Genomic DNA, 72,089 nt, shown 5'->3' with positions numbered 1-72,089 from the left:
TAGAAGGTAGAGAGAGCATTCTCTGCACCAACAACCATCAAACCAGAGTTATTAGAGAGATGTTTGATGAAGGCATCCTTAGAAGCTGGACGGTGGTATAATTTCAAATGATGTACATTCACTGGGAAGGAAGTATGAGTTTCATCTATTGTAACCAATCTGACTGTTCCATTGTCAAACACAATGTCCACTTCATAGGTTCCCATCCAACGAGTCGAATCTTCCCTTTAAAATCCTTGAATCGGGAGTCATAGAGCAATGCCCAATCTCCTATATGAAACACCTTGTTCTCGATAAATTTATCATGCCACTTCATTCTCTATTTTTGAATATAGTCATTTTCTAGACAGCCACTGAACGGATCTCATATAACTCATTGAGTTATTCCAGCCAGTGTTTTTGGGCCTCTGATAAGTCTAATCCCACTTCCAAAGTTGTTTTAAGCGTGCTAATCTCAAATTCTACTGAGAACAAGGGAGATTTCCCATAGACTAACTCAAATGGTGAAAAAAACAGTTGTATTCCGCCATGTTGTCCTATATGCCCAAAGAGCTTTTGGAAGTCTCTGAGCCAATCCCGGTGATGACTTGCTACAATTTTTGTCAAGATATTTTCCAATACCTTATTTGTACTTTCTACTTATCCATTCGCCTGGGGCTGGTAAGGAGTTTTCACTCTATGTTTAATCCTGTATTTCTACATAAGCCTTCCTATCATGTGGGATGTGAAATGTGCTGCCCCATTCGAAACGATCTCCCTTGGGGTACCATATCGGGCAAAAAACTCTTCAAAAAGAAAATCTGCAACCACCTGCTATGTTGCTCTCGCAACAACATTGTTTTCCACCCACTTAGTCACATAATCAGTGCAGACCAGAATGTGAACCTTTTGGTGATAAGGTGGGTTGAAGGGTCCAACGAAGTCAATATCCCACTTCTCAAAAGGTTTAAGGACTATTTGGATCTGTAGTAGCATCTCATTCGATTTCCTAGGTTGTCCCATCCATTGAGAACTGTCACATCTTCGGAGATAATCTCGGGCATCACGAAAGATAGAAGGCCAGTAGTATCCCATTTGCAGCACCTTGTGGCCTGTTCTTTTATCTAGAAAATGTCCTCCATAAGGTCCATCATGGGCAGCCTTCAGTACCTAATAGATGTCATCATCTGATACATAGCATCAAATCTGCTAATCAACCCCTGTATGAAAGAGGTACCCTACCATCCATAAATATCAGGTACTATGATGAATAATTTTCCATTGATCCCTATATGAAAAATGACGAGTTACCTTCCCTGTAACAAGCTAGTTAGCAATATCTGCATACCACGGAGTGTTAGAAAAAATTGCAAAAAGATGCTCAAGTGGAAAACTATCTTCGATAGGTGTACCCTCAACATTATTTTGTAGCCTAGACAAAAAATAAACAACCACGTTGTCCTTCCCTGATTCATCTACTATGGTAATATCAAACTCTTGAAGTAACAAAATCCATCTTGTAATACAACCAGAAGTACTGGGTTTATTCATCAAATACTTGATTGCTGCGTGATTAGTATGCACAAAGGTGGGGTACCCGGTAATATAATGTCAAAACTTGTTGATGGTGTAGATGAAAGAAAGGAATTCTTTTTCAGACACTGTGTAGTTCAACTCAGCAGGAGCCAAGTTCTTACTAACATAGTAGACTCCATATGGTACCTTATCCACTTGTTGTCCCAAGACTGCCCCAACTGTTTTCTGAGAAGCATCAACATGAATATGGAATGGTAATGTCCAGTCCAGCCCTCGAAGGATCAGAGTGCTACGGACAAGTTCCTTGATCTTCACAAAGGTTGCATCACAGTTATTTTTCCACACAAAATTTGCATCTTTTGTCAGCAATTGAAAAAGTGGATGTGCTATTTTAGAAAAGTTTTCTATAAAGTGCCTGTAATAACTAGCACAACCAATAAATCTACGTAACTATGTGGGTGTTTTAGGCATCGGGAAGTGCAATATTACCTTTATCTTAGTTGGATCCATTCGAATACCAGTAGCTGAAAGTAAGTGTCCCAAAACTATTCCTTCCTCCATCATCATGTGGCATTTTACTGTACTCAAAGAGACATGCACCTGCATGCATATTTCAAGTACTTTTTTCAGATTTTCTAACCCCTCGAATGAATCCGTGTATGGAGTGAAATCATCCATATAAATCTCAACACCATCATCTACCAAATTAGAGAAAATCCCCAAAATTTCCCTTTGGAATGTTGCAGGAACATTACAGAGACCAAATGGAAGGACCCGGTATGCGAAAGTTCCACAAGGACATGTGAAAGTGGTTTTATCCTAATCTTCGGGTGTTATCTGGATCTGGTTGTACCCACTAAATCTATCTAGGAAGGAGAAGAACTTCTTCCCAGCCAAAGTATCAAAGACTTAGTTAATGAATGGTAATGGAAAATGGTATTTCTGCATTTCCTTATTTTATTCTCTGATATCCACACATATCCTCCATTTACCATTTTTATTAGGAACCATCACCAATGGGGAAACCCATTGGCTATCCCCAATAGGGTAGATAAATCCCACATCCAGTGGCTTTTGAAGTTCTTCCTTGACAATTTTTTTCAGAGCAGGGTTCATGCTTTTCTGAGCTTGTCTCATAGAATGACAGTTCTCTTTGATGTATATATGATGGGTGCATAAATTGGCAGGAATCCCTTTCATGTCTATGTAATCCTAGGCAAACGCTTCTTTGTGTTCTTGAAGAACATCCAAAAGTTGTTTTGTCTGGGATTCTGATAGATCTAGATTAATATTCAGGTCTTCCCTCGCTCTATTTCCACCGAAATGTTGTAATGAGACGTAGTTGTAGGTAGCTCATTGAATCCATTAGTTGTTCCAATATTTTCCTGTGTTTCACAGCTCAAGATGGACTCTAGGATTCAATTATTTGAATCTAAAACTGAACAAGGATCACTAATAAAAGTAGTAATTATGTCATCTTCTGTTTCTATTTTCAATTGAAGGGCCTGTCCAATAGTAAGGACTGGTCTTAATTCATCAGTTTTAGATTCAGATTCTTCCTTTGGTAAAGGTTTCTTGCGGACTGATGGTTTCATTGATGGACTAGGTTTTGAAGGAGAATATAACACTAAAGTATTAGTAATATTTCCATTTGAGATAACCATATGTCCATAATGACACCCAATATAAGCATCTGCAGTTGCTAGCCATGGTCTTCCCAGAATCAGGGGATGGCCACCAGCTAGGGATTGTGTTTGCAGTACTAGGAAATCCACAAGGTAGTGCCATGAATCAACCGAGATTGTGATATCTTCTAACTTCCCCATCAGTTTAACTGTAGATCGATCTGCCAGCTCTAACACAATAGGTGTATGTTTCAGGTTTTGAAGACCCAATGCCTGCATGGTTTCAGCAGTAATGACATTTATGGCAACGCCCAAATCTACCAACACATTTGGAATTTCTACTCCATTAATTTGCATGGTTAAAATTGGGTTCCCGGGATCCCCATATTTCACAGGCATGACCTTCCCCATCATAAAATCTGATAGCTTTCCCATCACATGAATGGTGAGTGGGTCCCTTGATTTCTTTTTAGGCTTCTTAGCACAATATTCCCTGAGATTTTTTGCATATATAGGTATGTCCCTCATAGCTTGCAGTAGGGGGATCTTAACAAACAAATTTTGTAACTCCCCTAACAAATCAAACTCAGCTTGAGGGATCTGTTTACTCAAAGCCAATCTTTCTGGATAGGGTGGTTCAGCTTGGTGTTTTTGAGTAATTAGCGGTTGAGGAGGTGTCTGATTTTTACTGACTTGGTTTGATTCCTCTTCAACCATTTCTAGTTCCTTTACCTCACTGCCAACTTGTTCAATGATAACAGGTGAGGGTTGAGCATCTACTACCCACCCAGATCTTAAATTCATCTCATAAAACTCTGCGGTGGAGATGCTGTATGAAGGTAGGTTGAGGGTGTCAGCTAGCTGAGCCAATTTATTATTAGGATTTTGATTGGGTTGGATGCGAAGTTGAGGATGAATAGACTGATTACCAGGAGGCATATTAGAGGGAAACTGGAGTTGCTGTTGTGGCATTGATTGGGGAAACTGCCTAGGAGGAGAAGGTCCACTCCAGTTTGAAACCCACAAGGAACTCGAACTAGCTTGAGGAGCCCATTGTTGCCAAGGTGGAAGCTGGTACTGGGGCCACATAAGTGGATAAGGCATGGAATGGGGACCCATATTAAAATTACTAAAATATTGAGATGGATCGAGAACATACCTTGATTTCCCATTGATGGCTAAGGTTGCCATGGATTTTTAGGTCCCATAAAGTACAACTGCTCCATCTCTTCGCCTGTCCCTTGAAAAACTTCTTTCAATCCTGGCAAGGATGGGCATGAACTTGTTGCATGATTCAACTCACAGATTGCACATTCCTCTACAGAGTTCAATGGGCATTCCCTCTGTGGGTGTTTCTTCCTGCACTTTGGGAAAAATATAGCCATAGTTCTTTCCAATTCCAGTTGTTTCTGTTTTACCTGTAGTGTGTCCATTTGTTCAGACAGGGTACTCAGGATGTCAGTCCTCAAGCTGTCTAGTAGATTTCCAATTTCTACTTTTGTGACACCTCCACCAGATACTTTCGTTGACCAAATCCCTTGTTTATTCCTTGCAACTCCCCTTGAGCACTGGATGCACAACTCATAGATGGTGTCGAAGTTCTCTTTTGATATATCTCCCTTTCTGACTATGTTTAACAATTCCAAAGAGTCCTCTCAAAAGGCTCGGAGAAGGATAATTTTCAAAATATCCTTATCCAGGTCAAAGTGACATGATCTTTGCAATGTGTATTTAAAACGTTCCACACATTCTTCCATATTTTCATCCTCTTTCTGTGTAAACTTGAAAATTTCTTCCTTAATATCCCGTGATTTACAGTAATCCTAATACTTATCCAAGAAAGAAGTTTTCATCTCCTCCCATGTAGAAATAGTCCTTCCCCCAAGACCCATAAACCATTGCAGGGTTGTCCCCTTTAGTGTAGCAGGCAATATTTTCAATTTCTGAGCATCCATTATATAATCATATCCCTGACACACAATGTCAAATTCAAACAGGAACGTGTCAGGATATTTTGAAGTAAGCTCATGAAAGCTAGGTAAAGTTGTTAAAGGAATGGGCTTTGTTGGTGCGCCAGTCCCAAGTTACCCAATTGGAAAGTCAATAGTGGAGGTTGTAGGTGCCATGAATATCCTCCAATAATCACTAGGGATTTCAGTAGGCTCTACAGGAAACGATGGAAGGGCTCTTATCATAGGAGTTTGAGTTGCTTTAACAGCACTCTCTCTTTCCCTTGGTGATAGAAGTTCCCTTCCAACTTCTTCCTCTCTATCATAGTGGCTTGACCCTTCAGACCCCCTTTCTACAACTTCTTCTTCCCTATTGGAATAGTTTCACCCCTCGGATGTTCTACTTGCAACTTCTTCTTCTTTTGCTACCAACAACGATACCCCTTTATCAGGTATATTGTTGCTTCTCTCTTCAGCTGCTGGAAGGGTCTGCTGTATCGAATCAACAGGGGGTGTTGTGGACAGCACCGGCTGATCTACAGAATGTCCTTCTAATCTTGTCCGCGTACCTGGCCTCACAGCAGCACGAGAAGATGCCTCGGATTCAACTTTCACAATGATTTGTTGGATATAAGTATTCCTTCCCAAATCATGTCCACCCTTGTTTGTGGCTCTTCCTTTGCCCCTTTTATTCGAATCTTTGTTCATGCAATTTGATGTGATGAAAATGTTGATACCATCACAATGCTCAGGACCTAGAGCAGGGTGTCAAAATACCATTCCCTCCCCAAGACGAGAGATCAAGCGGAAAGGAAAACAGCTAAAGAAAAAAAACTAAGGTTCAGGGCCTGGAGCAGGGTGTCAAAGGAACCTTCCCTCCCAAGGACAAGAAACAAAACAAGAAAAGAATGCACACAAGGAAATCCAAAACTCGGGACCTGGAGCAGGGCGTCAAAGGACCATTCCCTCCCCAAGACGAGAGATTGGTTTTTTCAAAATCAAAACAAACAAAAATGCAGGAAAAATTTAAGCTTAGGACCTGGAGCTGGGTGTCACAATACCATTCCCTCCCCAGGACAAGAGATTGCGCATAAATATAAAAATGTTAAAAAAAGAAGAGCAAAAAAACAAATAAATGACTACACTTAGGACCTGGAGAAGAGTGACAAAACTCCTCTCCCCAAGATGAGAGATTGACCCTATGGTCGATACAGATTGTGTCTTGCACCTTGCTAGCCTTCCTCGATAATGGTGCCAAAATGTTGGTGTCCAAGTATGAACAAATGTTTCAACCCTTTTCCTACATTAATTCATCAATCTGGGTGCGTACTCTTTTCAAGGTAATGCACAAGGTATATGCAGGAGCAAGGTTACAATCTTACATCAACCAAGGGTTTGTGATGAAGAAATTAAAGCATCGATGTAACAGTAATGAAAATTAATCTACAGAACTTAAAAAGGCATTCATAGCAGTCTATGGAATCTGTAACAGCAATAAGGAAATAAATACAACAAGTAAAATAACACACATAAAAGGAAACGTGCAGCACCTAATTAGAAGAGTGGGCCCAACTCTTTGATCAGGGCCACGTTCATTCACAACCAAAGATAGAACAACAAAGTGTTTATATTTTATTAATATGAAGAAAATTTGTTACAATACATATCCTGGTACGGCTAACCCTTCGTACGAGAATGATCCATATTTTATACAATACAGGGGTGATAACATCTTCCCCAAAACCTAGCAACTACATGCCCAAAAATATACATCAGTTCAAAACAGCACTAGTGCTGAGAGAGAAGGAACAAAAATGATCCAAAATGGATTGGAAATAGTTGCAAGTTGGTTATGCTATTCCAAAATTGTTAGACGACTACTGTGAATCGTGGAACTGCCGTTATATGCCGTGAGATCAACATGTGTTCTCCAGAATCTGCTTACATAACAAGTTTTAGTGGTTCGCATAGGCAAAACCCTCGTGACTTTACTTCATTAACTAAATATTCCAAGAGACAAAGAAAGGAGGGTTACCTCATAGGTTTAGCATGGTAAATACATGTGAATGAGTGCAAAAAGGATGAAAAGATTAGTGGAAATGTAGGGAAAAGGTAAGTAGGTTTTGTGCCCAACACAAACACTAACCCTAGTTTACCATAAAATATGAAAAAGAAAATAATTTTAATAACATTGACATGCATAGACTAGTGTCTTTCATTAATTAGGTATATGGTGTCAAAAGGGCGAGATAAAAGGTGGAATATCTAAATGGAAAGGAAGAGGGAGAATATAAATTCTCAACCAAACCCTAGTGAATTTCACTAAGAGGAGATTTAAGGTAATGCAACTCTAGTTTACTTAATGGATACTTGGCTACAAATCTTGCATATGGAGATATCAGGGTTCATAAAAGATATAGTATTATCATGAAGGCTTCCTAAAACCCTAATTCCACAACATTAGAAAAATGGAAGAAAATACTCAAAATAAACTTGCACCATTCACAAAAATCATCTCTCCATCAATCCAAGAAAGTTCATGCATTCAATTTTATCATCCCTAAGACAAATCACTATCTATTGATCCATGACATTCAAAATAGAGAGACAAAGAACTAGTGCACACTCCTTTTTTAAAAGAGAAATGAGTGTGTGCAATAATGATCTAAGACAATTTGACTTCCCTCTATTTCTACGAGGCCAACCAAGTTGGTTTTGGCTTAATTTACACTAAAACTCTCAAAAAGATAACTTTTAAGTGTTTACAAGTTCAATAGGTCATAAGTCGACCTAAAATATAACTCTTATAATGATATAACATGAAAATTAGCATTTTTAAACTAAACTCTTGGGAAATAAGGTCTCTGAGGATTACATCTTCCTCTAAAGGTGAATATATCCCTCAAGCAAGGTGTTGAAGGTGATCCAAGAGTACTCCTCACTCCAAATCATCTCCTCAGTATGTAAGGTTCATCCTCAAGTCACAATTGTCGTCAACCACATTCCATCACTAATAAGTCCCAAAATATCACTCTACGCCATACAAGGTGATGTTACATGCCTAGGGAATGATGTAATCATCAAGAATAAGTGTATTATCCATCCAAATGGATGAAAAGTCATCATCATCCTCAATAGGTTCCAAGAAAAATAAAATTCCCATCAAGAAGGTGCAAGGCTAGCTTGGGGGCATCCTAGGATCTTTAGAGTACATCATTAATTTTGGTAATGTCCTGTCTTATTTGTGTAATGTTTCATCTCCTCGAGATGGAAAGGTGACATACATCCATGCTAGATCTCTCCTATAGCCAATACTCATCTTAGTGGTCAACATTGTGGCTTCAAGGTCCTAACGTGGCATCATGTTAGTTTTGACATTCTCATTCTCATCAAAATGTTGGAGAAGTGTCAAGCCATCCCCCCAATAGACATCAATTGTGACTAGGAAGAAACATCTGAGACACACCCTCAAAATCAAGTGATATGATCATCATTAGGTAAAGAAACCATAAAAGTATCATAATGGACAATATAAAAAGAGAGTACTTCACACAAGGATTACCTTCAATTGCCTTTCTAGATAATTATTTGTAAACAAGTTACCACAATTAGGTGTGGAATGGTTATTCAAAGTCCTATTAGGTGCTTCCAACCCTAATGGGAGGATCAATTCCTAGGTTGGCCCATTAATTAATAGGTTCATGTGAGAAAGGTGGACATGGAAATGGATTGACTTCAAGGAAGATGCCACCATATAGGTACTGTCTTTTAGGGGTCCAACATATTGAGTGTAATGATGTGAAGAGGGAGGAATCATCAGACCTAAGTTACACCTTTTCTTAGCTTATTTTTACCACCCTTTTGGTGCACCTTCTACTTCAATGGTTTTCTTTTCTTTCATGCATAGCTTATGTTACCAACTTGTTTGATGCATTAAAATAACCCTTAAAGATGAAGAGATTTATTTGTCATTGAGGTTGGTACATTCATATGTTCCTTTAATTTATATATATATATATATATATATATATATATATATATATATATGATATTTCAGGAACTAGTTGAGGTCTAACTAAGGGAGTAGAGCTTAAGCTAGGATTTTTTCCATACACTATTAATTTGTCCCAGTCATCTTTTTCATTTTAAATTTTCTTTATTTTGTATCTATCATTGCTTTTAACTTTATTTTATTTTCATTAAACTCTTAAAGGAAAAAATTATAGGACCTTTTTTAGGTCCCTATAATACTAGTGTATCCCCCATATTGTTATTGGTGTGCTCGATGAAAACCACTATTGTTATTTTTGAGCCCTTACATTATCATTTTTAAGGAGGCCTTAATTATATTTTGACCCTTTAGAATCCTGTATATACCAAATAGGTCTTGTAATTTGAATCACCTGAGAATTGTTCGTTTATTTGATACAAAAGGAGGTTTCCCCCTCAAACACACTTAAATAGTTGATCTATCTTTTCTTGTGTTTTTGTGATCTGGTTACATAACAACCTTACTTAAAGATGAGGATAAAAAGGATCCAATATACGTGACATATAACAATCTACCTGAAGAATGGAGGTGAATATAAGGAATAAATGGAAGCCTCATAATTATAGATTACCAAGGGCATGCTATTTGTGCCCCTCAGGACAATGGGAATATGACCTTAAGGAAGGTTACACTAGACTAGAGGTAGGGCATAACCACCAAGGTGAAGTGTGGTAACAAGGATACAATAAAGAGAAATCAATCATCTAAATCAAACTGTGATTCACACTAGAATGAATAACATTAATTGAAAGCACGTGATTATACAAATGGTTAGTGTACCTTAAAATAAGTGACACACTTTCATTCAAGAAGTAAGCTTGGTGATGGAAAGCACTAATCAAAGCATATGTGGAGATATTTGAGGCATAACTATCCATATATCATCATATATCTATTTGTTGGAAAGTTGAGAAAATAATAGAAAAAAGAAATTCTAGGGGTTATCCACTTCGGTGGGTAACAAGTACATATGATCCTTGGGAGCTAATATGCAGCTATAAAAGTTACCAAATAAATTTTATAATGGACTTGAAGTTTCCTATTTAATATATATATTCATGGTCCTCATATTTTTGGTTCGTAACTGATTCAAATAGAACTAGAGGATGTTTAAGATAAAGTATATATCCTTCGTTTGACACGAAGGTCAAAATTCTTCATAATTGAGCCATGCCCTAAGTTAAGGTCCAATATAAAAAATAAAAATCCACCGAGGGAATAAAGTATTCCATAAAGTGAATTTCTCAATTTATTTTTATTAATATGGGCATACTAAGGTTGATGTTTCTTTTAAGGGATATGGGAAGCATCTAACATGAGTTAGCATGTTCAAATTTGCATTATGTTTTTCTTTCTTTTCTTTTTTTAAGAGCTCTTATTCATTGTTTTCACCATTCCATGGGACATGCCTTTCATAATTTAGCCATCATTTGTGGTTTATTGTTTTGATCACTCTCATAGAAGATGAATTGAAATGAAAAGACCCAAGCGAATACACTAGCATAGTGAGCACTAGTTGTTGCAGCTAAATCTGCAAGGATATTTTTCTCCATGATCTCATGTCCAAACCAAATCACCAAACAGAGTAGAATAGAATCAATGGAACTTCGCAACCAAAATTCTTAATCATGAATCAAGCAGTCAGATCTATACTATAAAGGTAAGAGACCACACATGGAACCTCGCATGTCAGGGAAGGTTTTTGAGTTCGATGCAGATCTTGCACTCCACTCAAGAAATCCAACATGTCCACACCAGATCTCTATCCTTGAACATGGTCACGATTAAATGAAGACAAAAATTGATCTTCCTTAGAATATCATTAGATCAAAAGCAATAGATATCAACATATAACATACTAAACACAAATTCATGTAAAGGAAGGGAACATAGCTTTCCATTAATTATGAAAGGAAAAAATACAATGCTAGACTTTCACCTCCAAGCCTCTTCTCTGTAATCTGGTAGAGTTTCCCCACTATATCCAAGAAATGAGCATGAAGAGTAGTAGACCAAAGGAAAAATACCTCACAAGGTATAGCAAGATAATCTCAAGATCTAAGTCTCAATCCTAGCTCTCCAAAACTAGTTGAACCTCTTAGATGGTCCAGTATAAATAGGCAGAAGAGAGGTCCCAAGAGGATGTATCTAGACGCTCAAGACAAAGACAAGTCATAGAAACTTCTAAGATATAAGTCCTAGCCAGCTTGAATAGATGAGGAATCGAACCGATCTCCTAGGGACTAGGAAACTATGGAAGGCATCCATAGTCACTAGCACTGAAAGGGGAAAAAAGTATTTGATTTCTCCCATAGGGTGGGTCTAAGAGAAACTTTGGGTCTATAGACACTCCCATAGGCTGTGGTGCAAGCAACTTTGGGTCAAACTGGAAGAAAAAGAGTCCTAAGTCTATAAAATGTCAGTCATAATCAAGTACTGAGGGTCTCTAACCTAGAGGGGTAAAATAGGCTGATAATAGATGCCACATAATGTATGAGGTCAGAAGAGAAGATGATGGCCGAAATACATTATGATAAAAATCAAAGGTCAAAATGGGATTGAGGAAACAAAGCCAAGATTGTAGATCATACAACTTTGGAGATGAAGTCTCATATGTGCTAATAACATCCCCGAGGCAAGCATACACATGATTTTTCATAAGAAAATACTAAACATGGTCGCCAAAAGATACAATATGGATCCGTGAAATGAAATGCTAGAACATGGCCATGTAGACATACACAGTGAATCCATGTGACTCAACAGACAGAGCATAGCCACTAACAAATACAATCCTGGATCTATGTCACAATACACATCAGTAGGACTATGGACACATGACAGACAGAGAAGTGTCTCAAGACGGCCCTCAAATTACATAAATGATATACAACTCCAATGCAGCCTAGGAAGGGTACCATGTAAGAGTGAGGTGTCCCTAACCCAGGGTCTTTGACATAACCCTAATGGTACGAATCTACATCATGCGAATATATGAGTTGAAGTCAAACATGGTAGAAACCACATGATTACTAGCCAATGAGGCAACCCAGTAACAGATGTGAGGGTATCCACCAATGATGAAAATGGACCCCAAGGTACCTAGTACAATACATTAAGTGTGAATAGAGGAGATGATGTCGAACACTAGTGAAATCAATTAATCAGGACCCAATGATGTAAACCCATTGTTGATTGTAAGGAAGCCTTCCACTGAGTTCTGTAAGCTCCAAGGTACTATTGGCTCCTAGATCAAGCTCCTAGATAATGAGCTGAAGTCAACAGGAAAAGATCCATCGAAGGGGGGCCTTGATGTATCCCCTATCAATTGACATGAAAAAAAATAGGATGATGTGATGAATGGATGAAGTCATGAAGCGAAGAAGTACAATTGACATAAGGATGGTCGAATCAAAAAGGTCAACAGGCTACTGCAAATGGCCGACACAAACTAAGACTTCCCTTGAACACATAGTGGCATGACACAAGAGTGACTTGGCAGCATGACCAATGAGAACCATGTGATATCATAGAGGCATCGAAGCATGCTCCATATGACTAACCAGTTGGAGGAGTAAAGAGTCTCATATGGATGGTACAACTCTTAGGCAAGCTAAAACCTAACTATGAGATAATGCAACAAACAACTGCCATGTTCAAAGGAGATGTAACTAATGCTACCATTTTGATGACTAATGGAAAAATATGTTCCCTCCCTTCTCTTTTTATAAGTTCCTTTTTCGTAAAGTTGTCCCCCAAGCCTAAAAAAGAGATAAGAGTATACACGGAGGAACCATATAGCCAAATTAGACTACGGTATTCCTTTTTCATAACTAGTCTATCCCAATCTGGAAAAGGGTTAAACATATATTGGGTAGATGACACTTTAGTTAATTTAATGAGCATGAAGTATACAAGTTCACTCAACAATATTTTCTAAATTAAGGAGTCTGAAAAGAGAAAAGGGCTATGATATGGAGGATGTTATGAAACTTGCGATGCGATGGACATGGGATGAATTATGTAATGGAGTTAATAATCCCATCAGGTCTAGGTTACATCGAAATTGCAATCGCAATCGATACGAGGCAGGAGGCATGACTTTTTAGAACTTGTGATTGCACGGACGCAAGGAATTTATGGACTGGAATGTATAATCCTGTTGGGTCCGGCTTATATTGAATATTGCAAATCGGCATGGGTGAAGGGTTTATTATAAGTTGTGTCCCTTTAAAACTTGTGATTGTGGGATCCTATGGTGATGTCATGGTTACGTAACTATGACATGGTGGATGACGTGGAATAGTGACATAGCAGATGATGTGGATCTAACATGGAGGGAGAGGTGGCGATGACGTGGAAGTTGACGTGGAGGATGATGTGGATTTGACGTCATTGTTGACGTCATATCGCAATCAACATTGGGATGAGGAATGACTTTTTAGAACTTCGCGATTTTGATATAGGCCCGAAATGCAATAGTAATATAAATCACAGTGAATAATCTCGTTGGGTCTGGGCCTTATCGCATATCGTAATCGGCATAAGACAATGGTTCTTGTGATTGCATGGACACAAGATTTTAATGAAGTGAAGTTGATAATCCCTGTGGGTCTGGGCTTAATTACATATCACAATCAACGATGGGGTATGGACTTAAGCTTTTTTAGAACCTGTGATAGTATCGAATGTGGGGTTTTATGAATTGCAATGGATTTTCATGTCGGGTTTGGGTTTTATCGCATATCACAATCTGTGGTGTAGAGAGTTTAGCCTTTTGGAGTTTGCAATATCCTACGGATTCAGGGATTTTATGGATGGCGTTAAATCTATGATCGTGTCGCAGCCTAATTGCATTTCCCAATTCAGAGTTAGCGGGGCAAGACTTATAGAACTTTGTGATTTGTGATGTGGTATAGTAACGCCACCTAGTGGGTCCTGGCAGCCTATCATTCCTTTGTTAAAAATATTTAGGAGTACAGCCCATTTCCTTTGTATTTTTGCACTTTGACCTTAAGCTTTAACTTTCGATTGCAGAGGTTTTTGGGCTTTGGGAATGATTCTTTTTCATGGATTTTTGTGATTTTGGTCTAAAAAGGGGGTGATTCTTGGTATAAAAGGGGCTATAACACACAAAAAAAAAATATCTTTTTAGTACATTTTTTTTAATTAATTAAGGGTCCCCATTTAAATAAAATAAATTTCATAAGGAATTTATAAAATAGGAAAATGGGGTGTTGTTGAATAGCATAACAATTGGTGATTCACTGGACGAACCAGTTATCTCTAATGAATGAAAGTGAAATTTCAAAAATTAAGTAAAAATAATTTAGGAAAGGGAAAGTAATTTTTGAAATATTTTAGATAAAAAAAAATTACTTTGGCTATAAAACTCATTAGATTGCAATTTCTTTTTAAAAACCTTTTGAGAATGAAAAACTCATATTTACTTGTATCAGTCATTAATCGGTTGTAAAAATAAAGTAGGCGGCCTTTTATGAATTAACTTGTAATGTACTCGTTCATCACAAGTAGAGCCACTGCTGCCAACAAGCACTCATAGCCTCGATAGGGTTACCTTTAACCACCAACAATCTAGTAACCCATCCATTCAATAGTGCAATAATTATACATAAATTAAAAGAAAAAAAAAACTTTGATGCGAAAAATCCATTGTCCTGGTTTGGTGGCCAAATAACGACAATGTTATTCACCGGTAATAATCAAACTCAACAATTTGGCTCGTGATGAGACCTGTTGTCTTACAATTAAAAATCATAAGCCATTACCGTGATTTGGTGATCAGTGTGGTAATGTCAATTTAATTGGTTCCCTATGAACATGGTAAGCAGGGTCATGATGGGACCTCTTATCTTTTTTAGATTTATTATATTTTAGAATTACACTCTAAAAATTTCCTTTTTAATGGATGGGGAGGATTGTTGACTCCTTAAGAATTTTGGATGACAAATCCGAGTTGAAAGTTACCAAATAAATGTTATAATGGACCTAAAATTTCCTATTTAATATATATATTCATGGTCCTCATATTTTTGGTTCGTCATTGATTCAACTAGAACTAGAGGATGTTCTAAGATAAAATATATATCCTTCATTTGACATGAAGGTCAAAATGTATTCACAATTGAGCCATCCCCTAAGTTAAGGTCCAATATAAAAAACACAAACCTAATGATTCCACTGAGGGAATAAAGTATTCCATAAAGGGAATTTCTCAATTTATTTTTATTAATATGGGCATATTAAGGTTGATGCTTCTTTTAAGGGATATGGGAAGCATCTAACATGAGTTAGCATGTTCAAATTTGCATTATGTTTTTCTTTCTTTTCTTTTTTTAAGAGCTCTTATTCATTGTTTTCACCATTCCATGGGACATGATTTTCATAATTTAGCCATCATTTGTGGTTTATTGTTTTGATCATTCTCATAGAAGATGAATTGAAATGAAAAGACCCAAGTGAATACACTAGCATAGTGAGCACTAGTTGTTGCAGCTAAATCTGCAAGGATATTTTTCTACGTGATCTCATGTCCAAACCAAATCACCAGATAGAGCATAATAGAATCAATGGAACAATAACCCAATTCCCAACCCAAATTTTTAATCATGCATCAAGAAGTCAGATCTATACTATAAATATAAGAGACCACACCTCGAATCCTCGCATGTCAATGAAGGTTTTTGAGTTCGATGCAAATCTTGCGCTCCACTCAAGAAATCCAACATGTCCACACTAGATCTCTATCCTTGAACACAGTCACGACTAAGCGAAGACAACAAGTGATCTTCCTCAGAATATCATTAGATCAAAGCAATAGATATCAACATATAACATACTAAACACAAATTCATGTAAGGAAGGGAACATAGCTTTCCATTAATTATGAAAGGAAAAAATACAATGCTATACTTTCACCTCCAAGCCTCTTATCCATAATCTGGTAGAGTTTCCCCACTATATCTAAGAAATGAGCATGAAGAGTAGTAGACCAATGGAAAAATACCTCACAAGATATAGCAACATAATCTCAAGATCTGAGTCTCAATCCTAACTCTCCAAAACTAGATGAACCTCTCAGATGGTCTAGTATAAATAGGCAGAAGAGATGTCCCCGGAGGATGTATCTGGACACTCAAGACAAAGACAAGTCATTGAAAATTCTAAGATATAAGTCCTAGCTAGCTCGAATAGATGAGGAATCAAACCAATATCCTAGGGACTAAGAAACTATGGAAGGCATCCATGGTCGCTAGCACTGAAATGGGAACAAAAGTCTCTGATTGCTCCCATAGGGTGGGTCTAAGAGAAACTTTGTGTCTATAGTCGCTGCCATAGGCTGTTGTGCAAGAAACTTTGGGTCAAACTGGCAGAAAAATAGTCCTGAGTCTGGAAAATTTCAGTCATGATCAAGTACTGAGGGTCTCTAACCTAGAGCGGTAAAATAGGCTGATAATAGATGCTACATAATGTATGAGGTCAGAAGAGAAGATAATGGCCGAAATACATTTTGATAAAACTCAGAGATCAAAATGGGAGTGAGGAAACAAAGCTAAGACTACGGATCATACAACTGTGGAGATGAAGACTCATATGTGCTGATAACATCCTCAAGGTGAGCATACACATGATTTTTCATAAGAAAATACTGAACATGGTTGCCATAATATACACTGTGGATCCATGAAATGAAATTCTAGAACATGGCCATGCATACATACACAGTGGTTCCATGTGACTCAACAGATAGAGCATAGCCACTAACAAATACAATCCTAGATCTATGTCACAATACACAATAGTAGGACTATGGACACATGACAGACGGAGAAGTGTCTCAAGAAGGCCCTCAAATTACATAAATGATATATAACTCCAATGCATCCTGGGAAGGGTGCCATATGAGAGTGAGATGTCGCTAACCCAGGGTCTTTGACATAACCCCAATAGTATGAATCTACATCATGAGAATATATGAGTTGAAGTCAAACATGGTAGGAACCACCTAATTACCAGCCAATGAGGCAATCCATTAATAGATGTGAGGGTATTCACCAATGATGAAAATGGACCCCAAGGTACCTAGTACAATACACTAAGTGCGAATAGAGGAGATTATGTTGAACACCATTGAAATCAATCAATCAGGAGCCAATGATGTAAACCCATTATTGATTGTAAGAAAGCCTTCCACTGAGTTCTGTAAGCTCCAAGGTACTATTGGCTCCTAGATCAAGCTCCTGGATAATGAGCTGAAGTCAACAGAAAAGGATCCATCGAAGGAGGGCCTTGATGTATCCCCTATCAATCAACATGGAAAAAAATAGGATGATGTGATGAATGGATGAAATCATGAAGTGTTGAAGTACAACTGACATAAGGATGGTCGAATAAAAATGGTCAATAGGCCATTGCAAATGGCTGACACAAATTGAGACTTCCCTTGAACACATAGTGGCATGACACAAGAGTGACTTGGCAACATGACTAATGAAAACCAAGTGATATCATGGAGGCATCAAAGCATGCTCCATATGACTAACCAGTTGGAGGAGTAAAGAGTCTCATATGGATGGTACAACTCTTAGGCAAGCTAAAACCCAACTGTGAGATAATGCGACAAACAAGTGCCATGTTCAAAGGAGATACAACTGACACTACCATTTTGATTACTAATGGAAAAATATGTTCCCTTCCTTCTCTTTTTATAAGTTCCCTTTTCGTAAAGTTGTCCCCCAAGCCTAAACAAGAGATAAAAGTATACAAGAGGAAACCTCATAGCCGAAGTAGACTATGGTATTCCTTTTTCATAACTATTCTGTCCTAGTCTGGAAAAGGGTTAAACATATATTGGGTAGACGAAAGTTTAGGTAATTTAATGAGCATGAAGTATAAAAGTTCACTCGACAATATTTTCTAAATTAAGGAGTCTGAAAAGAGCTTAAAGAAAACTCCCCTTGGAGAAACGAGTGGTATAGAGGGTAGCAACTGGTTTCGGTAATGATGGAACTACTCATGACATAATGAGGACAAGTGGTTGACTAATAGGACCACTCATCGCAACGGTTCCTCCAAGAAAGGGTAGAACACCAAGTAAAAGCAGATGGTGGGCCAAGCAGATGATGACGATGGAAGAGCAAAACCAAGGTTCAAATTGCAACAATATGCTAATAAAAAATGGAAATCACAAGGGATAAAAGTGGTGGAATCCTCCTCGGGTAAAGCTAGAAATGAGACGAAGAAGAGGACATGTAGCTCAAATTCTAGGTCATGGCGGGTCAGAAGGAGGGATTCCAATAAGAGAATAAATTCAAATGCATGGATACCAAGACAACAAATAGGTGCTAGCTAGGGTATCCATGATGAGGTAAGCTCTACAACCAAGTGATGACATGCATAATGGAAAGAGGCTAAAATCACAACTTGATAGGGTTGGCCCTAAGGCATAAAATGATGTTGATGGTCAAAATGCAATATCGGAAAAAAAATCCAAAAAATCAAAATATAAAATCCAAAAAATCAAAATATATGGTCTTGTTTTTACCTCATCAATGTTTATTTCTTTCATTATGTGATTTAACCATGGGTCTAGTCTTTCTGGATTTTTTTTATAGGATAAGGTGGTATTTCTGTTGTGACATCCATTGGACCTTAGGTGCATTTCTATTGAACTTGGCATATAGGGGTAGGTCATATTTCATTTTCATCATTTCATTTTGACCATTAGAGCCATTTTTGTGCCTTAGGTCTGACCCCATCAAGTTGTGACTTTCAGCACTTCCTTTATGCATGTTGTAGCTTGTTGGTAGATCTTACCTTCTCATGGATACCCTAGTTATCAACTTTTTGCCGAGTTGGTGTCAATGCAGTCATTTTTACTCCTTTTTGGAATCCCTCCTTCTGACCCGCCATGACCTAGAATCTGGGCCTCATGTCCTCTTCTATGTCATATTTATGGCCTTACCACATGAGGATTCCACCACTTTTATCACTTGTGATTGCCACTTTTTATCAACCTATTTATGCAGAATGATCCTTGGGTTCTCTTTTCCATTGTCATAATCTACTTGCCTTACCATCTACTTTCACTTGGTGTATACCTTTTCTTGGAGGAACCGCTGCAATGAGTGGTCCTATAGGCTAGCCTCTTGTCCTCTGTTGGAAATAATACTGAGAGGGGGGGTGAATCAGTATTATTAAGTCACTTATTTTCTTTTTCAAACCCAGATCATATACGCTACTTCAGTTAGATAAAACCACGTATATACACAACTACAGAGAAGGAAACTTGCGTATATAATGCAGACTTATAATTTAATTTATCTTACTGATGTTAATCATTAATCTGTGTATCAGGATCAAATGAACAGTAACCAGAAACAGTAAAACAGATTTGAAGACAGTCACACACACAAGAACACAAGATATAAGGTGGAAACCCAATGTGGGTGAAAACCACCTGCTGCAATTCGTCTCTATCTTCTTTTAATTAGAAACATATTTTTACAATGTACTGGTGTAGTCCTTTACTAGTACGCAGGCTGCAACCTGCAGAGAGCTACAACCCTCTCTCATTCTCCAGTTTCTCCTGGAAGGGAGCTACAACCCCCTTAGCTCTTGTACTAGACAAGATACTAGTACGTAGGTGCTGGCCTACTGAAGGCTACAACCTTCTCTTTCTTCCAGGGACCACGTTTCATAAATTTTCAGACTGGATCCATATCAATCAATCATCAAGTATTTTTGAAACCTGCGTGCATACGCTTTTGTGTTTGGAACAACCTGCGTATACGTTGTTTGCATTCACTGAACCAGCGTGTATACGCGCTTTTGCTTCATTGAACCTGCGTACAGATCTATAAAGGATAATTCACTCTTTCAAATATTCAGACACTAATTAACCCAGATTATCCGATTTATAGATCAAGCATGCGCCACATATAACAGATCAAAATCATCCAAAGAAACTACCATTCAAGCTTAAAGATTATGACCCATCAATAGAACTTATCCTTCTTTATGCACTAAGGTTCCTCCTTCATTCAGATCCGGATCTGCACCATAACCCCAATCACAAATATTTCAGATCTAGCACTTATAAGATATTCAATTAATTCAGATGATGCTTTTCCAAATGATCTCCTTCCTCTTTTATAGTCTTAGGCCTTTCACAATACCACGGTCCAAAACCATAATAACACAATACCATGAACCCAATACTTGGGATCAACACTTTTGGATGCAATACCACAGACCAAAACCATAGGATCAAAAACTGTCGGACTAATACCATGAGCCAACCATGAAAGTGCGTGAACTTTTCTCTTCATGAAAGGAATTTTTCTCTGCCTGAAAGTGTGTGAACTTTTTTCTACATGAAAGAAACTTTTCTCTGCATGAAAGTGCGTGAACGTTTCTCTACATGAAAGAAACTTTTCTCTGCATGAAAGTGCGTGAACTTTTCTCTACATGAAAGAAACTTTTATCTTCATGAAAGTGTGTGAACTTTGCTGCACTATAATTTATCATCTGAGATGAGTGGGTTGCCATCAAGTACAACATATGTATCATAATGCCAACAATCTCCCCCTTTGGACTTGATGGCAACAACAACCAATCACTCTCCCCCTTTGACATCAAGGGCAAAGGGCAGACCAAGATAATCTCTTTCCTAGATAAACATTCCGCTGCCCATACTCCCCCTGAGTACCTACTGAAATCTCTGAATGAGCTCCCCCTTTGTGTATGCCAAGGTGTACCACTCTGTCCATGCTTCCTCTGAGTACATGCTGAAGTCTCTGCTCTGCTGAAGTGTGCTGTTCATGCTCCCCCTGACTATAAGCAAGGTCTGCAAAAAGATGTTTTACAAGAAGAACATGACTCTATCATAAATGACCTTCCTATCACCAAGGACTCATACATACATCCATTTCCCAACCAAGTGGGGATATACTAGAATTGACTCATCCACCCAACCAAGTGGGGATACATCAAAAGTTTACACATGATAAAACAAGAACATTACATCTTCATCCCAGGCATAGTGGGGAAACCAAGATAGGCCGTTACATGACCTTGACACCATAAAAGAGATACATGACATAGAGACGAAATATCTAGAGCAAGACTTATGAAAGTCACCAATAACTGATAGCAACAGCATCTGACAATCATACAGACCAGCAACCCTGATTTCCTTCTATTCTTCCTCTGCCTTTGTTCCACCTGAAACCAACAACAGCTGTGAATTAGAACAAAAAGCTTCTAAGATAATGCCAACAATGCATCATTAGAAGTTTATCTGCTCCCCCTGAACCTATGTGAGATGGTCTCTGTCAGATCCATATCAGACTATCTTCAACCAGAGCCTGTCCCTACTAATATCCATCAAGCCTCCATATACGTGACTGTCTCTGCACAAACCGGCGTATGTATGCGGATCCTCCTTAGGCAACTCGCGTACACCCATTTTTCTCTGAAACAGACAAGATTTAACAGTAAGATGATGCATCAACTACTCCCAGCTTCTGTCCGAGGTGTTCAAAAGTTTCCCTGGGTAGTGGTTTGGTGAGTATATCAGCAACTTGTTCCTTAGAGGGAACATACTCTAGCTTGACCTTTTGTTCCAGCACTTTTTCCCAGAGAAAATGATACTTGATCGGTATGTGCTTAGTCTTTGAATGCATGACTGGGTTCTTTGAAATGTTGATTGCACTTGTATTATCACATAAGATGGAGATAGGTGGTGTACAAGTGATTTGAAAGTCCTGCAAGGTTTGCATCATCCAAAGGAGTTGAGTGCAACAAGATGCAGCGGCTACATATTCCGCTTCAGCTGTAGATAGAGCAATCGAACTTTGTTTCTTGTTGAACCAAGGTACTAATCTGGAACCCATAAAGAATGCACCACCACTTGTGTTTTTTCTGTCATCCACGCTTCTAGCCCAATCTGCATCTGTATAAGCATGAAGAGTGAGATCTGTATCTCTTGGATACCACAAGCCATAGTTTTGAGTTCCTTGAAGATACTTGAAAATTCTCTTTATTGCTTGAAGATGGGTTTCCTTAGGATTTGCCTGAAATCTTCCAACTATTCCCACTGCATGCATGATGTCTGGTTGGGTACCTGTCAAATAAAGTAGACTTCCAATCATGGATCTATAGGTTGGTTGATGCACTGCTGCTGATTCATCATTTGCACTGAGGCTGCAACCTGTAACCATAGGGGTACATACTGGTTTTGCATCTTCCATGCCATATTTCTTCAAGATTTGCTTGAGATACTTGGTTTGAGACAAAAAGATACCTCCTTCATTTTGTTGGATTTGCAATCCAAGAAAATATGTCAATTCTCCAAGCAAAGACATTTCGAATTCTTTCTGCATGACCAAGGCAAAGCTTTGACTCATATCTTCTTCATTGCTGCCAAAGATAATATCATCTACATACACAACAATTATTAGCAACTTGTCATTTTCAATTTTTATATAAAGATTGCTATTTGTTGATCCTTTTGAAAATCCTTGTTGATGAAGATATTTGTCCAAACGGTAGTACCAAGCCCTTGGAGCCTATTTAAGACCATAGAGAGCCTTTTTTAGTCTGCATACTAGATTTGGATCATTCCTAAGAATGAAACCATCTGGTTTCTCAAGGTACACTTCTTCTTCTAAGTCTCCATTCAGAAAGGCTGATTTCACATCCATTTGAAATACTTTGAACTTCTGAAAGCTTGAGAGAGAAAGGAACATTCTGATGGCCTCAAGTCTAGCAACGGGAGCAAAAGTTTCTTCAAAGTCTATTCCTTCTTGTTGAGCATAGCCTTTATAGACAAGTCTGGCCTTGTTTCTAATCACTTCCCCATTTTCATTCAACTTGTTTTTAAAGATCCACTTTGTCCCTATGACATTCTTATCTTTTGGTCTAGGAACCAACTCCCAACTGTTATTCTTTTCGATCTGCTCAAGTTCTTCATCCATTGCCTTGACCCAGCATTCATCTTTGCATGCCTCTTTTACATTTTGTGGTTCAGTGGAGGACAGCAAAGCCAAATAACTTGAGGCTTCTGCAATTATTCTTCTTGTTTGTATATCTGCCTCTTTCTGCCCCAAAATTTGAGATTGATGATTCTTCTAAACGTACCTGGATGGAGTCTTCTCTTCTATCCTTATCTGTTCTTTTGGTGCCTCTTGAGGTTCTTCTTCATCATCAGTCTGATTTGAAGGATAGTCTTCACCCTCTTCGATATTTTCATAATTTACTTGCCTAGGAATGTTTCCTTCTTCATCAACCACTACATCAATGCTGTCAACAATTCTTCCAAGTCTTTTATTGTAACACTTATATGCTTTGCTGTGGGGAGAATAACCAAGGAGAATGCCTTCATCTTCTCTAGGTTCAAACTTGCCAAGATGTTCATCATTATTCTTAATATAGCATTTGCTTCCAAAAATTTTGAAATGTTTTACCGAAGGAGTCTCACCATACCAGAGCTCATGAGGAGTTTGAGTTCTGTTCACCCGGACATTTATTTTGTTGAGAATAACAACCGCAGCAAATGCAGCTTCACCCCAGAAGGTTGCGGGAGTTCCAGACTCATCAAGCATAGCACGAGCCATTTGTTGAGCTGTTATGTTCATCCTTTCCACTACTCCATTTTGCTGAGGAATCCTAGCTGTAGAGAATTCCCTTCTTATTCCATGTTCTTCAAAAAAATCGAAAAATTCATTTGAGGTAAATTCCCCACCTCTATCAGACCTGAGGCACTTAATTTTGTGATCTGATTCGTTTTCAACCAAGGCTTTGAAAGATTTGAATTTTTCGAATGCTTCGTCTTTGTGCTTCATAAGTCCTATCCAAACCATCCTGGAGAAGTCGCCAATGAATAATATAAAGTATTCTTCTCCTCGAGGTGACCTTTTCCTAGATGGACCACATACATCTGTATGGACTAGTTCAAGAGGCCTGCTAGCTGATCCTTCCTTCTCAGGGAAGTTAGTTCTGGTTTGCTTACCAAACTGACATGATTTGCATATTGTATTCTCTGGAATTTTGATGTCTGGAAGACCACGAACTGCCTGGTATTTGCATGCTTTCCTTATCTGTGAAAAGCTTAGATGCCCCAACCTCCGGTGCCATAACCAGTGTTCATCATTCTTGCTCAAATAGCATTGTTGTTGTCCTTCTTCAAATATGTATAAATTATTTGGAGTTCTTATGCCTTTGATCATTGTTTTTCCTGTATCAAGTTCTCGAACAATACATCCATTTGATCGAAATATTACCTCAGTTCCTTGATTGCACATCTAACTGACACTCAGTAGATTATGCTTCAGGCCATCAACATACAAAACATTTCTAGCTTTGACCTTTTCTTCCAACTGAACAATGCCTTTTCCTTTTATGACTGCAGGGGTATCATTTCCAAATGAAACTTTCTTACCTTTTTCTAAAGCACTATATGATTGAAGTTTTTCTTTATCACCTGTCATATGCTTCGAACATCCACTGTCGATGTACCATTGATTTTCCTGTCCTTCTGCATATAAAGCTATCCCACATCTTTCTGGTTGTGGTTCCTTCATTCTCCATGTTCTGGAACTTGAGGTTTGTTCCTTCTGAGTTGTCTTCCAAAGCCTGCTCCTGCATTCAGAATCTTCATGCCCAAAGTTATTACAAATAGAACATTCAATTTCATTTTCAAGGGTGGAAAAGTTGTTATAGGTCCTTTCGTGATTCCAGCCATACTTCTTTGTTTTTGAGCTTCTCTAGTCATGATTGTCTTATAGGAAACACATTGAGCTGCTTTGTGGCCAAAGTTATGACAAGAGAAACATTGGCCATTGAAGAAACTCCTGTGATTATCAAATCTACCAGCCAAATGATTGTAGTTTCTATTGTCATCCATTCTTGAGGCAAATTGGGAATATTTTACGTGTGGCTGATTGTGGCTTCTCTTTGTCCTTAAAGTAGATTGCCCCCGATTTTCTTGATAGTCTTTGTTCATTCTTGAGGTAAACTATCCCTGACTTACCTGATGATTTCTATTAGGCCTTTGCTCGCTCCTCCTTGCTGCATCAAGATAGCTTTTGGAGGTGGATGCTTGAGATGCTTCTCCAATATACCCCAGACCTATCTTGATTAGAGGAGAACGATGCACATTGATAATATCATCCAGAGTTTCAGATCCTTTAACAAATTTAAGATTAAGGGCCTTTGTTTTCTCAATCTCTTTTCTAAGACCAACAATTTCACATTCTAACTTCTCAAGAAATTTTTCTTTTTTAGCAAGTTCGAATTGCATAGTATCAATGATCACATTCTTCTCTTCTAAACATATTTTGAGTCTAGAAATCTCTTCATAAAAACCTTCATCATCTATAGCATCCATGTAATCATCATCTTCAAAAGCCATTAAAAGTTTATAATTATTACCTCGTTCATCTTCATCACTATTTGAAAGACCATCACTGTCTTCATGAGTGTAGTAACTTTTCTTAGTTACATTCTGTTTCTTGTTCCATCTAACAGGTTCCTTCCCCTTGTCAATCTTATCGTTATGAGTACATATGGTAGCATAGTGACTGACTCTTCAACAAGCAAAGCATTTGAAAGGTAACTTAGCTCTGAATCTTCTAGTACCCCGTTGAAGATTCTTGACAAAATTTGATTCCTCCTCTTCTTCTGACATGTGTCCTGACTCATAGTAATCTCCTTTGCCTGAAGCCTTGAAAGTAGCTTCTCTCCTGTCTAATGGTCCTCCTTTCCTCATTTCATAAGCAGTCAGAATTCCGTGTAGCTGAGACATGGTAAGGTTTCGTAGATTCTCTTTTTCTTCTATTGCAGAAACTTTAGATTCAAACCTAGGGGACAAAGATCTTAGAACCTTTTCAACCACAACAGCCTCTTTTATTTCTTCACCCAAATTTTTCATACAATTAAAAATCTCATCTACACGAAGAAAACAGTTAGCCACACTTTCATCATTGTGCATTCAGAGATTTTCATACTGAATTCTGAGGGTTTGAATTTTTGCTCGTTTTACCTGTTCATCTCCTTCATAACTCAGAACAATCTTGTCCCATATTTCTTTTGTGGATTTATACTGAATAACCTTGACAAATTCTTATTGAGATAGACATCCCAATAGGGTATTGACAGCCTTTGCATTTGTTTCATATTTCTTCTTCTCGGCCAGATTTGTAGGAGTTGCTGATGGAAAAGTGTACCCTGTATCTATGATATCCCAGACTTCTGTACCAAGAGATTGAAGATAGGTAGTAACTCTTACCTTCAAATATACGAAGTTTGTCCCATCAAAAATCGATGGCCTGATAGATGCTTCTCTCTCGTAGTTTCTCATGATGATGGATCTTCCTCCAAGCGATCAAGCTTCTTCAGAAGCACCTGCTCTGATTCCAATTGTTGGAAATAATACTGAGAGGGGGGGTGAATCAGTATTATTAAGTCACTTATTTTCTTTTTCAAACCCAGATCATATACGCTACTTCAGTTAGATAAAACCACGTATATACGCAACTACAGAGAAGGAAACCCGCGTATGCAATGCAGACTTATAATTTAATTTATCTTACTGATGTTAATCATTAATCTGTGTATCAGGATCAAATGAACAGTAACCATAAATAGTAAAACAGATCTGAAGACAATCACACACACAAGAACACAAGATATAAGGTGGAAACCCAATATGGGTGAAAACCACCTGCTGCAATTCGTCTCTATCTTCTTTTAATTAGAAACGTCTTTTTAAAATGTACTGGTGCAGTCCTTTACTAGTACGTAGGCTGCAACCTGCAGAGAGCTACAACCCTCTCTCGTTCTCCAGCTTCTCCTGGAAGGGAGCTACAACCCCCTTAGGTGCTGGCCTACTGAAGGCTACAACCTTCTCTTTCTTCCGGGGACCACGTTTCATAAATTTTCAGACTGGATCCATATCAATCAATCATCAAGTATTTTTGAAACCTGCGTGCATACGCTTCTATGTTTAGAACAACCTGCGTACACACTGTTTGCATTTACTGAACCAGCGTGTATACGTGCTTTCGCTTCACTGAACTTGCGTACAGATCTATAAAGGATAATTCACTCTTTCAAATATTCAGACACTAATTAACCCAGATTATCCGATTTATAGATCAAGCATGCGCCACATATAACAGATCAAAATCATACAAAGAAACTATCATTCAAGCTTAAAGATTATGACCCATCAATAGAACTTATCCTTCTTTATGTGCTAAGGTTCCTCCTTCATTCAAATCCGAATCTGCACCATAACCCCAATCACAAATATTTCAGATCTAGCACTTATAAGATATTCAATTAATTCAGATGATGCTTTGCCAAATGATCTCCTTCCTCTTTTATAGTCTTAGGCCTTTCACAATACCACGGTCCAAAACCATAATAACAAAATACCATGAACCCAATACTTGGGATCAACACTTTTGGATGCAATACCACGGACCAAAACCATAGGATCAAAAAATTTCGAACTAATACCATGAGCCAACCATGAAAGTGCGTGAACTTTTCTCTTCATGAAAGGAACTTTTCTCTGCATGAAAGTGCGTGAACATTTCTCTACATGAAAGAAAATTTTCTCTGCATGAAAGTGCGTGAACTTTTCTCTACATGAAAGAAACTTTTCTCTGCATGAAAGTGCGTGAACTTTTCTCTACATGAAAGAAACTTTTATCTTCATGAAAGTGTGTGAACTTTGCTACACTATAATTTATCATCTGAAATGAGTGGGTTGCCATCAAGTACAACATATGTATCATAATGCCAACATCCTCTTCATGTCATGAACAATTCAAACACTACCAGAACCAGTTTCTACCCTCTATACCACTCATTCCTGCAAGAGAGGTTCTCTTTAAGCTCTTTTCAAACTCCTTAATTTAGAAAAGATTGTCAAGTGAACTTGTCTACTTCACACTCGTTAAAATACCTAAAGGGTCATCTACCCAGTATAAGTTTAGGCCTTTTCCGAACTAGGATAGACTAGTTACAAAAAAGGAATACCCTAGTCTAATGTGTCTAGGAGGTCCCACCTTGTATGCTTTTATCTCTTTTTTGGGCTTGGGGGAAAACTTTATGAAAAAGGAAATTATAAAAAGAGAACGGAGGGAACATCTTTTACCATTATTCATTGAAGTAGAAGCCTCAGTTACATTGCCCTTGAACATGGCACCTATCTATTTCATTATCTCACTGTTTGGTTTTGGCTTGCTCAGGAGTCGTACCATCCATATGAGCCTCTTAACACCTCTATCTAGTTACTCTTCCATTCATATGGAGTATTCTTTGATGCCTCATGAATCATTGCATGATATTACATGGTGCTCATTAGTCACACTGCCAAATCACTCTTGTGCCACGCTGCTATGTGTTCAAGGGAAGTCTCAGCCTATGTCAGCCATCTGCAGTCTCCTGATGACGTTTTTGATTCAGCCATCCATATGTCAGTTGTACTTCATTGCTTCATGACTTCCTCCATTTATCACATCAGCTTGGTTTGTTCCGTTTTGATTGATGGGGGATACATTAAGTCCCTCCTTCGACAGATCTTCTCTTTTCAACTTCAGTTCGTTATCCAAGAGCTTGGTCTAGGAACTAGTAGTACCTTGGAGCTTACAGACCTCAGTGGCAGGCTTCCTTGCAATCAATAGTGGGTTTACATCATTGGCTCCTGATTGGTCGAGTTCACTGGTGTTCAACGTCAACTCATCTATTCACACTTAGTGGATTGTACTAGGTACCTTGGGGTCCATTTTCCTCATTGGTGGATTCTTTCACGTCTGTTACTATTTTACCTCATTGGCCAGTAATCAGATAGTCCCTGCCATGCTCGATGTCAACTCATATATTCGCATGATGTATATTCATATCATCGGGGTTATGTTGAAGACCCTGGGTTAGGGACATCTCACTCTTATATGGAATCCTTCCCAAGCTACGTTGGATTTATGTATCTCTTATGTACTTTGAGGACTATCTTAAGACACTTCTATATCTGTCATGTGTCCATAGTCCTACTAATGTATACTGTGACATAGATCCACATTGTATTTTCTGGTGGCTATGCTCTATCTATTGAATCACATGGATCCACTATGTATGTCTTTGTGGCCATGTTCTAGCATTTCATGTCATGGATCCATAGTGTATTTTATGGTGGCCATGTTCAGTGTATCCTTATGACCAAGCATGGGTGTGCCTACCTTAGGGATGTTATCAGTAGAGTTGAGACTTCAAAACTTGAATTCTTCTTATCTAGCTTCGTATTCTTGGCTCCTCCCTCCCATTTTGAGCATTGAGTATTATTGTAATGCATTCCGGCCATCAGTTTCTCTTCTGGCCTCAAGCATCAGGGAGCATCTATTATAACCCTATTTTCCACTCCATTATAGCGAAAGAAACCCAATATCAACGTACCTCAATTTTTTTGCTTAAACGCACCCCTTTTCACCTTTTCATTTATTTATGTGATATTTATCCCATGATAAATGGGTGAAATTACATAATTGAGGAATTTCTCATAATTATTTTTGCAAAATATTATAATTATGAGATAATAATTATTTCATAATTGAGATAATTGAGAAAAGCTCATAATTGTGAAAAAGGTTTCTAGAGTTTTTCATTCCCAAGGAGATCAACTTGACCCACTTGTGTGAGTTGGCTAGGGGTCCATTATTGTATAATTTTCCTATCTCAAGCCTCTAGGTGTCTAGATACATTCTCCTGGAGGGTAGAATGAGCCTATATAATCCCACCAAGAGGAAAGGGGGCAAGGGGAGAGTATCCAAATATGGTGTGAATATGTTAAGGAGTTAAACCGTGAATAGGATGTGACCATCGAGGAATAAATTCGGCTAGGGTGATAACTTATAATTTAAGTACAATTATGTTAGCACAAACATCCTAAGGCCAAAACTACTGACTTGGACCAAACAACAGACACCAGAAACGTCCTAGAATATATCACACAGAAACCAAAATACAAAGAATTTGGCGGTGGAACAGTTATACTAGAGCCTTGCTTCCCATCCCTTCTATTTCTGAAATCGGTGCACGTGCCCTTATTAGTCATGGGAACCCTCAGAGACGACTGAGAGAGTATGACTAATATATGTCCCAGGTACAGAGAATATGAACATGACCTTGCACTTGTGCATGAGCCCTAAGAAGATAGGACACTATTTGACAGTCGCAAGACAAATCCACATGCAAGGGCATGAAACTATTGAGGCCTTGAAAATCGCTACCACAACATTAGGGATAACCACCCGGTCCAGACCTTAAAGAAATTCCTTTTCCATTTGGAATAGTGGCTCCAACTTGTTTAACGCGGTCCAGTTAGCTTCTCCCAACCACTATCAACTTTAAATATGTCTTTAATTTCTAATAGCTAGGGCCATCAAATCAATTCTTTGAGCTGATCATGCAAGAAGAATGATATTTAAGTTTTTTTTCTGCCGAACAACCAAACCATTCTAATGTTTTTCCTCAAAACATGACTTCTAGAAATGTAGAATTAATCTAAAAGAAAACTATTTCTAAAATGCAAGAAAAAGGAACTAAATCCTAACCCTATCTCAGTTAGGTAGCTTATAGATCTAACCCAACTGAGTGAAAGATATTTCATTGATTGGGATTTAGATATGTATGGCTTATGATGAATAACAAGCTAATCAAAGTAGTTAAATTAACTGATATTATGAATACCAAAACACATTCTATTGAGAGACCTCTTTATTGAAATAACATTTAAGAAGTAGTTCACAAAATGATATTCATTGTTAAATCAATAATTCAAACTAATTAACAACAATAAGAGGAAATAGTTCACAACATATCATTATTTGTTAAATTGATATCAAAAGACATATTTATGCATAAATATTTACTTAGAAATCAGAATTCAACACATAAGAGCAGAGATAAATAATAACATATGATTGAGACAAATTACTCATACTGAAAATAGTGTAAAAATATGAATAAAATGACACATTCTTGCCCATATAAGATGAAACTAGTATTTAAAACAATAGTATTAAAAATACCAATTTATTGCATGCATTTCTCTAGCTCTGGTCTCCAACAGTGTTTTACAAGGCTTAAACTTCTGCTTTTAAAACCAAAGTTGTAATAGTACAAACTCTTCCCATCAAAACATAATTTAGAGTGCAAAAGAAAAATCCTTATCTCAGTTTTCTCTTCTAACCTACAACTCTAAATCCTTTATACAATAGTGCCTTCAAGAATTCATGAATTGCAGAGAAGAGTAGAACTACCATTTAATCAACAATCTAAAAAGATAATTTCACTATTTATTTATGAACAAGACAGAAGCACAAAGAGAGAAATACCATATGTGCATTGCTCAAATCATAAAATAAATAGAATCAATTTAGTCTTTCTCACAAAGATGATTCCAGGAGTACAATAGTGAAACTTCTCAAAACTCTTTATGAAAAATCCTAAAACAATGTTCCAGTTGTTCTATTGAGAAAAGTGTGAAAGTACAATAGTGTGAGCTTTCATAAGCCTTTCTTCATAAAACTCCATAATTTTGGTATAATGCCAACAACTTGTTTAAATATCCGCTACTGAAAACAACTTCATTTGCTTCCAACGTTAAGGGAGTTGAACAATTCCTTTTAATCACGTATTTGAAAAACATAATTTTCATCATAATCTCTTGATCTCGTTATTCTGTTAAATCGACCTTATTGTTTAATTGGATTCTCTCGCTATTTGTTGGTTTATCTAAACTGAACTGCCATTTATTAGCATAGTTGTCCTCCTCTGTCATGAATCTGAACACGAAAAACAAGAATTGATAAGCTAAAAAAATGAGACTAATAAGCGAGTTTCGTTTGAAGAAAATGACATTTGTAGAAAATTGGGCTCAAAACTTGGAGCATAAAAATCACAATCATAAACACCGGGGAGGAGAAATAAGAGTAAGCCTTTAATTTTATTTGAAATATCATAATCGTGGTAGAGAAAATGGAAGAGGGATATGGTGGAGTTAAATCGAAATCGGTTATCGGAGTGGAGACAAAGGAATGGGCATGAAGTCGAAAGCGATATAAGGCCTATCACTCTTTAATTAAATCACAATCGTAGTAATATATAGAAGCATAATAATCGCAATCGAAATCATAAATCCTAAGTGGTGACATGATGACAACGTGAGGCGGGTAATCGCAATCACAAATCACAATTTTTTATGTAGCTATGAAATGGGCCTTTTGATTTTTACAATTGCAATATGTGGGGTGACATGGAGTATGACATCATGGTTGACGTAACAGAGGTGGCTCTTATCACAAATCGCAAATCACTTTTAGCAAAGGGTTATGGTATGGTGGATGTTATGAAACTTGCGATGCGATGGACGCAGGATGAATTATGTGATGGAGTTAATAATCCCATCAGGTCTAGGTTACATCAAAATCACAATCGCAATCGATATGAGGTAGGAGGAATTACTTTTTAGAACTTGTGATTACACGGACGCGAGGAATTTATGGACAGGAATGTATAATCCCGTTGGGTCCGACTTATATCAAATATTGCAAATCGGCATGGGTGAAGGGTTTATTATAAGTCGTGTCCCTTTAAAACTTGTGATTGTGGGATACTGGGGTGACATCATGGTTACGTAACTATGACATGCTAGATGACGTGGAATAGTGACGTGGTAGATGACGTGGATCTGACATGGAGGGAGAGGTGGCGATGACGTGGAGGATGATGTGGATTTAACATCATTTTTGATGTCATATCGCAATCGGAATTGCGATGAGGAATGACCTTTTAGAACTTTGCGATTGCGATATAGGCCCCAGACACAATATTAATATAAATCACAGTGAATAGTCTCATTGGGTCCGGGCCTTATCACATATCGTAATCGACATAAGACAATGGTTCTTGCGATTGCACGGACAATGGTTCTTGTGATTTCGATGGGTCCGAGCTTAATTGCATATCACAATCGGCGATGGGGTAAGGACTTAACATTTTTTAGAACCTGCGGTAGTAACGACTATGGGGTTTTATGAATTGTAATGGATTTTCCCATCGGGTCTAGGTTTTATCGCATATCACAATCCGTGTTGTAGAGAGTTTAGCCTTTTGGAGTTTGCGATATCCTGCAGATTTAGGGATTTTATGGATGGAGTTAAATATGTGATCGTGTCCCAGCCTAAATGTGTTTCGCAATTCAGAGTTAGCGGGCGAAGTCTTATAGAACTTTGTGATTTGTGATGCAGTATAGTAACGCCACCTAGTGGGTCCTGGCAGCCTTGGATTTATTTTTTTTGCACATCATTCCTTTGTTAAAAATATTTAGGACTACAACCCATTTCCTTTGTATTTCTATGCTTTGACCTTAAACTTTAACTTCCGATTGCAGAGGTTTTTGGGCTTCGGGAATGATTATTTTTCATGGATTTTTGTGATTTTGGTCTAAAAATGGGGTCATTCTTGGTATAAAAGGGGCTATAACACAAAACAAAGTTTTTTTTTTTTAATTTATTAAGGGTCCCCATTTAAATAAAATAAATTTCATAAGAAATTTATAAAATAGAAAAATGGGGGGTTGTTGAATAGCACAACAATTGGCGATTCACTGGAAGAACCAGTTATCTCTAATGAATGAAAGTGAAATTTCAAAAATTAAGTAAAAATAATTCAGGAAGGGGAAACTAATTTTTGAAATATTTTAGATAAAAAAATTACTCTGGCTATAAAACTCATTAAATTGCAATTTCTTTTAAAAACCTTTTGAGAATGAAAAACTCATATTTACTTGTATCAATCATTAATCAGTTGTAAAAATAAAGTAGGGGGCCTTTTACGACTTAGCTTATAATGTACTCGTTCATCACAGGTAGAGCCACTACTACCAGCAGGCGTTCATAGCCTCGATAGGGTTACCTTTTAACCACCAAAAATCCAGTATCCCATCCATTCAATAGTGCAATAATTAGAGGTAAATTAAATAAAAACAAATAAAATAAAATAAATAAAAAACAAAAAAAAAAAAAAAAAAAAAAAACAAAACAAAAAAAAAAACCTTTGATGCTAAAATTCCATTGTCCTGCTTCGGTGGAAAAATAATGACAATGCTATTCACCGGTAATAATCAAACTGAACAATTTGGCTCGTGATGAGACCCTTTGTCTTACAAGTAAAAATCATAAGCCATTACTGTGATTTGGTGATCAGTGTGGTAATGTCAGTTTAATTGGTTCCCTATGAACATGGTAAGTAGGGCCGTGATGGGACCTCTTATCTTTTTTAGATTTATTATATTTTATAATTACACTCTAAAAATTTCCTTTTTAATGGATGGGGAGGATTGTTGACTCCTTAAGAGTTTTGGATGACAAATTTCAGTTGAAAGTTACCAAATAAATGTTATAATGGACATAAAATTTCCTATTTAATATATATATTCATGGTCCTCATATTTTTGGTTCGTAACTGATTCAACTAGAACTAAAGGATGTTTAAGATAAAGTATATATCCTTCGTTTGACACGAAGGTCAAAATGCTTCACAATTGAGCCATCCCCTAAGTTAAGGTCCAATATAAAAAACACAAACCTAATGATTCCACTGAGGGAATAAAGTATTCCATAAAGGGAATTTCTCAATTTATTTTTATTAATATGGGCATACTAAAGTTGATGCTTCTTTTAAGGGATATGGGAAGCATCTAACACGAGTTAGCATCTTCAAATTTGCATTATGTTTTTCTTTCTTTCTTTTTTTAAGAGCTCTTATTCATTGTTTTCACCATTCTATGGGACATGCTTTTCATAATTTTGCCATCATTTGTGGTTTATTGTTTTGATCATTCTCATAGAAGATGAATTGAAATGAAAAGACCCAAGTGAATACACTAGCATAGTGAGCACTTGTTTTTGCAGCTAAATCTGCAAGGATATTTTTTTCTATGATCTCGTGTCCAAACCAGATCACCAGATAGAGCAGAATAGAATCAATGGAACAATAACCCAATTCCCAACCCAAATTCTTAATCGTGCATCAAGCAGTCAGATCTATACTATAAATATAAGAGATCACACCTCGAATCCTCGCATGTCAGGGAAGGTTTTTGAGTTCGATGCAAATCTTGCGCTCCACTCAAGAAATCCAACATGTCCACACCAGATCTCTATCCCTGAACACAGTCATGACTAAAATAAGACAACAAGCGATCTTCCTCAGAATATCATTATATCAAAAGCAACAAATATCAACATATAACATACTAAACACAAATTCATGTAAGGAAGGGAGCATAGCTTTCCATTAATTATGAAAGGAAAAAATACAATGCTATACTTTCACCTCCAAGCCTCTTCTCTGTAATCTGGTAGAGTTTCCCCACTATATCCAAGAAATGTGCATGAAGAGTGGTATACCAATGGAAAAATACCTCACAAGATATAGTAGCATAATCTCAAGATCTGAGTCTCAATCCCAACTCTCCAAAACTAGCTGAACCTCTCAGATGGTCCAGTATAAATAGGCAGAAGAGATGTCCCGGGAGGATGTATTTGCACACTCAAGACAAATACAAGTCATTGAAGCTTCTAAGATATAATTCTTGGCCTACTCGAATATATGAAGAATCGAACCGATCTCCTAGGGACTAAGAAACTATGGAAGGGATCCATGGTCACTAGCACTGAAAGCGTAACAAAAGTCTTTGATTGCTCCCATAGGGTGGGTCTAAGAGAAACTTTGGTTCTATAGTCACTGCCATCGGATGTTGTGTGTGCAAATTTGGGTCAAACTGGTAGAAAGAGAGTCCTGAGTCTGGAAAAATTCAGGCATGATCAAGTACTGAGGGTCTCTAACCTAGAGCGGTAAAATAGGCTGATAATAGATGCCACATAATGTATGAGGTTAGAAGAGAACATGATGGCCAAAATACATTGTGATAAAACTCAGAGGTCAAAATGGGAGTGAGGAAACAAAGCCAAGACTGCGGATCATACAATTGTGGAGATGAAGTCTCATATGTGCTGATAACATCCTTGAGGCGAGCATACACATGATTTTCATAAGAAAATACTAAACATGGTCACCATAATATACACTGTGGATCCATGAAATGAAATTCTAGAACATGGCCATGAAAACATACACAATGGATCCATGTGACTCAACAAGTAGAGCATAGCCACTAACAAATACAATCATGGATCTATGTCACAATGCACATCAGTAGGACTATGGACACATGACATACAGAGAAGTGTCACAAAACGGCCCTCAAATTACATAAATGATATATAACTCCAATGCAGCCTAGGAAGGGTGCCATATAAGAGTGAGATGTCCCTAAGCCAGGGTCTTTGACATAACCCCAATGGTACGAATCTACGTCATGCGAATATATGAGTTGAAGTCAAACATGGTAGAAACCACCTGATTACTAGCCAATGAGGCAATCCAATAACAGATGTGAGGGTATCCACCAATGATGAAAATGGACCCCAAGGTACCTAGTACAATACACTAAGTGTGAATAGAGGAGATGATGTCGAACACCAATGAAATCAATCAATCAGGAGCCAATGATGTAAACCCATTGTTGATCATAAGGAAGCCTTCCACTAATTTCTGTAATCTCCAAGGTACTATTGGCTCCTAGATCAAGCTCCTGGATAATGAGCTGAAGTCAATAGAAAAATATCCATCGAAGGAGGGCCTTGATGTATCTCCTATAAATTGACATGGAAAAAAATAGGAAGATGTGATGAATGGATGAAATCATGAAGTGATGAAGTACAATTGACACAAGGATGGTGGAATCAAAAAGGTCAACATGCTACTGCAAATGGCCGACACAAACTGAGACTTCCCTTGAACACATAGTGGCATGACACAAGAGTGACTTGGCAGCATGACTAATGAGAACCATGTGATATCATGGAGGCATCGAAGCACACTCCATATGACTAACCAATTGGAGGAGTAAAGAGTCTCATATGGATGGTACAATGCTTAGGCAAGCTAAAACCCAACTGTGAGATAATGCGACAAACAGGTGCCATGTTCAAAGGAGATGCAACTGATGCTACCATTTTGATGACTAATGGAAAAATATGTTCCCTCCCTTCTCTTTTTATAAGTTCCTTTTTCGTAAATTTGTCCCCCAAGCCTAAAAAAGAGATAAAAGTATACAAGGGGGAACCTCCTAGCCAAAGTAGACTAGGGTATTCCTTTTTCATAACTAGTCTATCCTAGCCTGGAAAAGGGTTAAACATATATTGGGTAAATGACACTTTAGGAAATTGAATGAGCATGAAGTACACAAGTTCACTCGACAATAGTTTCTAAATTAAGGAGTCTGAAAAGAGCTTAAAGAAAACTCCTCTTGGAGAAACGAGTGGTATAGAGGGTAGAAATTGGTTTTGGTAATGTTGGAACTGCTCATGACATAATGAGGACAAGAGGTTGGCTAATAGGACCACTCATCGCAGTGGTTCCTCCAAGAAAGGGTAAAACACCAAGTGAAAGCGGATGGTAGGCCAAGCAGATGATGACGATGGAAGAGAGAAACCAAGGTTCAAATTGCAAAAATAGGCTAATAAAAAATGGAAATCACAAGGGATAAAGTGGTGGAATCCTCCTGGGGTAAATTTGGAAATGAGACGAAGAAGAGGACAAGTAGCTCAAATTCCAGGTCATGGCGGGTTAGAAGGAGGAATTCCCATAAGATAATAAATTCAAATGCATGGATACTAAGATGGTAAACAGGTACTAGCTAGGGTATCCATGATTAGGTAAGCTCTACAGCCAAGTGATGACATGCATAATGGAAAGAGGCTAAAATCGCAACTTGACAGGGTTGGCCCCAAGGCATAAAATGATGCTGATGGTCAAAATGCAATATTGGAAAAAATCCAAAAAATCAAAATAGATGGTCTTGTTTTTACCTCATCCATGTTTATTTCTTTCATTATGTGATTTAATCATGGGTCTAGTCTTTCTGGATTCTTTTTTATAGGATAGGGTGGTGTTTCTATTATGACATCCATTGGACCTTAGGTGTGTTTCTATTGAACTTGGCATATAGGGATAGGTCATATATCACTGTCACCATCTCATTTTGACCGTTAGTGCCATATTTATCCCTTAGGTCTAACCCCATCAAGTTGTGACTTTTATCACTTCCTTTATGCATGTTGTAGCTGGGCAGTAGATCTTACCTTCTCATGGATACCCTAGTTATCAAATTTCTACCGAGTTGGTGTCCATGCAATCATTTTTTACTCCTTTTTTGAATCCCTCCTTCTGACTTGCCATGACCTAGAATCTGGGCCTCATGTCCTCTTTTTCATCATATTTATGGCTTTACCCCATGAGGATTCCACCACTTTTATCACTTGTGATTGCCACTTTTTATCAACGTATTTATGTAGAATGAGCCTTGGGATCTCTTTTCCATTGTCATCATCTACTTGCCTTACCATCTGCTTTCACTTGGTGTTTACCCTTTCTTGGAGGAACCACTATAATTAGTGCTCCTGTAGGCTAGCCTCTTGTCCTCTTCATGTCATGAGAAGTTCCAACACTACCAGAACCAGTTTGTACCCTCTATACCACTCGTTCCTCCAAGAGGGGTTCTCTTTAAGTTATTTTCAGACTCCTTAATTTAGAAAAGATTGTCAAGTGAACTTGTCTACTTCACACTTGTTAAAGTACCTAAAGTGTCATCTACCTAGTTTAAGTTTAGGCCTTTTCCAAACTAGGATAGACTAGTTACAGAAAAGGAATACCCTAGTCTAATGTGTCTAGGAGGTTCCCCCTTGTATACTTTTATCTCTTTTTTCAGACTTGGGGGACAAATTTACGAAAAAATAAATTATAAAAAGAGAAGGGAGGGAACATCTTTTACCATTATTCATTGAAGTAGAAGCCTCCGTTACATCGCCCTTGAATATGGCACCTGTCTATTTCATTATCTCACAGTTGGATTTTAGCTTGCTTAGGAGTTGTACCATCCATATGAGTCTCTTAAATCCTCTGTCTAGTTACTTTTCCAATCATATGGAGCATTCTTTGATGCCTCATACATCATTGCATGATATCACATGGTGCTCATTAGTCATGTTGCCAAATCACTCTTGTGTCACGCCGCTATGTGTTCAGGGAAAGTCTCAGCCTATGTTAGCCATCTGCAGTATCCTATTGACCTTTTTGATTCAACCATCCTTGTACTTCATTGCTTCTTGACTTCCTCCACTAATCACATCATCCTGGTCTATTTCGTGTCGATTGATGGGGGATACATTAAGTCCCTCCTTCGACAATTCTTCTCCTGTCGACTTCAGCTCATTATCCAAGAGATTGGTCTATGAACTAGTAGTACCTTGGAGCTTATAGACCTTAGTGGTAGGCTTCCTTGCAATCGATAGTGGGTTTACATCATTGGCTCCTAATTGGTCGAGTTCACTGGTGTTCGACATCAACTCATCTATTAACACTTAGTGGATTGTAATAGGTACCTTGGGGTCCATTTTCCTCATTGGTGGATTCTTTCACTTCTGTTACTATTTTACCTCATTGGCCAGTAATCAAACAGTTTCTTCCATGCTCGACGTCAACTCATATATTCACATGATGTAGTTTCATACCATCAGGGTTTTGTTGAAGTCCCTGGGTTAGGGACATATCACTCTTATATGGAATCCTTCCCAAACTACTTTGGATTTATGTATCTCTTATGTACTTTGAAGACTATCTTGAGACACTTCTATGTCTGTCATGTGTCCATAGTCCTACTAATGTATACTGTGACATAGATCCACACTGTATTTGTTGGTGGCTATGCTCTATCTATTGTATCACATGCATCCACTATGTATGTCTTCATGGCCATGTTGTAGCATTTCATGTCATGGATCCACAATGTATTTTATGGTGGCCATGTTCAATGTATCCTTATGACCAAGCATGGGTGTGCCTGCCTCATGGATGTTATCAGTAGAGTTGAGACTTCAAAACCTAAGTTCCTTCGATCTAGCTTCGTAGTCTTGGCTCCTCCCTCCCATTTTGAGCACTGAGTATTATTGTAATGCATTTTGGCCATCATTTCTCTTTTGGCCTCATGCATCAGGGGGCATCTATTATAACCCTATTTTCCACTCCATTATAGTGAAAGAAACCCAATATCAACTTACCTCAGTTGTTTTGCTTAAATTCACCCCAATCACCTTTTCGTTTATTTATGTGATATTTATCCCATGATAAATGGGTGAAATTACATAATTGAGGAATTTCTCATAATTATTTTTGCAAAATATTATAATTATGAGATAATAATTATTTCATAATTGAGATAATTGAGAATAGCTCATAATTGTGAAAAAGGTTTCTAGATTTTTTCATTCCCAAGGAGATCAACTTGACCCACTTGTGTGAGTTGGCTAGGGGTCCATTATTGTAGAATTTTCCTATCTCAAGCCTCCGGGTGTCTCGATACATTCTCCTAGAGGATAGAATGAGCCTATATAATCCCACCAAGAGGAAAGGGGGCAAGGGGAGAGTATCCAAATATGACATGAATATGTTCAGGAGGTAAACTATGAATAGGATGTGACCATCGAGGAATAAATTCAGCTAGGATGATAACTTATAATTTAAGTACAATTATGTTAGCACAAACATCCTAAGGCCAAAACTACTGACTCGGACCAAACAACAAACACTATAAACATCCTAGAATATATCACGCACAAACCAAAATACAAAGAAGTTGGTGGTCGAACAGTTATACTAGAGACTTTCTTCCCATCCCTTTTATTTGTGAACTCGGTGCAAGTGCCCTTATTAGTCATGGGAACTCTCTGAGAGGACTGATAAAGTATGACTAATATCTGTTTGAGGTATAGAGAAGATGAACCTGACCCTGCACTTGTGTATGAGCCCTAAGAAGATAGGCCACTATGGTAACCACATACAATAACATGACTTTGGGGGGACATTCGTAAGACAAATCCACACACAAGGGCACTAAACTGTTGAGGCCTTGAAAATCGCTGCCACAACATTGGGGATAACCACCCAATCTAGACCTTAAAGAAATTCCTTTTCCATTTGGAATAATGGCTCCAACTTGTTTAACTCAGTCCAGTTACCTTCTCCCAACCACTATCAGCTTTAAATATGTCTTTAATTTCTAATAGCTTGGGCCATCAGATCAATTCTTCGAGTTGATCAAGCATGAAGAATGATCTTTAAGTTTTTTTCTACGAAACAACCAAACCAATCTAAATTATTTCCTCAAAATAGGACCTCTAGAAATGTAGAATTAATCTAAGTGAAAACTATTTCTAAAATGCAAGAAAAAGGAACTAAATCCTAACCCTATCTCAGTTAGACAGATATAGATCTAATCCAACTGAGAGAAAGATATTTAAATGATTGGGATTTAGATATGTATGGCTTATGATGAAGAACAAGCTAATCAAAGTAGTTCAATTAACTGACATTATGAATACCAAAATAAATTCTATTGAGAGACCTCTTAACTGAAATAACCAAGCAATAAAATTTAGGAAGTAGTTCACAAAATTATATTGATTGTTAAATCCATCATTCAAATTATTAAACAAGAATATGAGGAAATAGTTCACAACATATCATTATTTGTTAAATCGATATTAAAAGACATATTTCTACGTAAATAGTTACTCAGAAATTAGAATTCAACACATAAGAGCAAAGATAAATAATAACATATGATTGAGACAAATTACTTATACTGACAATAGTTTAAAAATATGAATAAAATAACACATTCTTGTCATTATAAGATGAAACTAGTATTTAAAACAATAGTATTAAAAATACCAATTTATTGAATGCATTTCTCTAACTCTGGTCTCCAACATTCTTTTACAATAAACTTCTACTTTTAAAACCAAAGCTGTAATAATACAAACTCTTCCCATAAAAACATAATTTAGAGTGCAAAAGAAAAATCCTCAACAATCCTTTAGATCTGAGTTTTCTCTTCTAACCTACAACTATAAATCCTTTATACAATAGTGCCTTCAAGAATTCATGAATTGCAGAAAAGAGTAGAAATACCATTTAATCAGCAATCTAAAAAGATAATTTCATTATTTATATATGAACAAGACAAAGGCACAAAGAGAGAAATACCATATGTGCATTGCTCAACTCATAAAAGAAATAGAAGCAGTTTAGCTCTTTCTCATAAAGATGATTCCAGGAGTACAGTAGTGCAACTTCTCAAAAGTCTTTATGAAAATTCCTAAAACAGTGTTCCAGTCTTTCTATTGAGAAAAGTGTGAAAGTACAATATTGCGAACTTTCATAAGCCTTTCTTCATCAAACTGCAGACTTTTGGTATAATGCCAACAACTTGTTTAAATAGCCACTACTGAAAATAACTTCTTTTTCTTCTAGTGTTAAGGGAGTTGAACAATACCTTTTAATCACGTATCTGAAAAATATAATTTTCATCATATTCTCTTGATCTCTTTGTTCTGTTAAATCAACCTTATTGCTTAATCGGATTCTCTCACTGTTTGTTGGTTTATCTAAACTGAACTGCCACTTGTTAGCATAGCTATCTTCCTCTGTCATGAATCTGAAAATGAAAAACAAGAATTGATAAGCTAAAAAAAATGAGACTAATAAGCAAGTTTCATTTGAAACAAATGACATTTGCAGAAAATCAAACTCAAAACTTGGAGCATAATAATCACAATCATAAACACCGAGGAGGAGAAACAGGAGTAAGCCTTTAATTTTATTTGAAATATTGTAATTGTGGTAGAGAAAATGGAAGAGGGATATCGTGGAGTTATATCACAATCAGCTATCGGAGCAGAGACAAAGGAATGGGCGTGAAGTCGAAAGCGGCGTAAGGCCTGTTGCTGTTTAATTAAATCGCAATCGGTTATCGGGGTGGAGACAAAGGAATGGGCATGAAGTCAAAAGCAGTGTAAGGCCTATTGTTGTTTAATTAAATCACAATCGCAGTAATATATAGAAGCATAATAATTGCAATCGAAATCATAAATCCTAAGTGGTGACATGATGACAATGTGATGCAAGCAATCCCAATCACAAATCGCAATTTTCTATGTAGCTATGAAATCGCCTTTTGATTTTTTGCAATTGCGATATGCGGGGTGACGTGGAGTATGACGTCATGGATGACGTGATAGATGTGGCTCTTATCGCAAATCACAAATCGCGTTTAGAAAAGGGTTATGGTATGGAAAATGTTATGAATCTTGCGATGCGATGGACGTGGGAAGGATTATGTAATGGAGTTAATAATCCCATCAGGTCTAGGTTACATCAAAATCACAATCGCAATCGATACAAGGCAGGAGGCATGACTTTTCAGAACTTGTGATTGCATGGATGCAGGGAATTTATGGACTGGAATGTATAATCCCATTGGGTCTGGCTTATATCACATATCACAAATTGGCATGGGTGAAGGGTTTATTATAAGTCGTGTCCCTTTAAAACTTGTGATTGTGGGATCTTGGTGTTACATGATGGTTATACAACTATGACATGGTAGATGACGTGGAATAGTGACGTGGATTTGATATGGAGTGAGAGGTGGCGATGACATGGAATTTTACGTGGAGGATGATGTGGATTTGACGTCACTGTTGACGTCATATCGCAATCGGCATTGGGATGAGGAATGAATTTTTAGAACTTTGTGATTGCGATATAGGCCCAAGACACAATATTATTATAAATCACATTGAATAATCTCATTGGGTCTGTGCCGTATCGCATATCATAATTGGCATAAGAAAATGGTTCTTGCGATTGCACGGACACAAGATTTTAATGAAGTGAAGTTGATCATCCCTGTGGGTTCGGGCTTAATCACATATCATAGTTGGCAGTGGGGTATGGACTTAAGCTTTTTTTGAACCTGCGGTAGTAATGAACATGGGGTTTTATGAATTGTAATGCATTTTCCCGTCAGGTTTGGGTTTTATCGCATATCACAATCCGTGGTGAAGAGATTTTAGCCTTTTGGAGTTTGTGATATCCTGCGGATTTAGGGATTTTATGGATGGAGTTAAATAGATGATCGTGTCTGAGCCTAATTGCATTTCGCAATTCAGAGTTAGCAGGGGAAATCTTATAGAACTTTGTGATTTGTGATGCGGTATAGTAACACCACCTAGTGGGTCCTGGTAGCCTTGGATTTATTTTTTTTGCACATCATTCCTTTGTTAAAAATACTTAGGAATACAACCAATTTCCTTTGTATTTCTGCGCTTTGACCTTAAATTTTAACTTTAGATTATAGAGGTTTTTAGGCTTCGGGAATGATCCTTTTTCATGGCTTTTTGTGATTTTGGTCTAAAAAGGGGGTGATTCTTGGTATAAAAGGGGCTCTAACACAATTTTTTTTTTTTTTTTTATTTATTAAGGGTCCCCATTTAAATAAAATAAATTTCATAAGAAATTTATAAAACAGAAAAATGGGGGGTTGTTGAATAGCACAACAATTGGCGATTCACTAGAAGAACTAGTTATCTCTAATGAATGTGTTAGGCCCCTATACTACTAGCGTAACCCCTTATTGTTATTAGTACAACACCATTATTATATTGTTATACCCATGTAGTCCCCATATTGTTACTATTGTGCCCCATAGAAGCCCACTATTGTTATTATTGTGCCCTTACATTATTATTGTTATGTCGGCTCTGATTATATTATGACCCCTTAGACTCCTATATATAGAAGGAGGTCTTTTCATTTGTATCATCCAAGATTTGTTCATTTGTGTAATGTAAAGGAGGTTTCCCCCTCGAATAGGCTGAATTCTAAGGTGTTGATTTATATTTTCTATCTTTTTGTGAGCTAGTTTCATAACATTTGGTATCAGAGCTTTGGATTCTATGGTTTCACTGCTCCAAACAGGTCATCATGGAATTTGTGGAATAAATTTTTTTCTGCTACATTTCAGACGCTAAAAAAAAAACCATTTGGGCCGAAATCGTTTTGAACCTCGGGTGCGAATTTCAGAGCTTTTCGCACTATATTTGCGAAGATATGATCTAAGGAAATTTTCTTTTTTGTAGACTCCCGAATTACATTCCAAATAGGTGACATGGGGAAAATCCTCATAACTGTTGCTCTGAGCATCAGATTGAAATTACATAAGAAGTTATAGAAAGAGGACGGACTATAGTTTCTTGTGTATATTTTTTAGATCCTAAGGTCAAAACAATGACATATGGCACTTCATATAAGTTCTCTCTTTCTGAAAAGGTATATAATCAGGTCATCTTGGGAGATTATGCATAACTCTTTCTTGGAGAATCTAAATTCGATCAGACTGGTGGCATTGGAAGAAGGATGCAGAGGGCTACTGTAGGTCGAAATTTTTGAACTTAAATATCCGAAACTACAGAGTTATAGTCATTTCAATATTGAGCTCCTAAAATCAGGAAAAGGAAATATGAGGAAGTTTGATGGAAGGGATTCAGTAAATTGGATACTACAGGTGGAGCAATATTTTGATTTGCACGGTGTACCACTGTTACAAAAGGTTTGTATTGCATCTTCATATTTAGAAGCGGATCAATTTTTATGGTATAAAGGGCTTTGTTCTCATAAACAACTTGTTACGTGGTCAATTTTCACGAAGGAAATGATAGCGCATTATGAGGATACAAAGAGCACCACCTTCTTTATAGAAACACCACAACAACTGGAAGAAGAAAGAGAAAAATGGCTTTGTTACAAAGTGAAAAGCAAAATTATGGAAACAAGGAAGTCTACCCCTCACAACTATAAAGATGGAAGTGTTGTTTCTCCTAGCCTTCCACAACCTACAAGGGTTACACCACAACAATTGGAAGAAAAAAGAGATAAAGGGCTTTGTTACAATTGTGATAGAAAATGTACCAAAGGTCATAAGTGTGCTGAGAAGAAATTAATTTACATAGAGTATGAAGAGGAGGAAGAAAAGGATCAATAGACATCAAAAGAAGAGGATATATGCCAGGACCCAACCTTAGAGAAAGAAGAGATGAATCCGACCATATCTTGTAAAGCGTTGGCAAGAATGACCACGCCTCAAACTCTCAAGATACAAGGACATATCAAGAAGAAAAAGGTTCTGTAGAAATTTTGAATAATATGACACATATTCACAGATATTATCCTGATCATACAATTATAAGCGGAACTTGTATAATACATAATCTCCTCTACGTTGATCATCAATTTACAGAAGCAGAAATGTTCACATGCGCACATAGAAGCATCAATCAAACTCATAAACACAGTATGTATCCCGGGGAAAGCATCTCGCTAAAAACCCCACACTATCTGTATATTATATTGATTGAATCATGTAACAATACAAAACATAATACTTCTCACAAGTATCTCCACCTGTTACACACAATACAGCTCAGATTTGATCTCCAAATCTCCCCCGCTGCTTGCCTGCCTCCACTGCTCAATACCTGCTCAAGAACTGATGAGAATGGCTCACCAAACTCGATTTTTACCTGCAAAATAGTCACTCACTCTTTGTGGACGTGAGAAAAGGCTAAAATGTGGGCCAAATACGTGAGAAAACTCATTGGCATACTCAATCCCTTGATTGTGCAAGATCTGATGCACAACTATAGTCACAACTGATAGCAATCTGATTCTCTACCACTTGTCCCTGTTGAACTGAACATGCACTGACATGAAACTGAGTTAACTGATGTATTCTTTAGTTGTATTATGAGTTAATAATTAGTTTAACAACGCATCATTAGTCTATCTGCAGTTAGACTAACTACAACTAGTTTAACTAAGTCAAACTGAACACAACTCCATCAACTGTACCTCCAGTCCACTAAACTCAACTCACTTGAGTTCTAACTGAATTCATGCATGCAACAACTCGACTGACTCATAAGAAAAGCGTATTTCCTTCTGACAGCTGCATGTGCCACCTCTGTAGCTCAAACTGAAGTGCTCCAAGAGAATAAGATCAAGTTTATAGTCCAAATATTATTGTGAGATAATAATATTTGACTTTTCTATTTTTGACAGCCAGTCTAAAAATAGACTTTGATCACTCACACTGTGATCACTCACACTTTCATCAAAAATAGAAGTCCATCTATTTTTCCCAACTTGATCAATCATCCATAAACATAGACATGATCCATATGTCTAAAAATAGACATAGTCTAAAAATAGACTTGCGCCAAAAATAGCCTGCGGGCCCACTTAGTGAAGGTGACTCTTTTCACTAAGCTCCATCATCTTGTTGCAATCTCAACAAGAATTTCTTGTTGCACACTTTTCAACACTCCCTCTCAACAAGAAAGGCTTCCTCTCAAACCCAATCCTGTAACTCTGGAATGTTCTCCATGCAACACATCTGGCCGGTCCACTTGCTCTGTCATCAAAGTCTCTGACTGCTATTGCCTCTGTCGACTGAAACTCTGCATCTCTGTGCTCTTCAGTATCTGAATGCTCTAGCCTCTGTCACTTTGATCTCTGATTGCATCCGTGCTACTATTGGTTCTATCTCCCAGCATTGCATCTGCACTGCACCTCCCAACTGACCTCCCTGTTGGGATAGAAACATCCTCTGATGCTGAAGCTCTACCTGCTGCTGACAAGTGCTCCCTCTCTGACATCTGCGCTACTGCAACATCTCCATGCATCTCGAACCATTGCACACCTCTCTGTGTCACCTAGCACTGTGCAAAACACTTGTGCCTCTCACATTGCTACAGCCTGCTAGCTATGCGCTGTCTTGGGATTCCCTGCACTGTCGCTCTCTCTGCCACTTCATCCGCATCCGTCTCTACCCAATCAGTCAGTTCCTACTACTACACATCAGGGCTCCCGTAGCAAGGTCTCATCCAAGAGGTTGGGTACCTCAAGGATCCTGCCCCTCCTCCTTGGGACAATCAATCCACATCACCCCACCTCCTACCTGGAGGTATGGCTGCATGCGATCCCTCAGCCCACCTGGCTTGAAGTTTCCCCCTACTAGAGGTCTCTGGATGAGTAGATGTCTCTACTCGATCTCCTTTCAGCTTCCCTTGTTGTGGCTCCTCCACAACCTCCTGAAGCTGCTGCACCAATCGTGGCTCCTCCACAATCGTCTGAGACTTCTTCTGGCTCTGCATGTTGAGAGGTAATATACGCTCCCTCTCAACCACCAAGTCTCCATCAGTTGCCTCGCTGCTCAAGGCTTTACATGCATCTTGTACCTCAAGATCATACAGGTTCCTGACCCATGAACCAATCTCATGACAACGAAAGCATCTCACCTTCGACTTGTCAACCTTCTTCCCATCACTGGAAGAACTGGATTCGGAAAGAGAAACATTCCCCTTCCCCTTCTTCGCCTTACTCGCTAAGGCACAGTTCTCCTCATCCTGCATGGATGAAGAACTGTCTCTGGTGATCCGTCTAATCTCCTCCTGCATCAAATCCGACCATGGTCGTTCCCAATTTGGCAGTTTCTCCATTCCATTCACCGAGTCCTGGTAGCTATGCCAACTCTTAGGAAGGTCAAGGAGTCCTAGACTCACCATCCTCATCATCAACAGTAACCCCCACACTTCCCAGCTCATCTCGACACTAAGTGAACCTCGTGAGATACTGGGGCATACTATCTCCATTCTCGAACTGAATGTTTCTGAGTTTTATCTCTTGCTTTGGAATTAAATTCGAATTCCACCAGCACAAAACTCAACTGCTTCCGATCTAGAATTCGTGAGAACAAAATATTTCTCGTACAGAGATTGACTGTATGGGCTTTTACCGGATATTTCACCTTCCAAAGGAAGGATGAATCCAGAGGCTACCTGGCCCGATTACAGACTCTGCCTGAAGAAATAGAATGTAACCACTTCCTGAATAGTAGATCTGATGATCAATCCTCGCTTGATATCCTGTAAAAATCTCTTCTACAAATCAAGCTGCTCCGATACCATGTAGAAACTTTGAATAATATGACACATATTCACAGATATTATCCTGATCATACAATTATAAGAGGAACATGTATAATACATAATCTCCTCTACGTTGATCATCAATTTACAGAAGCAGAAACATTCACAGGCGCACATAGAAGCATCAATCAAACTCATAAACACAGTATGTATCCCGGGGAAAGCATCTCGCTAAAAACCCCACACTATCTGTATATTATATTGATTGAATCATGTAACAATACAAAACATAATACTTCTCACAAGTATCTCCACCTGTTACACACAATACAGCTCAGATTTGATCTCCAAATCTCCCCCGCTGCTTGCCTGCCTCCACTGCTCAATACCTGCTCAAGAACTGATGAGAATGGCTCACCAAACTCAATTTTTACCTGCAAAATAGTCACTCACTCTTTGTGGACGTGAGAAAAGGCTAAAATGTGGGCCAAATACGTGAGAAAACTCATTGGCATACTCAATCCCTTGATTGTGCAAGATCTGATGCACAACTATAGTCACAACTGATAGCAATCTGATTCTCTACCACTTGTCCCTGTTGAACTGAACATGCACTGACATGCAACTGAGTTAACTGATGTATTCTTTAGTTGTATTATAAGTTAATAGTTAGTTTAACAACTCATCATTAGTCTATCTGCAGTTAGACTAACTACAACTAGTTTAACTAAGTCAAACTGAACACAACTCCATCAACTGTACCTCCAGTCCACTAAACTCAACTCACTTGAGTTCTAACTGAAGTCATGCATGCAACAACTCAACTAACTCATAAGAAAAGCGTATTTCCTTCTGACAGCTGCATGTGCCACCTCTGTAGCTCAAACTGAAGTGCTCCAAGAGAATAAGATCAAGTTTATAGTCCAAATATTATTGTGAGATAATAATATTTGACTTTTCTATTTTTGACAGCCAGTCTAAAAATAGACTTTGATCACTCACACTGTGATCACTCACACTTTCATCAAAAATAGAAGTCCATCTATTTTTCCCAACTTGATCAATCATCCATAAACATAGACATGATCCATATGTCTAAAAATAGACATAGTCTAAAAATAGACTTGCGCCAAAAATAGCCTGCGGGCCCACTTAGTGAAGGCGACTCTTTTCACTAAGCTCCATCATCTTGTTGCAATCTCAACAAGAATTTCTTGTTGCACACTTTTCAACAGGTTCAAGAAGTGAAATATCACATCGAGAAAGAATAAATGAATCCAACCATATCTTGTAATGCATTGGCCGAAATTACCACTCCTCAAACTATCAAGATAGAAGGACATATCAAGAAGAAAAATGTTCAAGAAGTGAAAGACCACACGAGCATCAAGAAATGAATCTGACCATATCTTGTAAAGCATTGGAAGAAATTACCACTCCTCAAACCCTCAAGATAGAAGGACATATCAAGAAGAAAAAGGTTCAAGTAGTGAAATATCACATCGAGCATCAACAACAAGTTCTCCAACTTTTAAAGGATAACACCACTTTGGTTCAAAATCAAATGAAACAACAGGTAGATCAACATCATAGTGAAAAATGTTTTTATATAGGTGATTGGGTATTTTTACTGCTACATCTCAAGTAAGCTATTTATGATAAGAAAATGTTGGCAATACTACATGCACTTAAGAAATGATGACCTTACCGAATGGGAAGACACTTCAAGGTAAAAATGGATCATGATAGTCTTAAATACTTTTTAGAACAACTATTATCTTTAGAAGAATAGAAAAAATGGGTCGCAAATATGTTGGGTTATGAATTTTACATCATCTATAGAAAAGGGAAGAAAAATTTTGTTGCGGATGCACTCTCAAGAAAGGATGATGATGTGGAAGCATTGTTTTGTGCTATTTCTATTATCCAACTAGATTGGATAAATGAAGCAAGGGATGAATAGAAGAAGGACGAAGAAGTATGGCCACTCATTCAAAAGCTGTAGAAGACCCCAATTCAAACAATATTGCCAGAACTTCAAGAGGAAGGAAAAATCATATTGGAACATGGAGCAGTCACAGAAACAAGAACCCGATAGCTATGAAATCGATCAATTTCAGAATATCTCATCAAGTGGAAGAACTTACCCGCTGAAGATTCCACATGGGAGGACAATAAAATTATACAGAAGCATCAAGAACTACTCAGGCATCGAGGACAACACCTTTTGAAGGAGCGGGGCATGCTAGGCCCCTATACTACTAGTGTAACCCCTTATTGTTATTAGTACAACACCCTTATTATATTTTTATACCCATGTAGTGCCCATATTGTTACTATTGTGCCCCATAGAAGCCCACTATTGTTATTATTGTGCCCTTAAATTATTATTGTTATGTCGGATCTGATTATATTATGACCCCTTAGACTCCTATATATAGAGAGGGGTTCTTTTCATTTGTGTCATCCATGAATTGTTGATTTTTGTAATGTAAAGGAGGTTTCCCCCTCGAAGAGGCTAAATTCTAAGGCGTTGATCTATATTTTCTATCTTTTTGTGAGTTGGTTTCATAACAAAGTGAAAGTGAAATTCCAAAAATTAAGTAAAAATAATTCAGGAAAGGGAAACTAATTTTTGAAATATTTTAGATAAAAAAATTACTCTGGCTATAAAACTCATTAAATTGCAATTTCTTTTAAAAACCTTTTGAGAATGAAAAACTCCTATTTACTTGTATCAATCATTAATCAGTTGTAAAAATAAAGTAGGGGGCCTTTTATGACTTAACTTATAATGTACTTATTCATCACAGGTAGAGCCACTACTACTAGCAGGTGTTCATAGCCTCGACAGGGTTACCTTTTAACCACCAACAATCCAGTATCCCATCCATTCAATAGTGCAATAATTAGAGGTAAATTAAAATATATATATATATATATATATCTTTGATGCTAAAAGTCCATTGTCCTGGTTTGGTGGCCAAATAATGACAATGTTATTCACCGTAATAATCAAACTGAACAATTTAATTGGTTCCCTATGAACATGGTAAGCAGGCTCGTGATGAGACCTCTTATCTTTTTTAGATTTATTATATTTTAGAATTACACTCTAAAAATTTCCTTTTTAATGGATGGGGAGGATTGTTGACTCCTTAAGAGTTTTGGATGACAAATCCAAGTTGAAAGTGTTTTAGTCTTAAGACGGTCTTTACTTTTTAAGGATAACCTTTTTTTACTGAAATTAGAGTAAAAGGATATGTTTTTTGGGGTTTTTAAAGATTTTACAACTTAATGAAAAAAAATCGAAGTTAATAATTTTTATCTAATTTTCAATTTTCATAACCACTTCGTGAAAGATACCTACTTTCAAATTGAAAAATCAAAAGCTTATTTTAAGAGATATTGATGAAAGGCCAAGAGTATGTCATTTAACATTATTATATAAAATAAAAAGTAAATGTGATATGATAATTGAATTCGCAAAATACGACCATTCACAAGTATGTTGGTAAAATCACCAAAACCAAATCTAAAAGGAAAACTTTACAACATTGTTTATACAAATTTCTTAACAAAAGGGGAAAAATATAATGAAGAAAAAATTCCTTCTTATGTCGAAATCTAGATAAATAAAATTTGCAAAGTTAAAAGCAATTAGTAATAATTCAGTTTGAATGAGGAAATTTTCTATTTATTTGTCTTTTTCGAAAGCAAAACTTGAAAAAAAGTTTTTATCCATTTTCAAATTAAAGTAATTATTTTTAAAGAAAAATATTAAGGTTTAGAACTTCCCCATTTTGGTTGATTCTATGAAAACCATTACTGCTTCTTTGAGCTTGCAATTTGATCCGGTGAATGTGTAAAAATGTTTGTGAAGCGCTGCAAAAGAGAGTTATATATTAGCAGAAAACAATGAAACAAAACTAAATCTAAAAAGTAAAGAAGTGAATGAAAGTGAGTATAAGAGACTTAACATTGAAGAATTTCTTTTAATATTACCGGAAAGATATGTCTTTCTCCAATGCAAGGCAATTAACTCAAAATCATTATTTATTGAATCTAATCTAAATTAATATTCTCCTAATTCTAACTTAATGAAGAAAACATGACTATGTATAATCATACTTCCAATGTAACCATTCCCTCCTTTCATTACCTATCTGTCTATACAAGTCAAACATTAGTAACAAGATAAAAAAAATAATCAAAATGAAACAAAATTTATTATTTACATCTAAGGTAAAATTATGTACAAAAATAAGTTTATTTACAATTAACCTGTTGGTAAACCATCTCTTTTTAAAAGCATTCTCTAAACAAATATCTATCGGATCATCAAAGAATGGATGAATATTTGTTAGAGAGTGAAAACTTTCCAAATGAGATGATGGCAAGACATGTTTTGAAGGAACACACTCAATATTTAGATTAGACTGATGGTGAAATGATTGGAATGAATTTCTGAATATTGAATTAAGTTGGAAACGAAAAGATTTTTTATATTAAAGATTATGAGTAACCATTTCATCATTTTTATTTAATAAATCTTGAGGATATTCAATATGTCAAGATTGAAGATGATTGCAAAAAGAAAAAATGTAAAAACAAATAAATCATTCTGAAAACTAAAATTACAAAATAATTTTACAAGGCAATTCTGAAACTCGTCTTGGATTTCAGTCAATGAATTGCCACTAAAAGGGCATTCCTAAAAAACTTATAATTTCAAGTTTCTAAAATAAAATCATAATGAAATATGTTAGAAACTCACAACATTGATTCATCAAAATTCTCAAAATTAAATTTGTGTTCAATAAGAGGAGACAAAGTTAAAGTTTGTAAATCTTTACAAGATACATTAGTTTTCAAAATTGGTGCACTTTGTACAAGATGTGATTCTTTATCCTCATTGTCATGATCATCATCATAAATTAATTTCTTCTTATGAAAATTAAATGGCTGATCTGAACTAATAGAATTAGAAAATACAACAGAATAGGGTTTTGCAATTAAATAATTATCATCCAAATGAGTAATAGATGCAGAATTTTCAGAACAAATATTAGGAAGATTATCACTTGAAAGATTAAGGTGATCATCATTGACTATATTCATATTTGAAAACATATTAGGATAAAGAAAATAATGCATTCCAGAATATAATGACGGCTGCAATGAATCATTTATAGAACTTGTCGTATTATAATCAAGGCTTAAGGAAGTTTTTTCAATTAGAGAAACATGTTTTGAATTTTCTGATTTTTCCTTGAAAGAAGATAAATTAATATGTTCATTATCCAAGTCTTGTTGTAGATTGGGTTTTATTGGAACTGCTGATTGAACACATGCATTATAAAAAAATTGTTGTAATAACATTTTCAGATTCTGTATTTATACTGGAAATATTTGTTTCAGAAATCAAAAAATGAGAATTGAAATTTCTAAAGAAGAATGTTGTGATTTAATTACAATTTCAGGTTCGAGTTTTATAAAATCATTTGGTGATTCAAGACTAGTTAATGAGTTAAATGTGTATTGTTCTTCGTTAATTGATTCATTATCTTTAGAATGGGAAGAAACAAGAGAAGTGAAATGTTCAATTAAATCTCCAGTTGAAGGAAAATGATCTAAATGAAATCTATAACAAAATGACCAAAATCTATTATGAAATTCATCTAAAGTTTCATTATCATACATGTAAATATTATTTAACTCTAAACACACACTATTGTAACTATAATTTTGATGTGCTTTGAGAAATACCTGGCAAAAATGTTTCCATGAATGAATCGACTTCTTGGAAAGCATCAATTTGTTGATCTGTCCTCTGAATGTGAGAGTGAAAATCCTGTAAATCTCATTATCAATGATTACATTAAAATATTTACATCTATTAACAAAATTAGAAATATCATTTAATGCAAAAATATCATTTAATGTAGAAATATTAGTCTCACCATCGAAATTTCTCTTTGACAAGGACTCAATCTGCTTCTTGGGCATGCCTCATGTAGGCTTAGGTGAAATGAATGCATGACCAAGTGTAGGAATGCATATGGGAGCCATGATTAGTTTTAAAAAAATGATATAACAAAATTTAAACAAATAACTAATTCAAGACCCTCCTTCTAGCACTAAAAATGTTGAAGCCTCGAAAATCGTTGCCACAACATTAGGGATAACCACCCGATCTAGACCTTAAAGAAGTTCCTTTTCCATTTGGAATAGTGGCTCCGACCAGTTTAACTAGGTCCAGTTACCTTCTCCCAACCACTATCAGCTTTAAATATGTCTTTAAATACTAATAGCTAGGGCCATCAGATCAATTCTTCGAGTCGATTAGGCAAGAAGAATGATCTTTAAGTATTTTTTTTGTGGAACAACCAAACCAATCTAAAGTTTTGCCTCAAAAGAGTACTTCTAAAAATGTAGAATTAATCTAAATGCAAACTAATTCTAAAATGCAAGAAAAAGGAACTAAATCCTAATCCTATCTCAATTAGGAAGATATAAATCTAACCCAACTGAGAGAAAGATATTTAAATGATTGGGATTTAGATATGTCTGGCTTATGGTGAATATCAAGCTAATCAAAGTAGTTCAATTAACTAACATTATAAATACCAAAACACATTCTATTGAGAGACCTCTTAACTGAAATAACCAACCGATAACATTTAGGAAGTAGTTCACAAAATGATATCGATTGTTAAATCAATAATTCGAATAATTAAATAAGAATATGAGGAAATAGTTCACAACATATCATTATTTGTTAAATCGATGCTAAAAGACAACTTTCTGAGGGAATAGTTACTCAGAAATCAGAATTCAACACATAAGAGCAAAGATAAATAATAACATATGATAGAGACAAATTACTCATACCAATAATAGTGCACAAATATGAATAAAATGACACATTCCTGCCATTATAAGATGAAACTAGTATTTAAAACAATAGTATTAATAATACCAATTTATTGAATACATTTCTCTAACTCTAGTCTCCAACAGCCTTTTACAATGCTTAAACTTCTATTTTTAAAACCAGAGTTGTAATAGTACAAACTCTACCCATCAAAACATAATTTAGAGTGCAAAAGAAAAATCCTCAATAATCCTTCAGATCTAAGTTTTCTCTTCTAACCTACAACTCTAAATCCATTATATGATAGTGCCTTCAAGAATTTATGAATTGCAAAGAAGAGTAGAAATACCACTTAATCAGCAATGTGAAAATATAATTTCACTATTTATTTATGAACAAGATAGAGGCACAAAGAGATAAATACCATATGCATGTTTCTCAACTCATAAAAGAAATAGAAGCAGTTTAGTCTTTCTCACAAAGATGATTCCAAGAGTACAATAGTGCAACTCCTCAAAACTCTTTACGAAAAATCCTAAAACAATGTTCCAGAAGTTCTATTGAGAAAAGTGTGAAAGTACAATAGTGCGAGCTTTCATAATCCTTTCTTCATAAAATCCAGACTTTTTGTATAATGCCAACAACTTGTGTAAATAGCCATTATTGAAAACAACTTTTTTTGCTTCCAGCGTTAAGGGAGTTGAACAATTCCTTTCAATCATGTATCTGAAAAACATAATTTTCATCATAATCTCTTGATCTCGTTGTTCTGTCAAATCGACCTTATTACTTAATCGGATTCTCTCGGCATTTGTTGGTTTATCTAAATTGAACTACCACTTATCAGCATAGCTTTCCTCCTCTGTCATGAACACGAAAAACAAGAATTGATAAGCTAAAAAAATGAGACTAATAAGCGAGTTTCATTTGAAACAAATGACATTTTCATAAAATCAGGCTAAAAACTTGGAGCATAACAATCGGAATCGTAAACACAGGGGAGGAGAAACAAGAGTAAGCCTTTAATTTTATTTGAAATATTGTAATTGTTGCAAAGCAGATGGAAGAGGGATATGGTGGAGTTATATTGCAATCAGCTATCGAAGTAGATACAAAGGAATGGGCATGAAGTGGAAAGTAGCATAAGGGCTATTGCTGTTTAATTAAATTGTAATCACAGCAATATATAGAAGCATAATAATTGCAATCGCGATGAAATCGCAATCGTAAATCCTAAGTGGTGACGTGATGATGACATGATGTAGGAAATTGCAATCGCAATTTTCTATGTAGCGCTATGAAATGGGCCTTTGTATTTTTTGCGATTGCGATATGTGTGATGACGTGGATTATGATGTTATGGATGATGTGGCAGAGGTGGCTCTTATCGCAAATCGAAAATCACTTTTAGCAAAGGGTTATGGTATGGAATATGTTATGAAACTTGCGATGCGATGGACACAGGATAGATTATGTAATGGAGTTAATAATCCCTCTGGTCCGGATTATATTTCAAATCGCAATCACAATTGGTAAGAGGCAAGATGCATGACTTTTTAGAACTTTCAATTGCATAGACACGAGGAATTTATGGACTAGAAAGTATAATCCCATCGAGTCCGGCTTATATCGCATATTGCAAATTAGAATGGGTGAAGGGTTTATTATAAGTCGTGCCCCTTTAAAACTTGAGAATGGGATCCTAGGGTGACGTCACTATGACATGGTAGATGATGTGGAATGGTGACGTGGTAGATGATGTGGATCTAACATGGTGGGAGACTTGGCAATGACATGGCAACTGACGTGGATCTAACATCATTACTGACGAAAATATCATAATCAATGTTGGGATGAGGCATTACTTTTTAGAACTTTTTGATTGTGATATAGGCCCCAGACACGATATTAATATAAATCGTGGTGAATAATCCCATCGGGTCTCGTCCTTATTGCATATCGCAATCAGCATAAAGCAATGGATCTTGCGATTATGCGAACGCGGGATTTTAATGAAGTGACGTTGATAATCCCCGTGCGTCCGGGCTTAATCACATATCCCAATCGGCAGTGGGGTATGCACTTAAGATTTTTTAGAACCTATGATAGTCATAGATGTGTGCTTTCATGAATTGTAATGGATTTTTCCCGCCGATTCTAGTTTTTATCACATATCGCAATATGTGGTTGTTACAGATCCATTTGGGCACATCAAACCCAACTTATAGATCAGTACTATTAGGGCCCATCAAACCTAAATTTGGTTGTTACATTCCCTAAATGAAGTAAACCATTAGAATTCATCCTTCCCAAGAGATTACATGACTAAAATCATCCAAAAACTACCTCTAAGAAGATCAGCGCAGGAAGGCCTTTATCAGGGTGCACTACAGTGAAATCTAGTACACTGCAAGGGGGCATTACAGCGCACTTGAGCCCTTTTTGTCCTGCGCTGGCGAATTTGAGCGAAATTTAATTGGGGTTTAGGAATATTCTTATCCATTGGATGCATCTAGAAGCTTCCCAAGTTTATCTACTCCTTTGGGCTCGAAATTGGATGAGGGAGGAGTTAAGGAACATCAATCCCTTTATCCCTTCCTCCATGGAACTAAATCCTAAGTTTGGGAGGGCATTCATTATCACCATTTATGGCATAACTTCCTTCATTCACATATAAAAATACCACTCATCTAAGTGATCAGGGGCTGAAAATCATTGAATTATCGGGAGATGTTGTTAGTATGAGACTTGAGTTGGTTTCAAGTATTGTAATGATGTCAAAATGTCTTGCTTGTTATGAGGAGAGGATGGGATTGAACTGGAGGAGTGATACTAAATCAAGCAAATTGGGTTGTAACTCTTCATTTTACTAATAAAGTGTTCAAATATTTTTCCATATGTTTGTATTGTTCATTGATGCTTTCATATGTTTAATCAATAGATCATTATCATATGCTTTCATCAGTTTTTGTCTTCTGTTTGTGTGTTGGTACTTTTCAAGTGGATTAAGTACAGAAATGAGCGACAGAATTGGTCAAGAGAGATAAGGATTAAGTGAAACTACATGTAGGCTTCTTTACTGTCTTATTTAATCTATTGGTTATAGAAAAGGTAGAGAACGTTTTGCACCATTGTTATAGACTTAGCTACTAGTCTAGGGGTTTAAGCGTTTATCCGTAGACACTAAAACTTCCTAAAACAAATTGGCGACTCCACTGGGGAGCGATCATCCATCTTAGTAGCTTATCAGCCTCTTAAGACATTTCTACATACTGTACTTGTGGTCGTTGATTGAATTTTAGTCTTATTTCATTGAAAATTGAGTCAAAATTGTGTCAAATTGCCTTCAGAAATGGCTTACTATCACCATCGCAGCTCAATGAAGGACATAGTGCACTGCAATGCACTTCCTGCATAGAGCCATTGCACTGAAGTGCACTGTCTCTCACTGAAGCCTGCGTTGATCCTTTGAGGGTCAGTTTCCCATCTAGGAGCTGAAGTTTTGTGCCAATTTTCTCCTATTTGAACGATTTGTTGAATGTCAATGATGTCTTGTCTATAAAAATATCTCCTTACCTGGCCCTACTTAGACTACGATTGATAAATGTTTCTTATGTATTTTCTTTGTCATTTTCAATCTATAGTCGAAAGTTAGTTTTTGGTCGATTGATCTTTGTTGAAAGAAAGTGTTGTAAAATCATCTTTCCCTTCGAAAGTTAAATTGTCGTAAATTCCTCATTCATGAAAGATCGATTGATTGATGTATGCATATGATTATTCTTTTTGTTGAAAGTGTCGTAATTCCTCATTTCTTTGAAAACGAAAGTGTAGTAAAGTCTTCCTTTTCTTGGAAAGAATTTTTTGCAAAATCATCATTTTTATGAAAAGAGTTTATTGATCGATTGTGCATTAGTTTTTTTTTTTTTTTCATTCACGTTAAGGTAAATCGAAAAGAAATACATGCATGTTGCATTGAAAAGAGTTTGTGTGTGCTTATAGGAATAGTCCTACGGAATTTGCATTTAGATTATGCTCTTTGCTCTTTGAGCAAAAGAAATCTGATTGCTCTATCCATAAGTAGCTAGGCTTTTCATCCTTAAATTGAATGGAAATAATGCTTATCATGATAGTTGCATTCCTAGGAATTTAAGAATACATCACGTGGTGAACTTGAAAGGAAAATTCCTAAGCAAGATCAACTTAAAATAAACATCAATTTACCTAATGGAGCATTTTCATTAACGAGAACATTTAGTGGTTCTAGGCTAGAGATGTGTTCGGTCGTCATAAAACAAAGCAGATGTCACTAACTTGTTTGCAATACATCCCAATGTGATACCTTATTCCACGTACGTGAATATATCTTAGCTCATCCACGTACCTTCGGGTATATAGGGCGGTGTTACAGTACGTAAAGTATACGGGAATGCTCTCACTGTGTGGTTTTGCATTAGACATTGCTTATACGAACTGAGCCTCCACTTACCTTCGGGTATATATGGGAGGAAAACTCTAGGTTTCTATCCATCCTTATGTAACTGAGTCAGCCACCTTGTAAACTGTGATACACCAAACATAGTATTCGGGGAGATTGCCTGCCTGTACTTCTTGGTTCACCAGGAGGTATTCTGCAGTTCACAGTTGCTTGGTAAACCTTTTGCCTAGTATACCCCTTTTTTTATTTCTTTTCTTATAATAAAATTAATCAGTAATCATGGAGGAACATCAAGCCATACCCCGTCATTCGTAGAGAATAGTTAGCAAACTGCCTTTGCCTCCTAGAGCGACACCAATTTGGGCAAAGTGGTCTCGCTTAACTGAGTCTAGTACATAAAGAACTCCTAGTTCTTCATCTAAGTTATCATAATCATCTATTTCGGTAAGTACAGAGACTCCAGTTACTCCAACTATTTCTAGTACATTCGTTCCTGAAGAGGAAGTTTGAAAATTACCTAAGGACATTAGCACTGATCCTAGTGAAACAGTAACCAAAGTTGTTCAACCACATGTTGATCCTCAACTTGAAATTGCTCAGCAAGAAAGTACTTCTGAATTTGAATCAGTTCAACCAGAAGTTATTCCAGAATCTATCCCAGCTCAAACAGAAGTTACATCTGAACCTGAAGTTGTTCAGAACCTATTACTGAAACTGTTTTTCATTTACTTAAACATCTCGACTTCAAATTTGAACATTCAGAATTTGTTACTTTACTGTAAGACGATCAACCGGTTACCCCTCAGACATCAGTAACTATTGAAACTTCAACTTCATTAACACCAGAAATATTTTATGGACCTAACAGTGAAGTTCTTCCACCAGGTTTAATTTCTATAGAGGAGGAATTGGAAGAAGATTCCACACCTGGAACCCCGTTTCACTTTGGAACTGGGATTTATCTTTACCCTAATACTCCTGATTTTTTTGCTTCATTTGATCCTGCTTCTTTTCAAGTACCCGTCGATTCTTTAGGACAACTTTTGGGTTAGTTAACTATGGTTGAACAACTGTCAACATCTCAGATTGTATCATCTGATGCAACTGCAGCGGAATCTTCTATTATAACCTCTTCGATGTTTTCTACTGCACTTGAGTCGCACCTGTATGGTGAATTGTCCATCTTGATTGGTTACCAATCATTTTTTGGAACACACTCAGCGGTTGCTTCTACACCATGCTCATCACCCATGTCCTCAACCGGAATTTTTCCTGGTTCTTCTCTAATGGGAACTCAACAGTTTGATCCTACATATCAGTATCAAACTGGGCAATCTGGTCAACAAGCACATATGTATCCGTTAAATACTAGATTGCCAGCATATGGAGAGCAATATGCTTATTCACCGTATCCTCCTTATTCCAAGGGACTACCATATGGTAATATCCCACAATATTCAAGTCAATTTGGAATTAGAATTTGTCAATGGAAACCAACAATTCCAGTTCAACCAAGGCTTGTGTATCCACACAACCAATGCAAACTATGTCACCTATTCCTACTAAACTTGTTGTTACTACTGTACCACAGTCACAAGTTCTAACTGTTGTATCTCAACCTGTACAAACTGATCCTTCTACCTTACAATCACAAGTTTGAAGTCAAGAAGTTCAAGTTCCTCAAGTTGTTGTACAACAACCACTTGTTTTTGGAGTTTAGAAACAACCTCAGGTTAGTATACCCTTATCTGAACTGACCTCGGCTTACACTAGTATAGTTTATTCACAACCTGGCCAACCTTTCATTACTGGACAGCAACAACTGTTAAATCAACAACAGTTGTACCAACAACAACAACATTTGATTCAACAACCATGGCAGCCTCAATTTCAACAAGCCCAATTCCAGCAATTCCAACCCCAGTTTGGACTTGTTCCACAAGCTCAACCTGGTTTTGGTCAATCTCAAGCTTACCAAGGTCCTGGTCAACAAGGCTTTGCAGGTTATGGACAACCACACATTCAACCTAGTTATCAACAACCACCTTATACTAGTTTTGTTCAACAACCATACAAAGGTTACCAAATGCAGATGCCCTATGTCAGTATGAGAAGACCTATTGCTCAGGCAATTCCATCATATCCTGGGTATGCTCAACCTGACTTGAATCGCCAGTTTCTGTTTGTAGCAACTTTAGAATTACCAGATTTAAATCGGCTCGCTAATGATCCAATCTTATATGCACCTCGGTGGCCGATAATTCCACATAAGTTACCATCTGACATTCTGAAATTTAACAGAAATCCTCGAGAAGACCCATCAAATCATGTTTAGATCTTTCATTTGTGGTGTTCATCAAATTCCTTAAATGATGATTCGGTTAGACTTCATCTTTTCCAAAGAACATTTACTGGTCCAGCTACTAAATGGTACATTGAATTACTAAGAGCTTCTTTTGATAATTTCACCACTTTAGCCACTACTTTTCTAACCCACTTCTAGTTACCTATCAAATGTGAGACTAGAATGGAACTCCTAACCAAATTTAAATGGACTAATTCTACCCATATATCAGATCATATTCATGAGTGGCCAAGACATAAATTCATGATCAGCTTTTAGCTGAGTGGTTCATAAAATCCTTGTTGCCATCAATCACCGAGGATGTGGCAAAAGGTGGAGTTGTCACAGAAGAGCAAGTCATTGCTCATGCCCAATACTTGGATTTGATTTACACATAATCCGGCACGCTTTATGATAAAATTCCCAATGCACCTCGATGAACTTTCATTGTTCCCCCTCCTTCACAATCAAGTACAGAATTTCATGCCAGCAATGGTGTGATCGGTTCTTCAAGCACACAGTCAGCAGGAAGACCATCTGGTCAAACTCTTGTTGTTTCCAATCAAACTACCAATGCATCAAAAAATACTCTTGCCTCCAAGATTAATGTCGTGTCATGTAACAAAGGAAAAAATCCAAAGTAACCAACAGGCAAGAAAAAGGGGAAAAACAAAAAGAAACAAGAAAATTCCCCTCCAGAGAAATCATCTAATTCCTCTACTTTGGCAAGGAAACCTCGTTATCCATGTCTGATATGTAATGACAAGAATTTTACAAGAGATTGTCCACATCGCTCTGAGGTCTCTAAACTTTTAAAGACTTCAAACACATCGACCGTGTTGACTGATTTGTTTCCAACCCCAGAGACACATTTGGTTGCAACAGGCCATGCTTCCACATCCCAAGTGCTCATGTTATCCATCACAAAGCCACAAAATGAAGTTTTGGTGTCAACAAGAAACAAAAATTATGGAAATTCGTCATCTCAAATAATCAAGCCACTGATCAACCTAATCCTTCGACTTCAACTTCATTTGAAGTTGTTCCACCCATTGTACCTGAACTGACAATAAAACCACCAAAGGGAGTTATGCACAAATCAACATTCAACCCTCAGGCTCGAGCAGCTCAAAATTATAACATAGTGGAAGATCTTGCTCAATCACCTTCTGCTATGTCGACACTTGAGGTGTTGCAAAATTGTCCCTCCCAAAAGCAAGCTTTGCTATTAGCCATAGGCAGAATAGATCCTAAGGATTCAAATCTTGTGGTTTTTAACCATGCGGGATATTCACCATAGTTACCAGTGCAATTAGCTTTCCTAATCCAAGTAAAGGCTCTCAATAAGAATGTTCACCGAACTATTATTGATGAGGGGGCATCTACTTGCATTATGTCCATGAGTTGCTCAAAAACGCTTGGTTCACTATCGTTGTCACAATCACCAACTACGTTGAAAGCTTTTTATGGAAAAACATGTGGGATTTTGAGTAACCTGCAAATTGAACTTGGGGGCAAAATGTTTACTGTTGAAGTTGAGGTAGTTGACGGACCCCTCAATTACAACATTTTACTGGGAAGGCCTTGGGCATATGCTATGGCTTTTGTGGTTTCCACGTACTTTCGTACTATTGCATTCACTTTTAAGGGTGGAATCACAATCATTAATCAACTAGCGTTCTTTTCCAATAGTTCATAGGATACGGGAAGCATTCCATTGGTACACGGACCCCCGCTGTCACTTCAAATTGTTGGAGTAGGTCTCTTTAAAGATCCTTTCCTAATGGGCACTTTTACCCTCCCATCACCATCTGATTTGGCGGAAGTGGCAAGAGTGGAGAATTGCAACATGATTTCCTCCGCCTCATCTTATTTAAGGAGGATTATCAACAAAGTTGAAGTTGATAGTAATATTGAGGTGTTTTCGTTAAGCCCCATTGAATCATCATAGCAATCAATCTTTCGGGCTTGTGCGGAAAACCCAAATCCACACTCAACAATTGTATGGGTAGATAGGTCGTTAGAATATGGTACCTCTTCGGATCCTTTTTCACGTATACATTCTACGGATGAAGGAATCATCCAATCAATGATGATAGGAGAGGAACCATGGGAAGATTATCATCATCATTCCCATCTTCCAGATGACATCAAAGATTATTCAAATGAACTAAACCACCCATCAATCATTGATTTCCTGTTGAATTCTGTTAGAGTAGATACTGTAGATTCTGAGCGTAATTTGTCAAACATAGAAGAAACGATTTCTATAAACATTTCGACCAAGCCTAACATTGTAGAAAACATTCATGTCAGCAAATATTGTTCTCCATTGGAACTTGATAATTACCGTGCTCTCTTTCGTGAATTTAGAGATATTTTTGCATGGTCTTACGAGGAGATGTCAGGAATTGACTCAAGCATTGTTGAACATGAGATTAAAATGTACCCTGATGTCAAACCAATACGATAGCGGCTTCGAACTGTTCATCCAAAGAAAGTTGTTTCCATTAAAGCTGAGGTTGAAAAAATTTTACGTGCTGGCTTCATTTTCCCTATACCTCTTACTGACTGGGTATCTAACATTGTTCCAGTTATGAAAAACAAGGGATAATTTGAGTGTCCATCGATTATAGGGATGTAAATCAAGCATGTTCAAAAGAAAATTATCCTACACCCTTTATTGACTAGATTATTGACGAATGTGCCGGATGTGAACCAATCAAATCAAATCAATATCCGCCCATAGGACCAATCTAAAACAACTTTTATGTGTCTGTGGGGCACATTCGCCTGTCGAAAGTTACCTTTTGGTTTGAAGAATGCAGGGTCTACATTTTAGAGGGAAATGAATTATGCCTTCCATGACATCAAGCACATTGTTCAACCCTATCTTGATGATTTGCCTGCTCATTCACGAACGCGCACTGATCACCCGCAACATTTGAGAGAAATATTTTTATGATGTCGACACTACAAGATATGACTCAATCCACACAAGTGTGTGTTTTGCATCGGCTCTGGTCAATTGCTTGGATTCGTGGTCTCAAAATATGGAATTTGACTCGATCCAATTAAGGTTCATGAAATCCTTGACTTGCCTCCACCTTTAAACTTGTTACAATTACAAAGACTTCAAGGGAAGGTAAACTTTCTGAGGAGGTTCATTCCAAACTATGCTGAGTTGGCTAAAGGTTTTACTCATCTATTGAAGAAAGGGGTACCCTTCCATTGGGATCAGGTTGCGCAATCTTCCTTTGATTCTCTTAAAGATTCCCTCATTAGAGAATCATTAATGTATGCCCCAAACTATAACCTGTATCTCGCCACTGCAGATACAACCATTGGCATGGTTTTAGTTTAAGAATAAAGTGGAATTGAGCATCCTATTTATTACTTGAGTCATAATCTCAATGACATAGAAAGTAAGTATTCCTATGTCGAAAAGTTAGTTTTGATAGCCGTTCAAACTGTATAGAGATTTCATCATTACATCCTCCTCTGAAAAACTACGATTATATTGGATTAAAACCCTATGACATACATTTTGTCACGTCAATTTCTGGGGGGGAAATATTCCAAATGGATAGTTATTTTGCAAGAGTTTGATTTGGAGTTCATCAAATCTAAATCAAAGAAATATCTTGTTTTCGCCGAGTTACTTTGCGACCTTCCCTCATCCTCCAATGATTCAACATCAGAAGCATCAATCTTGGATGAGTCTCTATTTTTTATCTCGTCAAGTTATCCATGGTATGAGGATATACTAGTCTATCTCCAAACCCAAGCTTTCCATCCTAATACCTCTCGCTCTGAACAATGACGTACTCGATACCAAGCCAAAGATTATCTGATCATTGGTGATACACTTTATCGTCGTGGTGTCGATACGATTTTACGTAGGTGTCTCATTCATGAGGAAGCTGAGAAAGATTTAAATGAATGTCATTCAGGTGCTTGTGGTGGACACTTATCTAGATATGCTACCGCGCAGAGAATTCTTCGTGTTGGTTACTTCTGGCCAACCATATTCAAGGATTATATTATTGTTGTCAGAAGCTGTCATGCATGCTAGATATATGACCGAAAAACCAGATTACCACCTGCACCTTTGCATCCATTCTTTGTTGTTAGCCCATTTTCCAAATGGGGCATTGACTTTATGACATGTAACCCCACCTCAGCCAGGGAGCATGGGTATATTATAGTCTTCGTTGACTATTTTAGCAAATGGGTCGAGGCAATGCTAACATTGAACAACAATGGCGAAATGGCTGCTTTATTTTTCTTCAACCATGTGGTTGCCGAGTTTGGTGTACCACAAGCCATAGTTATAGATCATGGACGCATTTTCACAATCACATGATGGTTGAGTTGACTGCCAAGTTAGGACTGTCACACGATAGTTCTACTGCATACTACCCGTAAGCTAATGGACAAGTTGAGGCTATCAACAAAGTCCTTAAGCGCATGTTGCAAAGCATTATTGGAGTTCATAAAATAAATTGGCATTTAATCATGTACTCGGCTCTTTGGGCATATCGAACCTTAGTGAGAAATGCGACCAGATTCACACCCTTCCAGTTGGTGTATGGTTTGGAAGTAGTCTTACCAATTCAATGTGAAATCTCATCTCTCAAACTTGTGATTATCCTACTACCCAACACTTGTGAAGAAAAAGCATGTTTTTTAGAGTTAATCCATCTGGATGAAACCTGTCATGATGCCGCATTGGGTAATGAAGCACATAAGAAATGTATTAAGGTGCAATATGATAAAAATGTGAAGCCTTGTGTCTTCTCAAAAGGTGACCTGGTCTTGCTTTACGATCAGGAGTTTGATGAACTTGGAGCAGGAAAATTTGAACTGCTATGGATGGGCCCTTATATTGTTAAGCGTGCTTTGACGAAAGGTGCCTACGAGTTAGTAGACTATGATGGGATTCCATTGTTTCAGCCTCGAAAGGGGTCGTACCTTAAACGTTACCATGCCTAGTTAAGTGTAGTAAAACTCATTATATATATGCTTTGATTGCATGTGTGTGTGTGTTTCTTTTAGAGTCCTTATTTGGTTAAGTAATCCACTTTGCATTTGTTGCATATATCAAACTTTTCAGAACTATTTGTTGGTTACGTCAATGGGGCTAGTCATAGTACACAAAACCTATCCTCTACAGCATGGGCCATTTTCACTCAAAGTGGCGAGTTAGTGAGTTTTAGAGGGATTTGTATTGGTTGATCGATGAACAATATCACTTACTATAGCACGTTGATTGAACTTCTATCTGATGCCATTTCACTTGGCATACGTCGAATCATCATTAGGCTAGAATCACAACTCGTTGTACTGCAACTTACTGGCGTTTATGCCATTCGAAATCCAGCAATTCATCGCATGTTCCTTAGAGTTCATATTTTGGAAAGGTATTTTGAGTTTATTCAATATCAGCATATTTCCAAAAATCTAAACACGTTAACTGATTCTCTAGAGAATTATGTGTTAAATAGAAATTTGTGACATGTGTAAAGTAAATATTTTCAACTCACATCATCAGTTGAATAGGATTGCATCACATAACCATAATGAAACTCTAATAGTAAAATAGATAGGTTTTTTAAAAGTTTTTACAAACTAGTGGTGCTCAACCTGTGTTATCATGCGTAAAAGTCTCATCCAATGACTCAGCACACCAATGGTGTGGTGTTGTAGTCACATAGGCAACTCCTCGATCCGGACATCCAGAATGCCTAGGGTCAAACCCTCTATGTGGTCCTCTATTTCAGCCCGTGTCTCAGCTAAATCTAAGTCTCAGAGAACTGCTCTCCTAATAGGTCTCTATGTTGGCCCACTTACCACTCGTTGATGCCCCACAAGTCGAATAGGTCCAATGTCTGCATATATAAAAAATGATTTTGTTTAGTCTTGGAGATAATCAAAAAACATAAAAAAAAGTAGAAACTTTAAAATCAAAAAACACTTTGGTCAAACAATTTACCTATAGCACCCCACTGTGCTCCAACTGGTAACATCAAGTTTGGATCTTCGCGGAAATCCATCCCTGAATATGTATACTCTGTGATGGCCATATCCTGTCAATCAAACCAAAAAGAATGTAGGGATAAATGATATCAATGACTGACTAGCATGCCTAGCCATAAGATCTACCCATCTCTGCATCCGTGGAACCCTAGGTCCAGATACACCCAGTGAAACATGTTGTGGCTGCATAAGTGGAATTCTCTCCATGGATAATGAAATTAGGATCGACCCATAGCCAAAGTTCTTTGTCCTTCCGCTTTTCACCTTGATCAGTTGTTATTTCAAGGATGAAAGTACTGCCTCGCACCAGTTAAATTCTTTTGGCTCTAAACACTCTAATGCATTCTTCATGTATGATCTATTTGCCAAATGTAGTGTCGCACTGCTAGCCAATTTGGCAATGGTAAAGAGAAGTTTCCCCAATGGTAAATCACTAACATCCTGGATGTTAATATTTATGTCCCTACTAGGCTTTGAACCTGGCTGACAGAACTGTCGTATGTAATCCCTCACTGATTCACCCCCTTTGGAAAATCCAGAACGTGAGATGGGGGCACCTCACCTCGAAAATCCAGTAAGAAAGTATTTGTCATCGATGGTAATTGAGACCACTTTGTCTCTAATGTGAAATGTCTAATCAATAGGATTCCATGAACAAACAAGAAACTGCAAAAGCTCAATTTGCTACCTCATACCAGGTAATCGGAAATATTTGAGTAACCCGCAATTCCTTAGAGCCTCAACTGTGCCCTAGTTATTTAGGGAAATCAGATCTTGTTCTTTGTGTTCTTGTTCTCTCCATGTAATCGTCATTTTGATCCGATGAATACCTAAAAATATAACTATAAGAAAAATTAGGATCCATTTCTTGCAAAAAACAGAAGAATTTTTGGGTGAAAACAGCTTAATGAAATTGGGTTTTGCGCTCAGCGCAACCCAACCTTAGGGACATTGCACTGCAATACAAGCACTCCTCTAGGTAAGTGCACTGTAGCACACCTTTCGATGATGAAAGGGTGAGCTAATCCCAGATTGAAAAATTGAAAGCCTAGGGGCCCCAAAAACTCAATATTTTTGCCTGAAACTGAAAATGAATGATATCAAATGAAAGAGAACAAAGATAGCTCCTACCTAGTCCGGACGACACGAGGAATGGTCCACTGAATCCCCTGCAATCAGTTGGTGAACTTCGAGGTAAAAACTGCTTCAAAGCACCAAAATCAAAGGGTAAATGTGAAATGGTAAAAATGAATGGTAAAACGTGTTTTTATGTTTATTTTTTGCACACTAATCGAGTAAACATTAGTTTTTATTCATTTTATCCATGAAACAGGTATTTTTAATCTATTTTGATGGTGTTTTGACCGGGTTTAACAACTAACATGCAGAATTTGGCATGCTCAAATGTAAATTGAACATCTTTGACCACAAAGAAAACTTTTATCTCTTTTTCAAGCTTTGTTAAAAACGAAAAAGGAACCCCCTTGGAGTCTTCTTTAAGCTCTTTCAGACTCTCTAAACATGAAAAGATTGTTGAGCACTTGTCCTTTGCAGTTCGTTAAAGGATTAGAAATGATATCTCTCTTGTATTATTTTATGCTTTTACAGACTTGCGAGATCAATCTACGAAAAAGAACTTTTGGAGTTTCCTTTTCATCCCTTTTCAAACTCTCTAAACATGAAAAGGACTGAGTTATCGTTGTTGTTAAACTCATTAAAAACATCAAATAGCAGCAAACTTGTCCATCTAGACAAGAACGAGTTTCACCTTCGCTAGACTCATTAAAGCATCAAATAGTAATGGATTTACCCGAAGGGTGGAATTATACAACAATCATATGCTATCCTCCTCAAGCTTGATAAAAATAAAGATGTAATGGTAAGCAATGACTAGGGAAAATTGGAAAACGAGGAAACACTTTATGGTAGCAAGTCGCTCTTGAACATGACACTTTCACCTCATCATCGTGACTATGTGGATTGAGTTATTCAGCTTGATGGTTATCACATCGTTGGTTTATCATACCATCCATTACTTTGTTTTGGGTCAATGCTACCAATTCATATTAGTGTCTTCGATGTGTTCAAGAGAATTCATTCAGTTCAAACTTCATCCGTTGCAATACCGTAAACCTTCATTTTCATGACCACCATTCCTGAACCTTCTGTCGTTAGTTGACTTTTCATCTCCAAAATCATTTACCTCGTTTTGTGTTGTTGATGTGGGATACATCAAAGCCCTCCTGCGATGAGTTGCTTCTTGTCGACATCAGCACATTATCTGAGAAGTTGGATTAGAAGCACCCCTATAATACCTTGAGGCTTGCATACATTAATGGCAGGTTTCTCACTTCTGGCGATAGGTTGACATCACTAGCCTTCGACCGAAAGACTTTGTATGGTGTTCGGCATCAAATCATTTATTCACACCATGCGAAATGTACTGTAGTACCTTGAGGTTCATTATCATTATCAATAATTCCTCTCGCGTCTGTTAACGACTTACATCATTGGCTGGTAATCAAATGATGTCTTCCCATGTTCGACTTCAGATCATCTATTCACATGGCTAGACTTGTACTTGAGCAAAAGATTGAACGAGATTGAAGACCCTGGATCTAGTTTCATCCATTCGGGTTGCGATATTTTCAGGAGTACTAAATCAAATGTACAATGGCTTTACATTCATGGTCATCCATTCATGGGTCTATATATGTAGACGGCTATATTTGTACATATAATGAAAGTTTATAAGTTGAGCATGGGTATGCCTTCCCTCAGCGAGTTCATGAAAAAAAATCAAATTATCATGATATATGTATTGTAATTGATGCAGGTCACCTTCCGCTTCGAAACCTCCTCTCCACATGATAAAGCATTTCACTCAACATACATATTTACAACTTCATGCTTTAGGGGGCAACTGTTACAGATCCATTTGGGCACATCAACCCCAACTTACAGATCAATACTATTAGGGCCCATCAAACCTGAATTCAGTTGTTAAATGCCCTAAATGAAGTAAACCATCAGAATGCCTCCTTCCCAAGAGATTCCATGACTAAAATCATCCAAAAACTACCTCTAAGAAGATCAGCGTAGGAAGGCCTTTATCAGGGTGCACTGCAATGCAGTCCAGTACACTGCCAGGGTGCATTATAGCACACTTGAGCCCTCATTGGCCTGCGCTGGGCGAATTTGAGCAAAATTT

The sequence above is a fragment of the Pinus tabuliformis genome, chromosome 1_2 (genome assembly GCF_031772625.1).
Source record: "Pinus tabuliformis cultivar Carrire ecotype Pingquan chromosome 1_2, CPIR1, whole genome shotgun sequence".
NCBI lineage: Eukaryota > Viridiplantae > Streptophyta > Pinopsida > Pinales > Pinaceae > Pinus > Pinus tabuliformis.
Note: the sequence above shows the minus strand (reverse complement) of the source record.